At 31.2% G+C, this 60,948-nt stretch overlaps 5 protein-coding genes across 5 annotated transcripts; 3 read left to right on the top strand and 2 right to left on the bottom strand.

The window, feature by feature from the left end:
- The first annotated feature begins 3,089 nt into the window (after positions 1–3,089).
- On the top strand, positions 3,090–8,305 carry LOC120082996 (pheophorbide a oxygenase, chloroplastic). The gene is made up of 7 exons (XM_039038454.1): positions 3,090–3,773; positions 4,836–5,071; positions 5,171–5,297; positions 5,669–5,805; positions 6,614–6,773; positions 6,909–7,181; positions 7,857–8,305. Exons 1-7 carry the CDS (start codon positions 3,324–3,326, stop codon positions 8,109–8,111), a joined length of 1,638 nt encoding a protein of 545 aa, XP_038894382.1. The 5' UTR covers positions 3,090–3,323; the 3' UTR covers positions 8,112–8,305.
- A 1,625-nt stretch (positions 8,306–9,930) lies between these two features.
- On the bottom strand, positions 9,931–10,991 carry LOC120082997 (cyclin-dependent kinases regulatory subunit 1). Its single transcript, XM_039038455.1, has 4 exons — positions 10,872–10,991; positions 10,698–10,793; positions 10,550–10,610; positions 9,931–10,333 (listed from the first exon to the last, which is right to left on the bottom strand). The coding sequence occupies exons 2-4, from the start codon at positions 10,748–10,750 to the stop codon at positions 10,181–10,183; spliced, it is 267 nt and encodes an 88-aa protein (XP_038894383.1). The 5' UTR covers positions 10,751–10,793; positions 10,872–10,991; the 3' UTR covers positions 9,931–10,180.
- An 8,738-nt stretch (positions 10,992–19,729) lies between these two features.
- On the bottom strand, positions 19,730–23,378 carry LOC120082480 (pentatricopeptide repeat-containing protein At1g11900). Its single transcript, XM_039037666.1, is given in 4 exon segments — positions 19,730–20,327; positions 21,241–22,384; positions 23,204–23,230; positions 23,232–23,378. Coding segments are annotated over 3 exon segments (1,098 nt in total). The 5' UTR covers positions 23,259–23,378; the 3' UTR covers positions 19,730–20,327; positions 21,241–21,340.
- A 14,424-nt stretch (positions 23,379–37,802) lies between these two features.
- LOC120083315 (uncharacterized protein At1g08160-like) lies at positions 37,803–38,766 on the top strand. The gene has a single exon (XM_039039014.1). The coding sequence runs from the start codon at positions 37,950–37,952 to the stop codon at positions 38,541–38,543; it is 594 nt and encodes a 197-aa protein (XP_038894942.1). The 5' UTR covers positions 37,803–37,949; the 3' UTR covers positions 38,544–38,766.
- Positions 38,767–53,635: 14,869 nt separating this feature from the next.
- Positions 53,636–55,137, top strand: LOC120084246. Its single transcript, XM_039040147.1, has 2 exons — positions 53,636–54,121; positions 54,904–55,137. The coding sequence occupies exons 1-2, from the start codon at positions 53,772–53,774 to the stop codon at positions 55,025–55,027; spliced, it is 474 nt and encodes a 157-aa protein (XP_038896075.1). The 5' UTR covers positions 53,636–53,771; the 3' UTR covers positions 55,028–55,137.
- The last annotated feature ends 5,811 nt before the right edge of the window (positions 55,138–60,948 follow it).

Raw genomic sequence — 60,948 nt, 5'->3', positions numbered from 1 at the left:
ATTTATTTACTCATTTAAGTACTGTTTTGATTTTTTTTGTTTATATATATATTTTTTTGAAGAAATGTTCAACACCGATATTTTATCAATATTTCTATCTTCTTATAAAATTGAGACTTAATGTTGATATGGATATTTAAAAGGGTAATTACAGTGGATCACACTTTTTGAGTTATAATTAAGTGTATAACAATATTTTTAAAAAATTGCATATACAGATCTATTGCTAATAGACTATTAATTGATGGTAACTCTTATCAATGATAATTTTTTTTTACATGATAATATATTTACTAATATTTTGAGCCTAATGCTATATTTGCAATGTATAAAACCTTTGACCTTTAATTTAGCACTATTGCCCTACCCGTTGAGGTAGATGATTTGGTTGTGGATACGACGGATTTCTATGGTTGCTAAGTCGTCCAATGCGTTGATCTTTTATAAAAATCCAAACATCTCCAAAAGATATTTCTCCTTTATTTTTCTAATGGGAAACCCAAATTTCTTGGTGTTTGTCTCCATTTTTAAAAATAATTAAGAGTGATCATTTTTTAAAATATATTAATTGAATGTTAATTTTCATATTACCTTTCGTACACCATTAATGAGAATATAAAGTAACAAGGACGGGCACATGAGAAAGTAAAGAAAAATACTAATATATGAGATTACTATTGTATTGGATTAGTTAAAAGCGAGCAAAAAGGTCCTAACACGTGAGAATATTATTATACTAGATTAGGAGATAAGGAGTCTTAGTTGGACACCGTTGTAAAGATGATTTTAATTTCACAACCACTAAAAACCAAGAGAAGCAATGTGAATAATTAAGGGTCTGATTTTTTATTTTTTTATTTTTTAAATTAATTTTCTAATCTCATATAAACACTTTTGGTAAACTACTTAAAATAAAAATACTTTTGTGTTTGCTTAATTTTTGTAAAAAATATTTTTCTATATAATTTTGTCTTCTGATATATTAAAGGTGGTTCTATTAATGTCAAATTACTATAAAGAACGACTATTAAAAACTATGAACTGTTGATTTAAAAACACTTTTATTGATCTCTCTCTTTTTAATATATAAATATAATACTTGGTCGCTAGAACTGGCCATTAGAGATGGTCATTGCTAGAGTTGATTGTCGAAGAGGGTTGTTGGTGTTGGCTATCGAGGTTGATTTTGTCGGAGGTGGTTGCAAGAGCTAGTTGTCATTGGAGTTGGTGGTGGTGGCTACCAAAGTTGACTGCTAGTGGTGATCGTCAGAGTTGGTCATTGGTGGTGGTTATCAGAGATGGTTGTAGGTAGTTTCGATGGAGTAGATTGCCACTAGTGATCACGAAAGTTGCTAACATTGGTCTTTGGAGGTTGCCGGTGGCAGTGAGGGTGGTGGTAGCGATAACAACCACGATGGAAGTGAGGTAGAGGACTAATGAGAACATTTTGGTAATTATATATATCATACCAACTAGAGAGATTAACCATTAAACACTAAAAGAAATCATTTTTCCTAAAACCAATTTATTCCAATCTCGTTTAGTAACTATTTAGTTATTTTTTTTTAATAATTATTATTAGTTTTTGAAAAGTAAGCCTACAAACATCCCTTTCACATCTAAATTTCTTGCTTTCTTATCTACTTTTTACCCATGTTTTTAAAAAACTAAGTCAATTTTTAAAAACTAAAAAGTAGTTTTTAAATATTTGTTTTTACTTTTAAAATTTGGATAAGAATTCATCTCTTGTAATTAAGAAATATGCAAATCATTGTAAGAAAATGTGAGGAAATAAACTTAATTTTCAAAAACCAAAAACAAAAAACAAAGGGCCCGTTTGATAATGTTCTAATTTTCTATTTCATATTTCTTGTGTCCTATTATTTAAGAACTAGAAAAATAGGTAACTATTTGTGTTTCTTATTTCTTAAAAGAAAGAAACAAACAAAAACTTGTTTGATAATCATTTATTGTTTATCGTTTCTTGTATTTCGTCCCTTACATTTTCTCCTATTTTATAGCCTAAATATAATTTAATGATGTAAAATAAAAAAATATATAACATACATTAAAATATAAAAAATAATTATAAAACATAATTTACATGATCAAATACACATACTTCCTTCTCGATGCAAAATTAATAACGATAATATAATTATTTTTATCATTTATATGTTCTAAATTTGATTTCTAATATTATTTCTCATTAAAGTCATTTGTCTTAGATGACGTTGACTCAATTGACAACTAAATTATATTATCATGTAAAAGTTGTGTTTATAAAATATTAAAGTGAACTAATTGAATATAAATAAAGTTTAAAAATTGTAAAATTTTAACTGGTTCTAAATGTACTAAAAACAAAAAATTTAAATCAAAGTAATATATAAGCATGTTTATTGCAAAATTTTAAATTTTAAATAAAAAAATATTTAGATATACCTATTGAAGACGGTAATTGATTAAATGATAAAATCGTTGAAAATATTTTTAAGTATAACAAAATGTCAGTGTGGTAGATATCTATCGTAAACTATCATTAATAGATAGTAAAATTTTGCTACGTGTGTAAATAAGTTAGAAAGTAGTGTAAAATTAAGAAAGAAATATAAAAAACTTAAAAAAATGAAATAAATAGAAGTGATTCATCTTAGAATCAAACTGGAGATTTTGACACTCAAAGAAAGTTAAGACACGCTTGTCTACCAACCGATCAAGTTTGATTTTTAATTTTTGTAAAAAAATATAAATAAAATAAAAATAGCACAAATTTGATTTTATTTTTTGGAAACATTTCTCTAATTTTAGAAACAAGAAATAGAAACATTAACCAACATGTCAACTTCTTCTTAAATGAAAAAAAAAACAAAAAACGAAAACGTTACAAAAATGGAGTCCAAATGAAAAACGATTTTGAGTGGTTGCTTCACTCAAATATTCAACATACGGTTGGTATAACAAAAGGAGAAAAAAAAAAAAAAAAATGAAAATCCAATTTCCTATCCCGCTATCACCGTACGCCGATCTTTCTCCATCGATTTTCCTGTTGAATTTTCACGTTTCTCAAATTCTGTGGACATGATTCATCCATGGCCGAAACCCTGTCTGAACCCTTCGAATCCGAGCCCTCCCTCCAATTCCTGCGGGCCAGACGCCATTAGTTTCATCAGAAAGCAACTCTTCACTTTCCTTCTACAACAGAGTCCTAGAAATTTCATCTTCAAACGTGTACGCAACATCTTCTAATTTGATCTACACTTGTCCGTTTTAAATTTCATTTTCTGTGTTTGTTTTTGAATGAGCTCGATTGCTTCTCTTTAATGGCTCTTTCGATTTCCACATCTGTTTTTTCTGCTACTCTCATTACATCCTCCTTAAATGATGTAAAATCTCTCAGAATAGTTCCTTCTTTAATTGCGGCGGATCGGAACCCTAATTTTCCGTTGAGGAAATTGCATGGTAGGGCATCGGGTATTAGGCCTGTTCGTGTGGCTGCGCCTCCAACGGTGCCATCGACGGCAGAATCCGAGACATCTGAGGCGGTGAATTCGGATGAAGTGGAAGTGGATGAATCGGGCAATGAGAGCTCGTCTTCGCCGTTTTCTTGGAGGGATAATTGGTACCCTGTTTCTCTGATTGAAGATTTGGACCCTGCTTTGCCAACCCCGTTTCAGCTTCTGGGAAGAGATATTGTTCTTTGGTTTGATAAATCAAGAGGCGAGTGGGTTGCTTTTGATGATAGATGTCCTCATCGTCTTGCTCCTTTGTCTGTAAGCTTTCTGACTTTCATTTAGCACAGTGAAGCTTTTTTTTTATTTTTATTTTTTATTTTTTATTTTTTATTTTTTTTTTAATAGGTAAATTTAAAGAAGGTTATGCTAAAAGTTTTTGTTGGGTTTGTCCTTGAATTTAGTTTTTGCAAAAGGGAAGAAGTTAAACAAGTTAGGGGTTGATAATGTGAGTGCATTCTGGCCATCTAGCTCCCATTAAGGTTAAAAAATTGTGTTACATTGGAATCCTCTAGTCCCTCTGGTGAATTTGGGCGGAGCTTTGGGTTTGTGGTAGTGAAAAGAACTGGCCAGTTGATTGTGCTCTTGCAATTCCTTTTTGCCCTACATCTAAAACTTGTCAATTCCAATTTATGGAATTAGCTGAAAAAAATGCAAATCTAGTCACCAAAAAAATTCTAATTTATATAGACTTGTTTTTTTAATTTCAACCATTGTAGTGGTAGAGATGGAATTATTGACCTTTGATATGGTCATTTATGCTAGCTTGGATTAGATATAATTTGTTAGTTGCAACTTGAAAAATACCTTGAACAATTGAACCGATTCTAAATCCTTAACGACTCACCTTAAAATTCCAAACTATAATCGCCTCTAAATTATAGTATTGTTACTTGTGCCAATTATTACATCAAACTTATGAAATTGTTGCAATCAAACCCAACTAATCACAAAGTTTGTTTTTATTTATTTTTACTTTTAGAGAAACGACGAGAAAACCAAGCTAAGAGAGATGAATCCCTCTAAAAAAAAGAGACTCCAACTTTACAAAATAGAACCAATAGAATAGTTACAAAAGGTCTTTGTAACCAAAACCCAAAAAGAAACATGATATCTAACGAGAGACTAAACCTCAAAAGAGTCTGTCTCTAACCACCTAAAACCAGTCCAAAGTTATAAGGATGGAAAAGATTGAGAGTGTGGTTGCAAGTGCAATAAATCATATGGTTCAAAACTGCTTCTTGCAATTTTTTTCACAAATAAAAGGAGACGAGTAGTATGATGAAATCTTTCTCACGTCAATTTGATGATGTGATTTTTTAGGAAGGGCGGATAGATGAAGGTGGCAATTTGCAGTGCTCATACCATGGATGGTCCTTTGATGGGTGTGGATCATGTGTTAAAATCCCCCAGGCATCATCAGAAGGCCCAGAATCTAGGGCTCATCAGTCACCTAGAGCATGTGCTACAAGGTTCCCTACTCTGGTGTCACAAGGCCTCCTCTTTGTTTGGCCTGATGAGAATGGTTGGGAAAGAGCCAATGCCACCACACCTCCAAGGTAGTTGATTCAGAATTAATCATTAAATAGCTTCACCTTTCCATGTATTATTTAACCGCAATATGCGATCATTCCTTCATTATCACTGCAATTGTCTAGGCTCCCTGATGACTTTGATAAGCCCGAGTTCTCGTCAGTTACGATTCAGCGGGATCTATTTTATGGTTACGATACACTAATGGAGAATGTCTCAGATCCTTCCCACATAGATTTTGCTCATCACAAGGTAAGGGAGGGCCAATGTGAGAGAACCTATATCAATTAAACTTGAAATTTGCATCAGTGGTTTAGTTATTGATTGAATCATTATGCTTGTTAGTGTTTTTCTGTTCTTTCTGGTTCTGATGGATGCTTAGTGAAATGAATGCGTCCCATATAAAGAACCAAAAAACTTCATGGTACCTGGTCAGTGCTGTTATATATTTACCATGTTTTAAAAGAGATGATTAATTATGTTTAAAAAAAGAAAAGAACATTTGATTGGAAAAATTCTGACGGTAGTACTTTGGGTATACTAGTAAATTTGGTCTAGAAAACCACATTTATCTTTTGTTGAAGATTTCAATGTCCTCCTTCTGAAAAGGAACATCTTCACAGGTTACAGGGAGGCGGGATCGAGCAAAACCTTTACCTTTCAAGTTGGATTCTAATGGTCCTTGGGGATTTTCTGGAGCAAATAAGGGTAACCCAAGGATCAGTGCCAAGTTTGTTGCTCCTTGTTACTATATCAACAAGTAAGGATTTCACTCGTTTTCGCCGTGTATTCACTTTTGAATAATGCATAGCTTAAGATTGTTGGAACCATCCCTTGCAGATTTTCTGATATTATACATCAATAGTTATGCTGCTTATGCAATTGTGATGATTAGCTACCTTCATGCATTATGCAAATCATTAGTGGGTACCGTAGTACAATGGCTGATAGAGTGATAGTTTATTGACATTTGACAGTGAGCTATCTCTTTCAATTCTAAACCAAATTTGCCTGCCTTCTCATCTATCCCCGTCTTCCTTTTAAACATATTTTACTACAACAACTTGACTAATTCACTTGCTTTTCCCAACCATATGCATAAAAAACTTCTTTTTAATTATTATTCTACCACCAATCAACGAATCCTAACGTATGACCGAGTGCACCGCATAAGCTTCTTTAGTAAGTAGAGTTAGTTTCAACTTCAAGTATTTTGGGCAGGGACTGGCAGTAGATCATTTTGTGGTACAAATATAAGGCTGATAGTTAACTGTTAGGGCGTAAGGAAGAGAGTAATGAATAGTTAGAATTAACTAGAGGATCTTTAGTCTGTGAAAATATCAACCATCTCAAAAGTATAGACTTCTTGGAGCTCCTCAAAAAAAAAAAAAAAAAAAAAAAAAAAAAAAAACAATATAAGTCATCTAACACAATATTAGCACCACCCTACTGAATTTTTTGGCAACTGTTTCTCTATTCTATTTCCTTTTGTTTAAGTTTAAACATTGTGAATCCCTTTTACACAAATTCTTGTAGGCTTCAACTCTTAATGTAAACTTTTTCTTCAGAGTGGAGATTGACACAAAGCTTCCTTTAATTGGCGATCAAAAATGGGTAATATGGATTTGCTCCTTCAATGTGCCAATGGGTCCAGGAAAAACTCGTTCTATTGTATGTAGTGCTCGAAATTTCTTCCAGTTTTCAATGCCTGGTCCTGCTTGGTGGCAGGTAAGCAGTCTGTGTTAATAAAATATTTTCCTTATTTTTATGATATACTATCATCTCTACTGTTATTGATCATGCAATCTGTAATAATATGTGATATTGCTGTGTACGACGTCCTAAGTTTGCTTTTTCTATTAGGTGGTTCCTCGGTGGCATGAGCATTGGACATCAAATAAGGTATATGATGGAGACATGATTGTTCTTCAGGGTCAGGAGAAGATATTTTTGTCGATGGAAGGTTCAACAGATGTAAATAAAGAATACACTAAAATAACATTTACACCAACACAAGCGGATCGTTTGGTGCTAGCATTCCGAAGTTGGCTGAGGCGGCATGGAAAGGGCCAACCTGAATGGTTTGGGGCTAGCAGCAACCAGCCTCTGCCATCAACAGTTCTATCTAAACGTCAGGTACAGAAAATTACCAGCATCTTGATTGTTGCTATAAAACTATATACTAAGAACCACTGACACTTTAATTTGGCTAGAATGTCCATGTTCAACACATGGAGGACATTTAGACACTTCGAAAGTTGTTGGACATGAATTGGACATTTCTTAGTGTAACAGATGTGTTTGACACTAGTTGCAAAGTCAAAATAGGACCAACATTTGTTAGACATACATCAAACACTTGTTACATGTGCTAAATAGATACACATATGACAAAATAATAAAATTTGATAGCGAAATACATCAAGCTAATTTTTTATGAATATAAATGCATAAATTCATACACTTTGAATTTTCTTGTTTAAAAATGATTTATATTTTAAAAATGTGTGTATACACTTGTCCTTGTCGTGTTTATGTCATAAATTTTTATAAAATGACCTGTCGCTAAGTCCGTGTAGTGTCATATTTGTATCCGTGCTTAAACTATATGCAGGAATCTTCCATTCTTTCCTGTTTAAATAGGTTCAAAATAGGTAAAACTACTTATGCTAGGGCCTTCAATCCAAGTGATTCAACTTACAAATAGACCAGTGATGTGGTTTAGTTGATTTAGTGGCATGAAAATAAGTATTGGTTGATGAGATTATACTTTGGGTTGTTTTTTCTCGTATAATATTCTCTCCACTACAGATGCTGGACAGATTTGAGCAACACACACTCCATTGTTCATCATGCAAAGGAGCTTATAACACATTTCAGACACTGCAAAAGCTGCTAATTGGTGCAACTGTAATTTTTGCAGCCACCGCCGGCATCCCTTCTGCTTTGCAGATACGTGTTCTTCTCGCTGCTTTTGCACTCGCAAGTGCCGGTTTGGCTTACGCTCTGTTTGAACTTCAAAAGAATTTTGTGTTCATTGATTATGTTCATGCTGAGATTGATTAGCAGATATCATTTGCGAGCGAGAGTGGAAAAAAAATGTTGTGTAGAGATGGAACATTCTTACCAAGTAATGTATAGTTTTACCAAGGGTTCATAGTTGAATAGTTCATAACAAAAATTAGAGATGAATCTATCTTTTTGTAGTCTATGGGATTTCTGTGATAGTTATGTTAATCCTATTTTTATTACCTCTATAATTTTTGAAATTGTTTCAATTTAGTCTTGTTTATTTTACAACTAATGTCGTTATTTTATGTCGGTGTAACAAAATTTTAATTTTCATTATATCACTGATAATCCTTTGATGTAGGTTTAAAATCGGACTTCAATTAAATCCTTTGATGTATGTTTAAAATCGGATGACACCTTGGTTAATTGTTTTGTGTCACTAATCGAATACTCCATCTACTCAAGTTATTATTTTTTTTGCCAAAAGGAGCACATAGCTCAATGGTGATAGGGGTTTGTAGTTTGAATCCTTCTCATTTAAAAAAGAATTTAAAATATTAGTATTTAAAAAAAAAGAAAACTAAAATATTAATTTATTTCCAATGGTTTTAGTTTTGATGTATTATGTAAATTTTTTTTAGTACAATATTTGACCTCTAAGGATGGAAGTCTTGCTAATACTATTGAGCTAAGTTCATTTCGACGATGTATCATGTAACTTCTCATTTGGTTCAATATGGTTTTTATATGGCCCATTTATCACTTAGTTACTTTTAGCTCATTTTCCTACTATGGATATGTATGTAGAAGTTAAAAAAATGATCATTTAGTCTCTACTTACCTAATTTAAGTATCTGTCAAGAGATGTTAGGACAACAGAATTAAAGAATAAGTGTCAAATTATAACTCAATAACAATAATAAAAAAGCTTATTCTTTCGAGTCCTTCAGCCAAAAAGCATTACAATAACATTGTTGCAAATGTTCACAACATTATTCTCGCGGGCTGAACCTAACAATAATCCTTTTAAAAATAATTCCAACAAAATTAAAAAGATATTTCATTAATTTCCTGTTAAAAATATTTTTAAATATAACAAAATGTAATTAATATTTTTAAGTTTAATTAAATGTCATTAATATTTTTAAATACAACAAAATGAATGATAAACGGCTATAAAAGTCTAGTAGTCTATCATTCGACCATAGAAGTATAGTCTGACATGGTGACATTTTACTAAAATTATAAATAAGTTAATTTATTTTCCTTTATTTGAAAAATAACCCTTAAAACAAAGGAATAAAAACGCTTTAGCATTCAGCATTTTCAATTAAAAAAACTTGATTACAATAGTTTCCTAGATATATAATTTGGCATTTAAAATATTTACTTATTCCAAGAGGTCCCAATTGTAATGAAAAAAAACCCAGGACTATAATCCGTTTCCATAAAGAAAACCCATGACTATAACACTATGAACATTATATAGAATTTATAAAAACATTTAAATTACTAAACAAATATTTATAGACTTCTAAAATAAAAAATGCTGATTATGTAATACTTGTAAGTTAAATTATAAATTTGGTTCTTATGATTCGAAAAAAAAAATAAAAAAAATAAAATTTAGTTCTTGGATAAAAACTCATAAATAAACTCTATAGTTTATGATTTGAAATTAACCGAGGCTTATAATAGTGATATTTCATTAATATTAAAAAAAAAATTCTAGTCCTACCCTACAAGTAATTACTTAAGAAGAATCATATCACAATAACAATAAAAATAAACCCAACACAAAAAAACACTTTGAGAAAGAACACATAAAAAAGAAAATCAGAAGTAGTTTCCAGAAGAGATGCCAGCCAAGAAGAAGAACAGGAGAAGATAAGAACCATATTTATACCAAAGCAATTTAAAACCACAAATTCATCAACGATGGTGGGGGCTTATGACTATGACAGATCTAACTGGGCCACAGAGCTTCTCCAAATTGGAGAAGGAAACTGCACTACACAACAAACCACAAACACCTGATTTTTTTGTTTTTTTGTTTTTTTTGTTTTGATTTGTAGTGAGATATTTCTCATTAGTATATCTAAAAGAAAAGGATAATAAACCAATTACTTGGCCAGAATCTGCTGCTGTGCTTGATTCTCTTGCTGCTGTTGATAATTGAGTGGCCTTCTGAACAACATTATATGCGGCTCTGGGCGATGAATTGCGTAATGAACCCATCCACGGCTTTGCTGAACACCAATTGCTCGCCATTCATTCTGTCAATCATCATCAAATTCACTCAAATCCAATGTATTCAGATTCAATCACACAATCGATCAACGATTCCGAGGCTTGCAGTATAAATCGATTTGAGAAATCGCTAGGGTTCACTTTCAATTCCATTTCGTTTTCAATTAGCGGAACAAGATTTCACACAAGAAATTTTGATAAATCCATTTCAATTTCCACACAACCGAAATTTCGATACTTACTTCAGAAAGAAGACGATTCTTGGGGAGAAGTTTCGCCACTTCAGGAGGAAGTACCACATGCCTACAACAGACATCAACAAAAGCCATGAGAATCGATGAAAAAAACACCCTGAGTCGAAAAGAAGATGAAGAAGAAGAAATTACAAACCTGTACTCATAGATATCATCAAAGTATTTCTCAGAGTATTGGATCTGACCCATCGCAACGAATTAAAGACAGAAAAATGGCTAAGGCTTATTCGATCTGAAGAAAGATTGAACAAAATTAGAGAAAGAGATTCAAAATTGGAAGAAAAATCTTGAGAGAAGAAGAATCGCAGACCTTGGAGGAGCGGTGATGAAGAAGAAGATAAAATGTGAGAAGAAATTAATATAGTGCTTTGAATTTGGGAAAGAGAGCAAATATGGAAAATTGAGGGGGATAAAATGAAATTTCTAAATTTTGTCGAAAGGGTTTTTTCTTTTTTCTTCTCTTTTTTTCCTTTTCTAATATTTTAATAATTATTTAATTTACGGAGCTGCCCCGTTTTGAAATTCAAAATTCAAACAAGATTCCCGCCTTGGGATTTAGAAGTAATCCGTTGGTACACTCTAAACGGTTAGAGGTTTAATAACAAAATTGGTTATTATTTTGAATTGTTTCTTCAAAATTTCTACACTGTTTTAGATCTGTTTGATGGACAACTCAGATTCTATTTTCAAAAATTTGAAAAGAAAAAAGATTTTTGGTCTAGTTTCTATTTACTCGATAAGTTTTAAAATATTATACATTTAGTCCTTAAGATTTAGATTTGGTTTCAATTTAGTCTCTAAGTTTCAAAATATTATAATTTTACTCTGGACGTTTGAGTTTTGTTTTACTTCTATTTAGTTTTTATATTTCAAGATTTATACTTTTAACCTTGATTATTCACTAAATGCTCATTTGTCGTCTTTAGTGTTAATTTATGTTAATGAATTAAACATCATTAAAAGAATTATAATTATTTAAGTTTAACTATTTTTATCACTTTTAAAATTAAATTTAAAAATTTACTCATAATTATTTTTAATTAATTAATAGAAATTGACATCAAGGATGGAAAGTGAGTATTTATTAAAAAACGAGGTTAAAAACGTAAAATCTTAAAGCTTAGGGACCAAATTGAAACAAAACTCGAATCTCAAGGGTAAAAATATAACATTTTGAAACTTAGGAATTAAATTGAAACAAAACTCAAATTTTAAGCATCAAATATATAACATTTGAAAACTTAGGAGCCAAATAGAAACTAGATCCAAAATCTAGGAACAAAAAAGTATTAAAAGCCACAAATTTATATTTCAATGTATCCAAATTTTGAATTTGAAATTTTAAAATGTAAAAATATACTAAAAAAGATAAAAATATATGGATAAATATAATATTTCATTTTATAAACTCAAATACTTTTGTTAAATTAAAATATGTAATATTTGATATATTATATACTATACGATATTACAAACTGATATATATTTATACAATTTTTTTAGACATATAACAACTACATAAATTAATTAATAATAATTTATATTCAACCTAATATTTAGTGAGTAATTATAATTAATTTTATAGCTTATAAATATATTATCAAACACTTTTTAAATTATTTTAAAAATTGGAACTTAAATTCTGAATTTGTTAACAAAGTTATATATGAAAACATAAAATACAACATTGTTATAAATAAATTCATTATTTTCAATTTTTCATTATTAGATTGCTTATTAAATAGCCTCTTAAATCTTACCATTATTATTATTATTATTATTTTTTAATTTTTTAGCCAAGTATATATATAGTTGCATCTAATAGTAATATCCATGATATTAAGTTTTCGTCAATATATTTACATTTTCACATTTCAATGAGTTTGATATCGACATAAGGGTGAACCGACATTTTTATTATAGCATATAAAGAAATCATTGCAATATCAAAAAGTAAGCAATAAAATATCGTTAATATTAATATAATATAAACAATAAACATTTTAACTGGTTTAAAATGCATAAAATATTTATTTTTTTAATTAGCCATAGAGAATATTATAAGAGTTTTATCAAACCATAGGACTAAATTTTTAACTTTTTAAACCATAGCAACCAAATCATAACTTTATTCAAACAATAGAGATTAAATGTGTAATTTGATCTAATTTATTTGATTTTTTTTAAACATCTAACATTTTCGTAAAATTGAGATATTGACATTTCTGTCATTGTCGACAGTTTAAACCTTGCTAATAGTACAAATATACTAGAAGTAAGTGAGGTAAAATGTAATTTGAACATATTAGAACTTCAGCTAATTAACACATACTCTCTTCTTTAAGGTCAGAAGTATAAATCTTCATCATCACGATCGTATTGTACTAGCAAAAATTAAGTTGTCGGTCTCGAAATATTTCAAGAGATTTGAACATTAGTAATTTTGTCATTGTCTTGTGACAATGACTATAATATGTTTTGTTAAATTAATTGAAAAGGCTAAGGGATCTATCTACACTTTTATTCAATTTTTGTTGGTGATTCTCATTCAATAGGTTAAGAAATTAATGCACTATTAACTTTACATTAGTTGATTCTCATAATGTAAGATATAAAAGTTGCCCATATTTGGGATATTTTGATGTAGTTATTTTATTTATTTTTTTAAGTACAAATTTATTTATTAGTTGATTTTTTTTTTATTTTCTCTTTAATATTACAACTCAAATAAGAAGGAACTGTATATTTATTTATTTATTTTTACAATATGTGAGATAGACGAATTCTAACTTTTGACTTCAAAGTCGAGAATATAAAATTTATGCTAGTTGAACTATGTTCATTTTGGAAGATACTATATATACTATTATAGTATAATGTACATATTTTTAATAAAAAATTTAAATAGGGGTGTTTTCAAAATTTAGAAAACTAGGTAAACTATTTACAAATATAGCAAAATGTCACTGTCTATCAAAGATAGATCGTGATAAACATCTATAAAATAATAAATTTATCAATGCAGTCTATCGTGGTCTATCACGAATAGACGTGACATTTTGCTATACTAATAAGTAATAATTTAGTCTTTTATACTTTACCATTTTTAATGATCTAATCCCTATTATAAAAAAAAATAATTAGGGACTATTACTTTTTAGTTCCCCAAATTTGAAGAATAGGTGCATTTAGTTAGAGTTTTGAAAATATACCTTTTTAGTCTCCACTTTTCTTAAGGAAATGTGTATATAGTCCCTAAGTTTCTAAAAGGTATATTTTTAATTAATTTTCGAGTTTTTAAGTATAAGTTTAAAAATTATTGAAGTGATTTTTTTAATAATTTTAAATCAGGAAATTTTAAAAAAATTATCTCTCATCTCTAAAATTAATTTTTTTTTTTTTAATTTAAAATCTCATGTAATTATTTATATTAAAAAAAAGGCCAAATAGTTTTTTTGCCCTTTTGAAAGAATGATGAATCCCTAATTTTAAACTTAAATCTAAAAATAAATAAGGGACTAAATTACCCTCACCCTAGAAGCTACCACCTAAAATATCATCTAGGGTTAATATATATATATATATATATATTTATATTTATTTATGTTGTGATTAACCAGCAAAATATAGTTTTGTTGGATGACAAAAAGATGAAACACTAACCCAATAAACCATTTGTAATGCTTTACCAGATAAATATAAAGTGATAATTAAAACAAAACTCATTGACTACCTAAACATAGATTTAATTATATATTTCTTTTGAATAGAAATATCTACATACATTGAAAAATTACATTGTATTGGTGTTGTTTACAAAAACATTAAAATGGGCAAGTATAATTTAAATAATCATAACACAACCAATAAATAAAAAGTAAATGAATGTGAAGATTTAATCATTGACAATCAAAGTAGAGAGGGAGAAGAGTTAGAAAATAATGTGATTTAAATTAAAATAATGCGTGTCATATTGTTGACTAAATCCAACTCTTGATTCATTGCATGTACTTGAAGGAAGTATTTTCAGAAGTAAGATAAAAAAGATTCAAGAAGTTTTCACATTACACTATTCAAATGTATGAACATGAAGAGACAAATTTTGGAGCACAAAATTTATTTGTAATGTTAGTTCAATGAGTTAAGAAATGAATACAGTGAAAATGACACTGAAGAAGTCGTATAGTTTAGAAGATGATAAGGACAAAAAAAAAAAAACCGGCGAACTATCTAGAGTTTACTATTTAAAGAATTCGTGATGTCAAACCTTGTGAGATGTGCTCATCAAACTTGTCGCATTCTTTATATTTAAAATATTTTAAAGAATTCAATTCTATACATATAAAATACTTTAATACAATTCTATACATATAGCTTGAAGGAGGATTTTGTTAAAAATTTAATAATAAAATAATTTTGAAAATAAAAAGGGTAAAAATATCCTCAATCTTTAGCAGAGACCATCCATTAATTGGAAAGACCATCCTCAATCTTCTTTAGAAAAGCAAGCTTTTCTCAACATCCTCAAAGTTTCTCTTTTAATTGGAAAGAATTTGTAAATTTTTTTTTTGTGCCAAAATTAAGAAATTAAACAGGTAAATTGTGAGAGATGCTCATTTCAAGGATTATTTATTTAAAATACCCAAAAAAAGAGAGCCTAAATATGGCTAAATGAGAATTTTCCATTGGAATTTTTCTTACTTTATTTACTCTTAAAGGCGGTTTTGATCGGGTATGAATATTAAATGTAAATTTAAATGTTTGAATTTTAAATGTCTAGGATATTTAATGTCTATGTTTGAAATCTTGAATATATAGTATAATTAATGTCTGAAAGTTAAATAAATGTGTTTGATTTATCAACTTTGTATATATAAATTAAAACTAAATAACTATTTGATCAAATGTAAGAGAAGAAATAATGTAGTCATAACTAAATGTTATTTAATATATTGTTATATTGATTAATTATTTATTCAATAAAAATATATTTAAATGAATATTTTAAAATTAAAAATTATTTAAATCATTTTATTTAATTAATAAAATAATTAAATAAATCTAAATTAATCATATTTTAATAATTAATAACAAAATTTTATATTTAATAATTAATCTAATATAAAATATCAATGGTAAATAAAATTTATTAAGTCTAAATAATATATTTATATTTAATAATAAATTAAAATTAATAGTAATAATTGTTGAATGGGAAATTTTGGACCAATCACAAGTTGTCACATCATTTACTAAATTAGTGATGAAATTCAAAATCATTAAATTTGGGATCAATTAGGAGTTGACACATGTCCCGAATTGAAGTTGAAGACAAATTTCGATGACGTCACGTGGTGTCATCGTGATTGTTGAATCGGGTAAGACTAATTTAGCCCGATTGATATAATTATTTGGGTTAAAGTCCAGTTGAGTCCAAAATTGGACTTAATAAAGCCTAAATACAAAGTAACCCAGATCTAAGTAATTGGGCCCAAGGGCTAGGCTCAAATCCATGGGCCCACTAAACCTATGGGCCAACTAAACCCATGGGTCAACGCCCAAACTCATGAGCCAATTAAACCGGGTCAACCAGACCCAAACCCATGGGCCAACCAACCCAAACCCATGAAGCCCATCAAAGCGACCTATAAATAGAGGAACTCTTCTCATTTCAAGGGGTTAACAATTCTATTATAAAGAGAATTCATCAATAACCAGAAAACTCCCAAGACCCTTGAAGACACCAAGACACACATCCACTCGAGAGAGAATCAGAGGGATGCACATCCACTCGAGAGAGAATTAAAGAATTAGAGGATCAAGTACTAGAGATCGAACCACATCACATCAATACCAACTCAAGTTCAATCCCATGATATACGTCTCTCCGGAAACCTCGTGTGAACAATAATTAATTGATATTAGTTTATTAATTAATTATGCTCTATCCATATCCAAGTATAAAAATCCCACCGAGTATGGAGGGTATTAAAAAACTCAGATGAGTTTTAACGTTCTTGGACAATAATATCATGGGTTCTAAAAAATGAAATCCTGTGAAACAAATACTAGACGTTAAATCTCTATCTGAAATCATATGGTAATATTTGTGAAACAAACCGACTCTTATTGTTTTAATGAAGATTTTTTTTAAAGATTATACACCCATCAAATAAATTAATTCGTGACTGTGGGTAACAAATTAAATAGTAATTATATTTGAGCTATTTAATGGACACATTATGTGATTGATTATGGGTCCATAATTTTCTATATAGAAGTGTGGTGTACTAAGCAGAAACTAACTCATCGATCCTAGAGAATTATGGCTAAATCTTTATCTATGAAATTTTGTTAAAATTTGTCAACATAAAACTACTATGTCATTAATTATTGTTTGATTAACATAAATTCTTCACTTATATCCTTATCTAAAATTCTTTGGCATAACTATTTAATTAGGAGGAAATTTGCTCACCATCACAAGATTACAACAAGAAAATTGATCAGCTGAAAAAGGAGATGAATGATGCAACTCATATTGAAAAAGGCAAAAAAAAAAGGACAAAAAGAAAAAAGAAATCTTCTTTCCTTTTAAATGTCAATTGGGAGTTTTCTTTTCCCTGTAAACCCCTTAGTTGAATTTTGAAGATAATTATTCTCCTTTTATTTTCTATTAAACACATTAGATGATGTTTAACTTACCCTAGGTGTAGTTTAAGATTGGAAAAGTTGAAGTTTGTAGAATGTTGATGTCAAAATTCGGTCCGGGAAAATCTCACTTGATCTTCATGTAGTTCAACGATCTCACTTGATCTTAAGATGGTTAACGTTAAAATTAAAATTTAAAAAAGAGAGGTTCTATGAGATGGAAAATCGAATTAAAATGTAGTCAGAACTTAAATTATCTTTATAGGAGAATTGACATAAGCTTAATCTTAGTTCTTTTTAGGATCACAAAATGAGTTTTTCTTAATCATAAACAAGTTAAGATTAAATCTGATTAACCTAATAATTAGTTGACCTTGGATTTATTTGAGTCCAGATTCACTTTATCTTGGACTTATTTTCCCTAACATTCGACGTATTTCGTTATGTCTAAATTTACCCATAATGAGCTCACAATCAAAAGTTAAGATCCTTGGTTTAGCTTTTGGGTTGTTATGAGCTAGTGAACTGAGCCCAATTTGGGAGTATTATTGTTGTGTTGTGACTTCTATTCTACTTTTGTACATGCTTCTCTCTTAGGATTTTGGGGTTCCCTATCGCTCGCATCCTCTCGCCACATGAATTTGTTGTCACGAAGGATTAAGAGCCTGTATGGATTAATTTGCGAAAAAAGTGTTTTTCAAAAATGTCATTTTTATTTAAATACTTTTGACGAAGACCGATTAAAATACACTTGAAATGATATTTTGAGTGATTGCAAAACATTTCAATTTTTTTCTAAAATGATTTAATTTTTAAATAAAACAATTGAAAATGTATTTCAAACACACACTTAGGCACGTTTGGATTGAGTTGAGAAAAAAGTGATTTTCGAAAAAATTCATTTTTATTTAAACACTTTTGATAAAAATTTATTAAAATACACTTAAAAATTTATTTTGAGTGGTTGCCAAATTCTCGAATTTCTTCTAAAATGATTTTCTTTTTTAAATTAAACATTTAAAAATGTATTCTAAACACACCTTAAATTCTATGATTTTGGATTATGGAGATTTGGTTCGCACATGCTTTCTACTATGATAGGAGGGTTTTCTCTTGTTGTGCTTGATATATTATGATGAATATTTAGGGAAAATGGATAACAAAAAAAAAAAAAATAGTATTTATACATATAATTTGAAAGACTAAAATTAAAAAAAAGATTAAATGATTATCAAACGTAACATAAATAATTAAGAAAAAAAAATTAATTTATACCTTTTAACTTTCCGAAGGTTAATAAAAAAATTTTGTCCCATGATTTTAAAAAATAATTAAAGTTTAAGTCATTACAACTTTAAAAGTTAGATCTCATCGTTTGATAAACATCATAAATAATTCATAAAATTCAATTTTATGTCTAATAAGACTTAAACTTTTAGAGAAAAAAAAACCTTTTTTGGTTTCTAGGTTTTAGATATAGTTTCTATTAGTCCCTAAATTTCAAAATGTTATACATTTAGTTTTTAAAGTTTTGAGTTTAGTTTCAATTTAGTCCATAGGTTTCAAAATGTTACAATTTTATCATTGATATTTGAGTTTTGCTTCAGTTTGGTCCTTTTGTTTCAAGATTACACTTTTAACCTCGATTATGCACTAAATACTCATTTTCAATTTTCAGTGTTAATTTATATTAATAAATAAAAAATCATTATAAGAATTATAATTAATTAAGTTTCACTGTTTTCTATCACTTTTAAAATTAAATTAAAAATTCACTTCATAATTACTTTTAGTTAATTAACAGAAATTGACGTCAATGTTTGAAAGTGAGTATCTTAATGAAAAACTGAGGTTAAAAATGTAAAATCTTGAAGTTTAAGGACCACATTGAAACAAAATTCAAATCTATAAAATTATAACATTATGAAACTTAAGGAACTAATTGAAGCAAAACTCAAAACTTAAGAACCAAATGTGTAACAATTTTAAAACTCAGGGACCAAATAAAAACTAGACCCAAAACCTAGAACTAAAAATGTATTTTTCTCAAACTTTTAAATTTTTATGTTCAATAGATTCGTTGATTTTAAAAGTTTCTTATAAGTCAATGATTTATTAGATACAAAATTGAATTTTAAAGACTTGTCGGATAAACATTGAACACCAAAATGAGACTTTGGATAAAAAAAAAAAAAGTCTAATTCCTGTATTGTTTGTTGGTGTAAAAGGTGCACAATGGTAAGGTCATTTAAAAAGGAGAATATTGCACTCCTGCAAGTGTCCACAAATTTGATTCAATTTCGGTGCTGTCCACCAACTTATGAAATCAGTGTTAAATAACTCAACTACACCAACTTCAATAATATTTTCTATTGAAATCTATTAATATTTTGTGTATACAATTCTCAATGGATTTATATTTGATGTTTGTAAATAATTTTCAAGGCTTACATTTTGGAAATATTGGAAGCACAGTTTCCAACTGATTGTGTTATGCATGTTTAGAATGCAAACTGATTTACAAAAAAATATCTATCAATGTCGACATTTCCAGCTTGAAAGCGACCGTTCCCACGGTTACAAATATGCCTTTTAACAGTCGAAAGAAAATTCTATATTCCAATTGTAGCCAAAGAATATATAAGTGAAAAGAAAGACTGCAGAGGAAATTCTTGGATGTAAAAGTTGGAAATCAATTCAAATGGCAGAACTGAAGTAGAAACCATCAAAAGATTCACATGGAATTTCCTTCAAGAAAGGTTTGGCTTCAAGAAAACAGAAATTGAATCTGATGAGTTGGCTCTCCTTTGCTATTTTCTATTGCAAAGGAAACAGAATCAAGATTATCCATTGTTCAAGGAAACCGTTGCATTCCCATTTTCTTTACAGCTCTCTCAAAGCTACCTAGCGATTCTTCCAAATAATCGATCAATTCCTCATCTTCATCACGTCGGTCCTTAAATTTCAACTCGTCCGAATAGCCCTATATCTGCTCCCAATTAGCGATCATCATATATTACCAACATTTTAAGTACATAACTTCCAAGAGAGTGTCCTCTGTTTGAGCTATCTTCTCTTCGGCATCACAGTTCGGGGACCTTCCGATCTGACCAAACTGGACAGTGGCCAAAGATCGACCAGATTTTACTGTTAGTACTAGTACCAATATGCTGTTTAGCATCACAGTATCCATTGTTGAGTGACTCAAGCAAAGCTATGACATTTATAGTTATAAATTTAAAATTCCAAACTTTATCTCTCTGGTACAGACTACCATATGCATTTAGAGTAAAACAAATGATCATTGTCATATTTTTTTCGTCCCTCACTAAAAATAGTAAGATTCAACTAATGATTGTACCATACAAATTTTTTTGGCAGCAAAACAAAACGAAGTAAAATTCTGGTAATGGAATTATATTGTTAAAAAAAGTAACATTTCAACATAGTAGTTTCTTTAAATGGTATATTCCACCATTAACCATATATACACAAGCATGGAAAATCTAAATCTGGGGTAAAGAGGCCACCCATGTTTTATATAATAGTCACTCGGAGAATCTAATAGACTAATATAAGCCAAACTGACTGGTTTGACATGATGATTCACCCAACCCCAACAAAACCTTGGTTCAAGTCTCCTATGATACAAAACAAACAAAAAAATCACTCATGATTCCCAAGGTATCCTATACAAGTAGTTACAGATTTTTCTCTGGCTCTTCAATCTAAATATTATTATCATTAATTTTTGTAAACTAAAATTCACCTGAATCACTATAATTCTCTGTAAATCTGTCATAAAGAGAGATATAAACATTGTGGAAACATGAAATTTTTCTGCCTATCCTTTTACTTGAAATGACAGTTAACACACTTAAACCACATGACAGACAATCAAACAAACTAAATATTCATCTTAGGTTTTCATATATTAGTCCTAGAATGAATCTCCGTTTGAAGATAATTATAACTTTTGTATTTCATGTTAGATGTAAGAGAGGTAGATAAATGAGTACAAATATTACCTGTAGATGGAGTCACTCTGGCAGATCTCAGTTTGAAGACTAAAGCCATGCCATTCACAGGTTTATCAGCCTCAAAGTCACTAAGAAACCTTGTAATTGGTTAACTTTTTCTTCGTTTGAAATCCTTTGGACCAGCAAGTTTTGAATCACTTAATTTCATTTCCTTGAGAAGGTTCATAGCCAATTCCACCTTCCCCATCTTCATTGAATTTCCGATAAGGGACTTGTAGATATAGCTTGAAGGACAGATATTCTTAAGCTTCATCTCCCTGAGGAGTGTCCAAGCTTCCTCGATGTTTCCAGATCGACCAAAACTCTCTATCAAAGCTGTATAAGTAAGCAAATCGGGTTCAATTCTCACTGCAACCATTTCCTTGAAGTACACCAAGCACATATCTAGTCTACCCACCTTCCTAAAACTATTTATCAATGTATTATAGGACACGATATCTGGGGCAATGCCATCTTCTTTCATGGAAACAAATAAATGAAGAATTTCATCCACGCGACCTGCACGACCTAGCATATCCAAAATGATGTTGTACGTATACAAATCTGGTCTGCATGACAGAAGCTTCATCTGATTAAATATCTGAAGGGCTTTATCAATCTCCCTACATTTGGAGAAGGCAAAGATAATTCTGTTTATAACTATGCAGTTTGGAAAGGTCATCTCAATTATTTCTTTGACATATTCCAGTAGCTTGTTACTATCATTTGTCCTGGTAAAGGCGTTGGCAAAACTCTTGTAAGAGGTCGAACTCAATGATTTACAGGAAACCAGGGAATCTTTAAAAACTTGAAATAAAAGGGTGGTGTCTCCGCTTTCACTTGCTGCAAGCAAAACCATATCATATGCCTTGGAGGAGCTAAGAGGTATTTTCCCATCGCACAATGATTTAAGTAATTGAGCAGCAGCTGCAAGATGTCCAATTCGACACATCTTATCAATGCAAGCATCAAAGGTCTCATGGCTACACCTTGAGGCATTTTCCCTTGGAGCAATAATCTGATTCAAGACTTCATCCCCCACTTTCACTTCATCAGGACAGATATTTGTACTAGATGACTGATGGCTAAGGAGTCTGATGGCATAAAGCGGCCAAAATTGAGAGTTACCAACTGGGACAGATGCAATGCTATTCTGTATTAGACATGTAGAGACAATTAAATATTTAATTCGCAAGGCATAAGTCATGTGTAATCATCTAAAAGATATATGCAGGTTAGATATGAAGGTGGATAAGATGTAGTTCTCAACCTAAGTTGAATTAAGAAAGATAAATGGCATTGATGAGTTATTAAACAACTATTGAGCTTCCAAAATCTGGGTTTCCAATAGTTGACGTGAAGGAACAAAAATTTAGTAAATTAAGTTGGTGAACAAACATTGGTTATATGCTCTATAAAAACATGATCAATAGCAAAGCCTTCACAACGGAGACCTAGAAAAGACATTGAGAAATGATCTGGATTCCACCTATCATCTATCAACAACATCTACGGATAATCCTCAGCAGTGTTGATTGAATCATCAACAGGCGAGAAGCAAAAATTTTATTGACATAAACTTTAATTTGAACATGTTTATACCTCCATCAACTTCAAAACGGAGTGCATGTTTGGGAATGATTTTGGAACAATTAAAATCACTTTTATCATCTTTAAAATTACTCAGAAACACACCCTTCGTCACTCAAAAAATCAATTGAGGGCCTGTTTGGATTGAATGATTAATTTTAATACATTTTTCATACTATTAAAATTGAATTTGAATGATTAAAAGCATTTTTAGAGTGATTTTAAGCATTTAAAATGGCTCCCAAACACGCCCAGAGAAATCAATGAATTTCTGGGTCGAATTTAATCGATAAAAACACAGTTCATAGCATAAAAATCAAATGGCAAGGTGCAATATTACACAAACAAACAAAAAGAAAAGAAATTTAGAGGTTCAACTTACAGCGTAGGAGCAATGCAGAAGATTCCTAGTGGACAGGAAGTTCGTAAACTGACATGACCCGCCAGAATTGAAATCGAAAATGCAAGTAAATGGGAAAGTGGTTCGAACCATACAGCTGGTATGAACAAGAAGGCTCAAATACCCCAAAACCCTCTGCGTGTTATTTTTCTCTCACAGAGGAGAACGTATTGACTTCCAGCCCTAAGTCGATGAAGATGAATGCTAAAATTACCATTATACCCTTAATTTAACATTAATATAAATAACTTCTTATTCTAACCATAGTATCAAATTAGCCTAGCTCAACATGTATAATAATCTAGATATAATATATATAATAGATAGTTATAAAATATTTATTTACTGATTTAATTTTTTTTTGAATTTTTTGTTTTTATAATTTTTCTAGAAATATCCATCGAAATTAATATTTGATCGATACTTCCATCACTTTTTTCGTAAATTTTTTTTTTTCATCACTATTAAAATTAGATTTAAAATTTATCTTTATTATTATTTTAAATTAATCAATAGATATTAACACCACAATTGAAAGTGAGTATTTAGTAAAATATCAAGGTTTTTTTAGGTTATACAAACATCAAAATTAGAAGAATAAATTTTGAAACTTAGAGACAAAATTGAAGTAAAACTCAAAATTTAAGAATTAAGGGTGTGCCCCGACCCTGAATTTTAGGTGGAGGAAGTGACTATTGTAGCTCACTCCATGTTGGAGCTCCAGTTATAATAGTTCATGTTTTTAACTATATACAATTGACGACAAGTATTTCTATTTGAAATCCTTATTTGTTACCTTGTTTACTATTTCATATTCATTATTTCTTTCCTAGTATTTATTATTTCCTAATTACACTAAAATAGTATGCATTCCAAACACGGACTCTTATAACATTTTGAAACTTAAAGACTAAATAGAAACTAGACCAAAAATCTAAGGACCATAAATGAATTTTTTTCTTGTTTCAAAAATACCATCGAACTTGTAGAAATTTCAATAATATTTTTAAAGTTCTAAAAAGAGTTAAAAAATACTCTCACCATTAGTTTTGAACGAAAATCATCAGTATTTTGTTTACAAAATACCCTTGAATTTTTAAAATTTTAATTAACACCCTTAAACATTGAAAAAAAGAAGTTAAGAAATATATTTATCAGTATATGGATAGAAACCGCCAGAACCTCATTTCAAAAGTTGCATTCATACTCTTAATCTAAAAAAGAATATTAAAAAATGGTCTTACCATTAATTGTGAATATAAGCTATTTATCTTTGTATTGGATCATCTCCAATTTTCCTTTCCTCTCTCTCTCTCCTCTTGTCTATGAACTAATTTATCTATTTTCTTAACCTCTCTTCTTCTATTCCTAATCTCTAGTACTACCCTCTTCAACCGGTACATAGGCTATTGAAAAATAATTGAAAAGTGCTTTCTTAGACTTAGATTTTGGTTAGTTTTAGTGCATGAATGTGTTCGTTGATGTTTTTTTTGTTTATTTTATAGGAATTGAGCATTCGGACCACAACGAGAATGGAGTGTATAATGACGGAAACACATCTTAGGAAGGTCAAAGTTTGACCTAGGGCAAGAAAAGAGATAAAAAAAGACTAAACAAGACGTGGATGATGCACTGTGACAACGTCACCTGAGAGGAAAAATTCGTATGGAGCTGCGGCTCCATATATAGTATTGAAACGTTATGTAGGAATGCAACACTATCTTGTAGCACCGTGATGTTGCGTAGTTATAAAATCCGTAGTTTGTAGTTAAGTCATAACTTTTGAACTAGATGACCATTTTAGGTGAATGACCACTCACTTTCTTTGTTTTTTTTAGTCCTCTATGCACATGCAACATTTATATTGAGCTTTTCCTTTTGTTTTGAATGATAAAATACTTTTAAGGATTCGCAACTTTGGCTACGTCGTCACTACATGTCATTTAGGGAAGTTCGACTAGGGGTTCACTTAGGGCATCCATAGAGGTTGAGAGATTGCTGTTTAGAAGTATTTTCAAAGCCTAAACATTGGGATTAAGTGGAGGAGATCAGGAGGACAACATGCTATGACGGAGCATAATAATCAAATAACTTCTTGTTCATTTATTTTTTCTCTTTAATTATTCTGTAAAACATGATTATGTCGAAGATGTTGAACATATGTGGGTTTTTTTTTTTAGTTCTAGAGGTTAGATTGATTTCAACATTGTTAGTCAATTGTTTTTAATTAGTTTTATCGATTGAATGCAGTTACTTTCTATTATGCTTAATTTATTCGGCCAATTGAATGCTTGATCACCATTTAGTTGAATTTAGGTTTTAATTATGCTTGAGAAAGAGAATTTAAAACTGGAACTAGCATGTTAAATTGATGTTGGATTTATGCACGAGGGTAATAGGAAAATATGAGAGGCTGATTATGAAGAATCTTAATGTTGTCTCTAGTAGTTTCATTGCATGAGAATAGGGTTAGCTTTTAGATATTAGAAAGGATTGCGCACGAGAGAGCAATCCTGGATATTAGACTTCTAGGTCTATGTAATTAGTTGAATTAATTGAATGAATATATTTTGATACCACAACTTTGTTGAATGAAATCAATACCCTAGGACATCTTAGTTAGTGAGCTATTTAATCGATTCTTTATTGCTTTCTTTAATTTTTATGTTTGCAAAACCACTATCAAATTTCGAATCCCTAGATAAAGTTGAGATGATTTCCTGATAGCTAGTTGAATCGAATAGTTAATTCCATGAGGACAATAGTCGGTCTCTTGACCGTTTTACTATAATAATCTCGACGCATATACTTGCACATGCCAAGTTTGTCAGCTATAGAAGGAAGAAAAGATAATAATAGAACCATCATATGACCTTAGGACTTATATGTCTTAACAAGATTGTATGTAAGTAGTCGAGTGTTAGCTAATACATCGTTTGAGAAACATAAAAACAAAGAGACGTTGACAATTTAGTCATAATTTTAAGGACAACTAGTGGGAAGGGGAAAAAATGGAAAACAAATTCATTAACTTTTAACAATGAAGACTTTGTTGATTCATTTTCCATTTCAAATTAGTCGCAGTGATCATTTAGAAGGTTTTCCCATAATCGAAAATGATATTCCTTTTTTCAGCTATTTTTGTATCTGGTGATTTACGTAATTTTGTTAAGTTTTGATGGGAGATTTTGCTTTAGGGACTTTGTAGGATTTAGTGACATTTTATATTTTAACTTGATGTTTGTATTCTATTTTGTTGCTAAGAAAATTAGTATAAGAATTAGATAAAAGGAGGAGGGGAGGATGTGAGCATCTTTATTGAAGAAAAATGAGGTTATCTACATGAGTTGTTTTCAAATTGGTTATTGTAGGATCTAATGGCAACACTGGGGGAGGGGGTTTAAAAGAATTTTAGGAAAAAGAAGACACCTAAATTTATAGTAGTTCGATAATATGCCTATGTCCACTCTCCAAGACTCCTTGGTTATTTTATTGAGAAAAGTTCTTTTGTAGATAAGAAAAAAACTTACATGACCATTTATTTTTATTTTTATTTTTTTTAATTTTCACCCAGGCTAAAGAAAAACCGGAATCCTTTTCATTGGTTAAGGATTTAACCAATTTCATTTTTTCATCACCCAAGGTGTTATTGGTTTTCTGACCCTCAATCTCAAATTAATTAATTAATTAATATTTTGATGATAACAAACTTGCTTCTAGTCACTAACAATTTTAGTGTTTTAAAGTATCCACTGTGTAGAGCACGAAATAAAGATTCTAACGCAATTTGAATCACTCAAATTAGAGCTTAAACAAAGAAGATACAACCAAAACACGCTTAACTAAAAAATCTCGAGCAGATGCTGTGGCAGATTTTTTTCATCAAAATCAACTAGTTGAAATGTGCCACTTGGAGCACTGGAGGAGTAACACATGGTGGACTTTAGATTTTTTAATCGTTTTTAAAAGAAAATGCTTTTAAAAAAATATTATTATATTATATTATGTTTGTGTTCGGCTAATTGGGTTTTAAAGTAAAAAAAAATAAAAATAAAAATAAAAAGTTGAGCACATGCTCTACTTTCTATTGGTTATATATATTCTTTAAAAAGAATATTATTATTATTACTACTATTTTTAAACCTTCACCATTGATTCAAATTTTACAAACATCTAATGACCCAAATTAAATTTGGTTTTCACTTACTTCCCTCTCATTTTAAACTCTTCATCTTCTCCAAATTACAATAATAATTTCACATCTTTTTATAATCCTCCATAATTCATTAAGCATCCATCGTGGCTCTCTCCAGACTTCAATTTTCTTCTTATCTAATTATTAAGAGAGATTTATATGTTGTGAGGACTGATTTGTTGTGAGCTAAACCCTGTAAATCTACTCTTTGGGGGAGTTTTATCTCATCTTGTTCTTCATTCCAAAATCTATTGTAAAAGGTTACTCTTGAACCCATAACAAGTGTATTGTAACGGTTTGATTCTCAACTGTGGAAAAGATCGAGTTTGTTCTTGCACTTGTAAAAGATTATCGTAGCGGTTCGATTTTAAGTCATAGAAAGAGTCAAGTTTGTAGTGATATACCCAAGAGGAGCTTGAAGTGGATATAGGCCGAGTTGTGCTCAACCACTATAAAATTACCAGTGTCAATTTCTCTATCTCTCTCCTATTTAATATTGCAATTAATTTGTTAATATATTTTATTGCATAAAATCGATTGCTACAATTTGTTCTTAAATTTGTTTATGTCAATTTATTGATATTTTTGAAGTGAATATATTTGTATGAAATTCTTGTTTAAATTACATTAGCTAAAAGTGTATTAATTTGTTTAATTAGGTCCACTTTGAAAAAAGTTTTCATTAGTTTAAACAAACCTTATTCATCCCCCACCGGTGTACCCACATATTAATATAAAACCTAATGAAAAACTAAAAAAAGGTCATAGTTGGACTATGATCTATTGTTCATTAGAGGGATCAGTGGTACTTAAAGAGTTAGATGTAACTACAAGGGTAAAATGGTAATTTTGTCCCAACTGTACTTACGAGCAATTTGTGAAGGGTCATCTTACTGTTGATTGGTTATATCCAATTGACATAGAAATATATCTGTAGTGCGAAGAGTGTAGCTGTCGATCTTTTGTCCGATAGTTAACAGATGGTGAATAATTTAATTAAAGAGTTTGAATAATTATTCATGTACAATTAGAGTTTCAAGCTACAGGTCCACGAGGTCCCCTTGGTAGCTCAGTAGGATAAAATGAGAATCAATTTTTGGATAAAGTTGAATTGTTCAAATTAATACAGAGATTTAATTATATATGATATAATTAAGTTATTTTAATTATATGTGATATAATTATTATAATGTATTTGATACATTATAGCTTAATTGAGAGAAAATAAATATTTGAATATGATTCAAATATTATTAATTGAATTAGATTCATAATTATTAAATTTAATATAAATATGATTTATGTTAAATGCTATATAAAGAGAGAAAAGAAACTATAGGTTATATTGTATGTGATATACATAATAAAACTATATGTTATATGTATTTGATATATACATATTAATTTAATATATATACTACATATCATTTTTTATTTTAAATAAAAATGAGGGAGGGAGTGGGTGGTTGTTTTATTTAGCTTTTTCTTTTTCTTTTTTTTTTTTTTTTTTTTTTTTTTTTTTTTTTTTTTTTTTTTTGAATAAGGAGAGTTTTTCCTCCCGATTGAGTGGCTTCTGGGTCGAAAGAGAAAAGACAGAAGAGTTCTGTGAGTTTTGGTTTTTTTATTAGTGAACGATCTTCAAAACTTCTTATTCTCTATTCAAAACTTTCCCTCATTCTAAAATAGTCAGAGCCCACCACTCGTGGGTTATCTACCTGAGAATACCGAGGAAGGCTCTGTGGTAGTATTCATGCTCTTGATCGAGGTTTTCTTGAAGAAAGTCTTCAAAGCATTCGTGTACTGTTCGAGGGGTTCTTGAAGAAAAGTCTTCAAAGGTAAGGTTTATAAAACCTAATTATATAGCATGCTGTAATTTATGTAAATCCACATCTTGTTCATGATTTACTGTAAAATTTACATTAAATGAAAAATGGGATTTGGGACAATATTTCTTCCGCTCATGGTTCCCTTCAATTTGGGATCCTTTAGGTACAAACTTTGTCCCAGAGGTCGCACCTTTGTGGAAATTCTTGGAGGATGAAACAACATTTGCTTCACCCTTCTGTCCCTTGCTTTTCATCAAGGACTGGAAGGTTTATAGCTCGTTGAGGAGGGTGGTTAGGTTGTAGTCAATTCTATTCAAAACAACATTGCTATAGAAATGTAGGAAACTTTCAGGTAAAGATTCCAAAATGAAGCTAACCTGGCTGGCTTCATCGATGATGGATCCATTCATCTCCGCCACGTTGAAGTGGATTATCATGTTGAGAACATGCTCTTGAACAAATGCCTTCTTGCATACGAGCATTGAAGATGTGTTTGAGAGCATCATGCCTGAGCAATGCGGACGGTTGTCCGAACATTCCCTTTAGGGACTCAATGATCTCACGGCTTTGAGCATGGGCTCATGCTTCTTGGCCAAGACTTCAAAAAGACTTGCCAAGATATACGTTTGGGTCTTTTCATTTGCTTTTGTCCAATGCTCGTATGCCTCTTAAACATTTCGAGCTGAAATGGGAGGATAGTCCTCCATCAGGACAAAAGGAAGGTCATCAATTATAAAAATTTTGTTGATTGTGTTTTTCCATGAAATGTAGTTTTCGCCCGTTAATTTTTTTAGCAGTGAGCATATTTAATGTTGCGGAAGTCATTGCAAAAAGACATTTGCTGAAACCATACAAATTATTTATTATTAGTTTATTTGCATTAAACCAACAAGACAACCAATTAATTTTAGTAAAATAGTCTAATGTACCCTAAGTGACATCCATTTTGCAATGATGTTTCAGTGAGGTAGGATAAAAGTCACCGTAGGGTGATCAAGTGCCCCTTCACTGAAATGAGACATTCTCAACCAATAGATAGAATAATACCTTGTTACTGTAACTATCAGTCACCATTGTTCGGTCCAAAATTTGTCAAACTCGCTTAACAATTCTTGTAAGTGTAACCCCTCATTTTAGGTCTTAGAGTTCCGCCCTAATGAGCCAACCGTAGGGAAAAACCGATTGGAACATGAAACTAAAGCAACCCTATCCATCATTGGATTTTGAATAAAGCGCCATGCAAAATTTCCATCCTTTAGGAGGACACCCATGGTGCCACGAGGCCATGCATGGAACTTTACTTAAATCTAATGAGAGAGACCGAGGAATGTGTTGTCACACGTCTCGCTCCCACTTACTATAAACACTCTCTCCATTCACCTTGATATTGGTTTATACAAATGCCACCCGTAGGGGGACACCCATGGTGCCTCGAGACCGAGTATAGACCTCACGGTGTGAATTCTAAGGAGAAACATGAAGAGGATAAAATAAAGTATCATATACCCCATTTTTCTTTTACTGAATATTTTACCTAGGGTTAATTAACTTAGAAATCCGACTATTGATTTTAACTAAGTGATTGTTTAAGTTGCCCAAAAACAACATTTTTCTTGGGATAGTTAAATAGTTTTGATTAATGTCTATTAAACTCTTTAATAAACTATAATCAAACTTGCATGCATGTAACAAATCTATCTAATTCATCTTTCCAGGTAAGTTCCCAAGTAGGGGTGTTACGTTTCTATCAACTTAAATACCCCAGCCTAGACAGAACTTACCTTAAACAAAATGTCCCTTATAGATACATTTGCTACATTGTTAATATTTTATTATGAATCAATTTAATCTTATTAAACGATTAAAAGATTAAACTTAGATTTCTAATCTCATTAGAAACGTGATCTTAGGTCTATCTCAATCATAAACAATTTTAAAAGATGAATATAATTTAAGGTTTGCATACAACTCTAAATTATTGATTTAATTTCTAAATTCATTTAATTATAACGATTATAAAAAAAATGAAACAAAACTAAAACCAATCAATTGCATCAAATGACGTACTTAGTAAATTATAACAATTATAAATTACCTAAGGTAATGTCATGCTTCATACATTTCCATTTCATTACTAACTATATATCACAATTATATAATAATGTAATGAAATAATTAATAACATTCATCAATACATACTCAAAACTATATATTATAACATTTATAATATAAATGATGCATGATAATGTTATTAATGCATACAAACATATAGTATAACACTTAGATTATGTGATGCATGAGTATGCTATATTAATTAAATCATGCAATTATATATATTATAACACTTATAATATAAATGATGCATGAAATTAAATACATAACCTATGATGAGATTTTTACTATATAACATACATTATGACATATAATAATAAATATAAATTATACATCAAATGCATAATTAAAAAAAAATTATTGGACCGGAATTAGACACTTAACAATTAATTAAGTTAATATAACACTTATATTAATTTAATTAATTAAAAAAATTAATTATTACAAAAAAAGCCAACCAGTTTAAAACAAGTGAATCGGGCCACCAATGATCTCTCAGCAGTGATCTCTTAGCAGCCATCTCTTAGCAAATATTGAGAGATCTCTTAGTAAATGCCGAGAGATCTCTTAGTAATTGTTACGCGATCTCTCAGCAAATGCTATGCGATTTCTCAGTAAATGCTACGCGATCTCTCAACAAATGCTACATGATCTTTTAGCAAATGCTACGCGATCTCTTAACAAGCCCTAAACGATCTCTTCCTCATCGTAATGTTGCTTTGAATTTCCTCCAAAACACACCAGAAACAACACGAGCGACTCTCTTTAAATTACAGACTTAATCACAAACAATAATACCTAAAACATGGGTACTTACAAACCAATTTGTAAATTGAAAGCAATAAATCTAAAAAAAACTCCAATCCCGAAAACATCTAATAATCATAAACCATTCACATTCATAAATATTCATCACATGAACATATATATAATGCTACCCACCAATTCTGTAAAATTAAAATCTGGAATAATAAAAATTGGGGATCATAACCTATCTCTGATACCAATTGAAGGAATCTTTGAAGGTCATTGAGTGAAAATGTGAAGATCGTTCCAAAATTTATTTTCACAGAATCAAAATTACAGAGTACAAATGTTATGCATACTTATAAATTTACAGCATGTAAACAAAAAGATAATAAGAGAATTAGGGTGAGAGAACTAACCCTTGAAGAACGACCTTCTTCGTATATCCTCTTCTCCAAAAAATGGTAATTTTTTGGAGGGTCGACTTACTATTGATTGGTTATATCCATGGACACAAAAATATATTTACAGTGCGAAGAATGTAGTTATAGGTTTATAGTAGAGTGACTTGCAGTTAATGAATATTGAAAAAAAAAGAAAAAGAAAAAAAAGAAAAAAAAGCACTGGTAGACACTAATAGACTTCTATAAATGTTTATCAGTGATAAACTTCTATCAATTTCTATCATTAATAGACACTAATAGACATCTATCCGCCTCTACTCATATAATTGGAGCTTCTAATCTGCAGGTCCATAAGGTTATCAATTAATTTTGGATTAATTTAAATTGTTCAAATTAATTAAGGAAATTAATTGTATGAGATGCTATTAATATAATGTATTTGGATACATTATAATATGAAATTAATTTTGAATGAGATTCAAAATTATATTTTATAAGAGAGATAAATATTTGAATATGATTCAAATATTAATTATTTGAATGAGATTTATATAATCTATAGGTTAAAATTAATATGAATGAGATTCATATTAAACCTATAGATTTAATTATTAATTAATTAATCTTATTTATATAATTAAATATTAAATATAATTTAATATATATTTTAATTAAATATTACTAATATAATTATATTAAATTAAATTTAGTAATATTAAGAATCTCCATTTAAGAGTTATTTTATACATACTAGTGAGAGTTATTGAGAAATAATGTCCCCCTTCTCTATCTCATATATAACATAAAAGTGGCTTTTGCAGAGTGTGAGAAAAAAAAATACAGATTTTTGGAATCACAAGAACTCTCTGCAAACTCATCCTCCCTAGAACTCTCTCTAAACTTATTTTTCCCTACCAAAATCGAAGAACCCACACTTCCTTCCATTCTTATCTGAAGAATAGGGACGATCAAAGTGGTGGTGTCTTTTGTGTTCTCTGTACATTGGGTTTGAGGAAGAAATTTGGAGTTCGTGAGTTTCGGTGAAGAAGAGAGAATAACTTCTCTTCTCCCTTAAATCTCATTTTAAGCATGTTGTGTAAAATTAATATTTATCCTAGTTCAATTTTATTTATCTGTTTTTTTAGGTTTTTTTCAAAAAGAAATTCATTGGCATAAGGCGATTACTTGCTTTCGTAGAGGATTCAATTCCTTCAAGGTGGATATCAGTGATATAAGTCTATTCGTGATAAAAGTCTATTATTAATAATCATGATAAAAGTTTCTCAATAATAGCTACTGATAGTTTTGAGTGTTAATCTTTCAAAATTGGTAGTTAATAATGAAAGCCAATCAATGATACTCACTATTATTTTCTATCATTGATAGTTTAATATTTGATTATTTTTTTTTATAATTATTGACCACTTATAGAAGTCTACCATTGATAGCCAACTTAGTGAAATTGATTAATAAAGTTGAATCTCGAACTAAAGTGTAAATGAGATGCCTAGAAGTTATCACTAATAGCATGTTATCAGAGATATAAGCTATCAACGATAGTATTTTAATTGAAGGTAAAAAGGAATAATAGAAGTTATCTTTGATAGCATGTTATCAATGATAGAAGCTATCATGATAACCACGATATAAGTGATATCAATGATATTGGTGATAGAGCTTAGATGATATCCATATATTGATGATGTCAATGATATAAAAGCCGATTCCATTTGATGAAAGTTTATCATTGATAGCCACTACTAAAAGCACTATCAATGATATCACTTAGGTATATATCAATTAAATGAATGATATTAATGATATTGGTGATATGACTTAGGTAGATATTAGTGATAGTCACTTATAAACATCTCATTGATAGACTTCTATCACTTATAACTTTAAATATTAATCTTTGAAAGTTGAAAATTTCCTTTCAAAGTTGATAAGTACTTATAAAAGTCTATCTTTGATAGTCACTGATAGTCTTAAGTGTCAATATTTCAAGGTTAATTCCAATTGATGAAAGTGTATTAATGATAGCCATTGATAACTTATAGCAAATTGCAAGTTAGTATTTCAAGTATTACTGTTTCAAGATTGTAATAATATTTCTCAAATTGATAGCTATCACTGATAGCAACTGATAGTTAGCTTTTAATTTTTGAAAATTGGAAGAAGAAGCGCGAAATGGTGGGCTGCTCGTGGACTTTTTAGTCATTTACTAATATGACTATCAGTGATAGTTGCTATCGATAATATCCGACGCTAATTTTATGCCATATCTCTAATATATTTATCCTTATTTTACATTTTTTACTATTTTCGGCTTGATTGTTATTTGTGCAATCAATTATTCCGAATCCAACGGGAAATTAAAGTATTAAAGCAAAGGACAAGTATACCCTTATTAAATTCCTATATTTTTATTGCATTTTAAAACAAAATCTACTAAAGGAAACAAAATCATGTTATCTAACCACTTAATGTTGTCTAAAGATTTAGCATTCAGATGCAAATACATGGTAATTAGAGGATCAACCATCTACATAAAAATCCTAAAGCAAAATTGTATCCCACTACCAGAGAAGAACACCCCAATTCCCTAAGTTTTGAACAACTTTTAAAACATTGAAACCAGGTACTTCACAACAATGTACTCGAAAACAACCAAAGCTTGTCAAAGTAAAGTTCAAAGTTGCATTTTTGTGTAAGGGAAGATTTTGGTAGATGCATGAAATTTGCAACTTACTGGCAAGATTTGATTTGATTTTTCACGTCTTCCCTTCATTTGTTCATCATGGTTTTTCCTATGGCCTCATCCTAACTCTTTCCAACTCTTCTTAGATGATGCGAAATTACATACCTACATGATGTGGACTCCGACAGTCGCCTCCACCTGCAAGGCAATCAAGACTTTCGACAATGGGGTCGAAAAATTAGGGAAAACCAACCCAAACTAGTCGGTTTGGTCCATTTTGATCGGGTTGGTCGGTTTGGACAAAATTTTGTACACCCCTAACTTTTGCACACTAGAGTAAACTGAGAAATGATTCTTGATAGATTAATAAATAATTTGTTTTATGAAACAACTTATTTATATTTTCTCCAAATTATTTTTCACTTGTAAACACATTCCAAAATAGAGTGGAATAGTACCATACTCTCATTGTTAATACCATAAATGTTTCTTCATAAATATAAGTGGACTCCACATTAATACGAGTGGAGATCCCACTCTATTTTTAAAAGTATGCTAATGTGAGATACAATAAATAGAAGGAGTATGAAAAATTTTCCAGCCTAAGACTTTATTGATGTGGAATTTTCTCTCACTATCAACATTCTTCTCTCTCTCCCTTTTCCTGTCCATTCCACTGTTCTCTTTCTTCCATCTTTTTCTTATCTTTCTTGCTTTCTTCTTCCTCTCTCTTTCCTTTTACTTTCTCCACCCCCTCTGCATAAAACCCATTCAAGATCTTGTGTGGGAGAGTTTTTTGAAATTGATTGAGATAATCAAGATGTGCCAATGCTTTTAATTTGGGTTCTTCCATTTTTGTTCAATTACCTCAAAGTCAAAGGTTCGATTACATAAATTTTGACATTAAACTAATCAATTTTTATGCCCCGTCATTAACTGCGATGTTACTTTTTGGCCAAATGAATCAACGACCAGCTTCCTCTAGGGACCATTTAGAACTTTCTTAAATTTCGGGAATCAAATTGTAACTTTTGAAACCTCAAAGATCGAATAGAAACTAAGTCAAAATTTTAGAGACCAAAAGTGTAGTTAATCCTAAAAAATTGTAAAAGTTAAATTAGATGAAGAGAAGTAAGTTCTTTTCGCTCCCTTAATAAGATATAAGTCTTTTTTCTTTTTCTTTTTTTGAAACATGTGGACTGGGGATGTTGATAATCGATTTTCTGGTTAAATACATTACGAGATGTTTTTTCATACTTTCCGCATTCAGTTCTATCGATTTTCTGAACAACATATACGGATCCCCTCAACCCCTTTTTTCATTACTAATGGAATATCCTTCACTATTTGACTAAAAATGGAACGAAATGATCTTGTTTTGTTTCTCAGTTTCAAAGAGATGTCTTGAGCAATCGGAGATTGATACATGACTACAACGATAAATTTGTAATTTGGAGAAGAGAAAACCTGTAAATAAAGATGAAGAGCTTGAAGGAATCAAATTCCTCGCAGAAGTGAATGATCGTCATGTAATTGAAATTCAATTTGAAAAACGCTTAAAGACAGAGATGCAAATATACTACTATTACAGGATAAACACTAAATTTTTAATCATGCTTTCTAATGAGAGTTTGAAGAAAAGAAAATTCACCCTTGACGAACTTTTTCTTCATGAAAATCCTTTTCTAATTTCACGAACATAGGGATTCTCTTTCTTCCAACGAACAATAGAAAACTTCAGTAAGCAGTAACACCACCAAAATGATCTTCTGCACTATTCTCAGAATAAGAACGAAAGGTGGCGTGGGCTCTTCAAATTTTGTAAGGAAATTAAGAGAGTGAATTTTGCTGAAAATTCTTGAGAGTAAAAAATCACTGTACTATATATCTGCTGAACACACTAAAAGTTATATGTAAAAGGGAGAGCGGAGAGGGGAAGTTATTTCTGAACAACTTCCCACTCCAATGTAAAGAATAACTCCATTGCTATAAAGCGTAAATATTTTTAAATATATATATATTTTTATATTTAAAAAGGTCCCAAACATATATTACAAATGCTTGATGTATTCCTTTGAAAAATGGCAACACAATTATACTCAAAAGAAGTAAAGCTCTCTCTGTCTCTATATATTTATATCCAAAGAGTGTGGGACCCAATATTAAAAAAAACCAAAAGAAATTGAAAGATGGATATGTAAATTTTGTTTCATAACAATAGGCAATCACTCAAAATATTCTTTGCATTCTTAAAGGTAGTTGGAACCTTAGAAATTCACAGCATATAATTGAAGGAAAAAAAAGGTAAAGGGAGAGTTTTGGACTTGGCATATCTTGCAGGCAAAGCAACATTTGGTTCATTTAAAACAAAAGAGAGGCAAATAAAAAATCAACCCTAAATTGATCTCTCTCTTTCATTTATAATTCCATATTTAAAAAGGCATTCAAATGCTTACATTAATAGTCCAAGAAAAGAACCTGAATCCCTTTTGATGTCTTGAGTTTCATGCAAGAAACCAAAAAGAGAGAGAGGAAATTAAAAAGTGTTGTTATAATGAGAGAAAAGAGAATACTAGGCAAGTTTTAATTTTTAGTCAAATAATTCCATCCAAAACTTGCAAAGCCTCTCTTATATATTAATCCACACTCATTTCAATCTGTTTGTAGTACTCTTCTTAAAGCAAAGCCTCTCTTCATCAAAGTTGGCTTCTTTTCCTTAGTAGAGAACTATCCATCCTTGAGCATGGCAGGTCCTCCACAGCCACCGCCGCGAGCTGGCCCCTCGAGGATATTGCGCTTTGTCTTAATGTTCATAGTGGCATTGATCATACTCGTTGGCCTCGCCGTGCTCATTATTTGGCTGACCATTAGGCCGAAACGACTAAGCTACACGGTGGAAAGCGCTTCGGTCCACAACTTTGACATGACCAGCACCCAACTCAATGCCTCCTTTAGCTTTGGGGTAAGAGCATATAATCCCAATAAACGAGTCGCAATTTACTATGATTCCATCACTGCCACGGTTGGCTTCGGCGATCAAGACTTGGCGTTCGGTGTGCTCAGTCCCTTCTACCAACCTCACAAAGACGAGCGATGGTTGAACATCCACCTCGACGCTCAAAACTTTCTATTGCATGACTCCGTGTCGAAGGATTTGGCGCTCGAAAGGGCTGCGGGAGAGATGGATTTGGATCTTTGGATCAAGGCAAGAATTAGGTTTAAGGTCGGGGTATGGAAGTCGGCGCATAGGACGCTTCGAATTCGGTGTTCGCCGGTGATTGTCTACTTGTCTAAATCCCAGACTTTCAAGAAGACTACTTGCTTTACAGAAGTCTAAGGCTATGGAATTTGGTTTTGCTTTATCAAAAGTGTTTTTTTTCCTTACCTTCTGAAAATTGTATTGTTGGTGTGATTGTTGGGTTAATCTTTCAAGTGTTGAATTTGTGAGCTGTGATTGTTGCTTTGGTTTGTCTTTATGTATATGCTCTTTTTTATCATTTTTTTGGTCAGTATAAATGTCACTCCATTCTTTAACAAATAAGTGCAACCAATTGTAATTTGATTTGATTTAAATAATTGATTTTTTTTATTTATTATTTTTTTTTTTATGTGTATTGTTTTCTATATTGGAAGTTCAAACAATTCTTTTAGGAGTGTTCTTCAAAGATATTTTATGGATTTCTCTCCTAACACTATATATAGGTACTTTTAAGCATTGATACTCATTTATAGCATTAACCTTTCAGTTTGAATGGATTATATTTAGTGTTATAATTTGTTGGGACAGTTGTAAATATAGACATTAAACTTAAAGTATTGGCCGATAATGTAAAAAAAATGTAAATATGACCAAATTTAGACCATATTATTGGTTGGAGTCTATCAGTGATAGGTCATATCATTGGTAAGAGTCCATCAACGATAAAATTCTATCAACTTGTTTATATTTGTAATTTTTTTAAATGATGTTATACATTTAGTTATTATTCCCAAAAATGCTACCAATTACAATTATCGTTATTTGTTTTGTTTTGTTTTACTTTATTTTAAGAAGATTTGAACTACAAACCTTTTTTTTTTTATTGTTATCACACATACTATATATGTCAGATTATACAGTTTGAAATAATTTTCCTATGTTGTTCTAAGTAGCTTGCCCGGACTCTTTTTATTGTAAGAATTCAAGTAGGCTCTTCTCCTCACAACCTTTTTTCGAGTTGTGTGATTTTTTTTTTTTTTTTTTTGTGTGTGTGTGTGTGTGTTTCATTGTGCTTTTGTCCTTGTATTTTTTTTTTTAATTAATAACTCTTTTGGTTGTGTTTTGTTTCTGACTTAACCTCGATTGTGAGGTTAACTCCTCTTTATTGCAATACAATAATCTTTGAAAAAAAAATGTGCAAGTCTCACATTTGAAGTCATTAGTTTAATTTTTTTTCTACAATATTATGATACAGTATAATAATCGATCGCAGTATATATATACTTGTTCCAATGAAAAAAGTGATATTTTTTTGGATGATGGATCATGGTATGGCCATCTTTGGAAGGTACGATATCTAGACAAGATTCTTCCTTTATGTGAGATCCTCTATCTTTTTACATTAAGTGTATGTTTGGAAATGATTTTGAAATAGTTAAAATTACTTTTGTCCGGTTTAAAATATCACTTCAAATTATGTATTTAATCACTCAAAATTAATTTAATATTTAATTTTATAATTTTAAATGTCATTTTTATATTAATAAAATTGGTTTTGAATGATTAAAAGTATGTTTAAAAATGATTTTTAAAATGACAAAAGTGATTTTGACCATTTAATAATCACTCCCAAACATATAATAGAAAAATTCAACTTAGCCAAAGACCCTAGTAAAGAATAAATTACTTGGACTGACTATGTGGAGCAAATAGGAAAAGATTATTCTGTATGGTCATCATGACATAGTTTTCCCTTCATAACATAATTTTAAATTGATACAATCCCAAAATTTAAAAGTGTAAATTGAAAATTTTGGTAAAACTTATTGTAGATACGTGTTTGACACTTGGAAACACAATACAAATGTTTGTTGTGTAAAAATTATATATATTTAAAAAGTATGCATTTTGATGAAGGAAAACTCAGGTGTTTCTTAGGTTGCACCTATTTGTTGGGTTAATCAATCTTCACTAGGCCCAAATACTCAAGATCAATATTGGAATGATGAAGAAAAGACAAAGAAATATTATGCCAAATCCTCGATGTTGGATACTCTATGCTCGATGTCTTCCTACTCGATGCTAGATACGAATTTTCTTTTTTGTCTGACGAGTCTCTGTTCAATCCTCGATGGAACTCGATAAGAACTGAATGATACTCGATCTTACTCGATGAGTCTTGATCTTTACTTGGTGCTAAGAAGCACAGATACTTCATGTGAGGCAAAGAATCAGTATCAGACACGTATCAAATATCGATACTTCCAGATACTTCATAGATACGTATCTGACACGCGATTTGACATATCTATTTCTATGCGTACTTTTTTTTTTTTAAGAAAAAAGACAAGTAACTCATCTAATCTTTCCCAATCTAAAATTAGGCAACCTTTTTAAAAAGCTCACTACTCGAGTCCAAAACTAAAAGAAAAATAAATAAATAATGGACCAAACTATAGACTAGAATCATTTAATCTCCATCTTCACATTCGAGTCCCCACAAAGTCCACCAAAATATAAATCATTTGGATGTCTTCAACAATAAGTTCTTCGTTTATCTTCATACTTCTCTCTCTAATCTTCTTCTTCTTCTTCTTCTTTGCAATACGAGTTACTTTTCTATTGTATTTTATTAACTATTGTACTTCAACATCTTAGATGTTATTTTTTTTGTATTGTATTTCAATATTTGTATTCTATTTTATGCTATTGTTATTAACTTGTATGCTAAATTTATCTATTTCTTAGATTTTTTAAAGAAAAAAATGTAGATTGTGAATAAATCAGTATCCTCGTTTTTTAGAAATATATATATTAAAAAAATATATAAAAAAGTGACGTATCCTTAAACGTATCCGTATTTTAGTTTTTTAGAAATTGACGAATCGCCGTATTCGATTGTATCCGTATCGTGTAGCCGTATCTGTATCTGTGCTTCATAGACTTGGTGCGATGCGAAGGTGAAAACGAACAGCTCGAAGCTACTCGATGTGAAGATCGATGCAGATTTAACTCGATAATCTGTATTTCAATACGATTTGAAACGAGATTGTATGACGTGTGATTTGTAGAAAAATAATAGTCGAATGAATAAGAAAGATAAAGACGAGAAGAAGAAATACTCAAGTTCAATGAGAAACATGGGACAACAAAACGCACAAGAATCATAAGAATCATAGGAAGAAGCTTGTTGTGTGTAATAATCATTTTGGGTCTTGCAATTGTAACATGTTGGCTTGTTGTCTTCCTCAAAACCCCACGTCTCATGGTGGAAACTTGCAAAGTCACAGCCCATAGTTCGCCTTTATATTTTGTTTTTAGAATTTAAAATTTAGGGATATTTCGTATAATTACTCTTAGAAATATTCTGTTTTCTTCTGTTATAAGGTTTTTTTTTTTTTTTGAAAAATTGCACCAGGTAACTTTTTTAACGTATATGTTAGCATCCATATCATCCTTTTTTAAAAAATTGCAAATATGGTAAACATATATAAAAAAATATAACAAAAATATTTAGATTTTATTTGTTGTAGATTTTTTTTCTTTATTCCAAAATTACCCTCACAAGATATATTTCCTAAATGTTCATTGTGTTAATTGTCTCCTCTCGCGTTTTTTCTTATCCTTCAGCATCCAAGTTTATGCACTAGTCGTAAGAATCACAAGCAATTCCTCAGCTGATTTTAATTTTGCATTCAACTTTCTCTCGTGTTTTCGAGTTTCTTAGGTTTTGATTTCAATTTTCTCAGTTGATTGTAGATTTTTTTTCGAAATCAAAGCTGAGAAATTCGAATTTGTGGATGGTTGTTACAACTGCCAACCTTAAAAATCGTGCTCAATTGGTCCTGATTACGTTTTGATTTCGAATTTATTTTCTTTTTGAATTTCTCAGGTTTCGATTGTTCTAATTTCGAATTTGTTAGGTTTTGATTTCTATTTTCTTAGTCGATTTGTGGAGTTTTTCTTTCTTTCTTTTTTTTTTTTTTTTTCGAAAACAAACATGTGTTTTTGATTTTATGGATGGTTTGTTTTCGAAAACAAACCTGATATTATTGGAATTTGTGGAGGGTTTATTTTCAAATTTCTCATTATCGATCTCTACTCTCTTATTTTCAGTATCGAATCTCTCAATAAATTTGGAGTAGAGAAGAATTTCTCAGTTTGTGGAGTGGTTTGTTTTCGAATTTCTCAATTTTATCCTTCTCTATTTGTGATTTTTTTTCCACAAATAGAGAAGAATAATACTCTATCTTACTTTAAGATTGCTATCTGATTTCTATTTGATAATATGCAGTTTGTGTTTTTTTATCTGATTTCTATTTAGTATTTAGAAGTTAGATTGCGATATTAAGTTATATATTATTATTATTATTATTTTTTATATTTTTGTAGCATTTTGTAGTGTGTGGGGTTTCTGAATCTAACTTAGATGACCAAACAGAACGCAAACAATCAGCAAAAATAAATCGAAAGCAGTAAAGAACACCAAGATATATAGTGTTTCGACCAGTTTGGTCTACATCCACTTTGAGAACCAACTTGAATTAATTTATTAATGAACAATAAAGAAATTTTACAAATTACAGATAATCAACAAAATCAACAATCTGTAATTTCAGTATCCATTGATACCGAGAGATTCGCACATAACGTCGCCTCTGAAAACTGAGAACAACCTGTTGCAAAACAGCCCAAAACAGTGTGCTACCTGCCTCTGATCGGTGAACCATGCGTAGACCCACACGTATCTCTCACCGCTGCGGAAGCAGCCTCCACGGCGAAACCGAACCGCCGACTACTCAGATCGGCGAACTTCCCAGACCGGACCGCGATAGACCGAACCGCCGCCCACGCCGTGAACTTCCAAGACCGAACCGTCAGACAGAAACTCCCACGCTGCCTGCTGATCTGCAAGCACCACGCTCACGCCGCGGCACCCGAACCGGCAAACCAAAGTTCTAGTCGACTCCTCAACTACGGATCAGACGGCCATGACACTTATTCTCTCCTAGGTGACTTCTGCCTTGTATTTCAGACGACAACCTCGATCTCCTGAGGCAGCTGCTGCGCCGTTTTTCTCTTCAACGGCTGCAACCTATGTTGCTTCAGGTGGCTTCTTTTCCCCCCCAAAAAAGGAGAGCACGAAATTCTGCCAGAAGATAGGGATATTACAAAATTGCCACTGCTCATTAATTACAAGAATGCCATTGGGCCTTTAATTTTTCCAAAAACTCAATAAAACCCACTTAAATATCTTGTTATTTTCTACAAATCTCCCTCATAACAAGAATATTTAAGTGCCAAGTTGATTCTCCAATCTTCCTATCATCCAGATTTAATATTCAGCCCATCTAATAGGTATTTGAACCTGTATGAACCTTGACTAGTTCAACATCTTTCTGGACCACAACTTCTTTGATAAAATGAAATTTGACATCGATATGCTTAGACTGTTCGTGATGAGATGGATTCTTCGCAAGATGAATAACACTCTGGCTATCACAACGGACGATAGAAATGAACTCCTGCGACAATAACTCACTAACTATCCTTTTTAACCACACTGCCTCTTTCACAGCTTCACCCACTGAAATATACTCTGACTCAGTAGTAGACAATGCAACAACTGACGGTAGAGCAACCTTCCAACTGGCCACATTACCAAACAAACGAAAAATGTGACTTGATAGAGATCTTCTTTTGTCAAGGTCTATAGCATAATCTGCATCTGTGAAGCCTTCCAACAGTGCTGATTTATCACAATCCCTGCTAAAACACAATGATACACTGTCACTACCTTTCAAATATCGAAGCACTCATTTAACTGCATTCCAATGCTCCTTCCCAGGATTTGACATAAACCTACTTATCATACTCATAGCATATCCCAAGTCAGGCCTAGTACAAATCATCAAATACATAATACTTCCAACAGCATTACAATATGGAATATTAGCCATCTCTAACCTTTCTTGTTCAGTGACAGGACACTGAGACGAAGAAAGCCTAAAATGAGATGTTAAGGGTGTTGAAACTGCCTTACGACCAGACATATTATACTTCTCAAGCAGTTTATGCACATAACTCTCCTGCGAAATAGTTAACAAACCTTTCTCCCTATCTCTTTTCACATCCATGCCTAGGATCCTTTTCAGTTCACCTAAATCTTTCATCTCAAATTCACTACTCAATCGTTTCTTGAGATCACAGATTTCAGAATAATCCTTAGACACCAGAATCATATCATCTATATATAGAAGTAGATAAGTATATGTACCTTTTTGAGATAGTTTCTAGTACACGTAGGCATCATATGAGTTCCTGTGAAACCCCTACTTCAGAATAAAGGTGTCAAACCTGATATACCACTGTCTCGGCGATTGCTTCAGTCCATAGATGGACCTGTGAAGACGACAAACCATGTCTTCCTTTCCTTTCACCTCATAGCCCTTAGGTTGAGCCATGTAGATCACTTCCTCCAATTCACCATGAAGGAAAGCTGTGGTGATGTCCATCTGTTCAACAAATATATCACAGTGAACAACAATAGATAAAATTAATCGAATGGACAAATGCCTCACCACTGGAGAGAAATCTCATGAAAGTTAACTCCCTCATTTTGAGTGTAGCCCTTGGCTACCAATCTAGCCTTATACTTAGGCTTGCTGTCACCTCTGTACCTGGCTTGATTTTATAAATCCACTTTGACAGAATGAGTTTCTGATTAGGAGACTTTGGAACCAATGACCATGTCTGATTCTTCTAAACGAGAACAACTCTACTTCCATAGCATTCTTCCATTGTTCCTTCGAATCAGATATAATAGCCTCCTCAAAAGTAAGAGGCTCTGCTTCAATACTGTCAGCTGCACAAGTAAGAGCATAAACAACTAAATCAGCATAACCATACCTCATAGAAGCTTGCCTCACCCGCTGAGGCCTGTCACGAGTAAGCTGATAGTTCTGTAGGTTACTGCTACTTGAGCTTTCTTCACTAAAAGCTCCTCATCAATCAAAGTCCTCTGCAGTTGAGGCTGTCTACCATCAGAACTGGATGACTGATCATTGGAATCACCTGAACTAACTGATGGTTGTGCTTTAGAATAAATTCTAACCTCTGCCTCAACCTGATCAACCGTCTGCTGTTTTTGCTGCTCTTTGACATGAAATGGCATCTCTGTTTCATTAAAGGTCACATCTCTGCTGATAATATATTTATTTCTGCCCTTTCAAGGGCCAAAGTTTATATCCTAACACCCTGAGGATAGCCAATTAACATACATTTCAGTGCTTTCTTATTCAACTTCCCTTTACATGAGCATAAGTTGAACATCCAAACACTCTAAGATGATCCAAGTTTGGAGCTTTTCCTGTCCATATCTCTTGAGGAGTCTTTAGGCCTAAAGCGGAAGACGGACTCCTATTAATAAGATAACAGGCTGTTTGGGTAGCTTCCCCCCAAAATTTCAAGAGTAATGAAGCATTTGTCAAGAGACATCTTGTACGCTCCATAATTGTTCTGTTGAACTTTTCAGCTAAACCATTCTACTGTGGAGTATACGTAATAGTGAAATGCCTCGTAATTCCCCCAGATTTGCAAAATTTATCAAATTTGTGATTCACAACTTCTAAACCATTGTCTGTCCTCAGATACTTTACCTTTCTGCCTGTTTGGTTCTCAACCTGCTTTTTCGATTCAAGAAATTTCCCAAAAGCTTCATTCTTTTGTTTCAGTGGATACATCCACACCTTTCTTTAAAAATCATCAACGATCGACATAAAGTATCTCGAAGCTCTTATAGAAGGTACATGTGTAGGACCCCACAAATCTGAATGAACATAATCCAAAATTCCTTTGGTAGAATGCTTCCCTTTCCCAAACTTCACCTTAGTAGACTTTCCCATTATGCAATGTTCATAAAATGGGAGTTCAATGTCTTTAACTCCTCTAAGAAAACCTTGTTGTGAAAGAGCTTGCAGACCTCTTTCACTCACATGAGGTAATCTGTTATGCCATAATATAGATTTATCTGATCTGTTTCTTTCTCAGATGCAACAACAACACTACCTGAAACTGCAGTACCCTCTAACACATAAACACAATTCCTCAAGGTCCCCTTCAGCTTAACCAAAGAGCCCTTGATAACCTTCAGAACTTCATTCTCAGATTTATAAGAATAACTTGCTCTATCTAATTCGCCCAAAGAAATTAGATTTCGTTTGAGTTCTGGAACATACCTTACATTTGTAAGAATTCTGATCATATCATCATGTATTGCAATTCGAACTGACCTAATTCCTTTTACATCACAAGCAACATTATCACCAAGCAAAACTGATCCCCTATCATTTTCCTGAAAGTCAATTAAGAAATCCTGATTAGGAGTCATGTGAAACGTGCACCCTGAATCCATGATCCAAGTATTCTGAATGTCCCTGCTGGATACCATCAAAACCTCTGCTGAATCATACCCATCAGTCATATTTGCTGCACTAGAATCCCCTTCATGTTTGCTACTTGATGCTTCCTTGCTCTTATTCAAAGGGCAATTTTTTCTAAAGTGTCATTCTTTATGACATAGGAAATACTTTTTGGTTTTCTCCTTTGATTTCAACTTGGATCTCGACTCTTTTCCTTTTCCGTTCTTCTTCTCATTTCTGACTCTGGCCATGAGTAACTCTCCATCCTTGCGTTCCTTTTTAATCTCGAGATTTCTCATTCTCAAGGCATCCAACACTATCCATGGACAAAGAATCCCGTCCATATTTAATAGCTACCTTAACTTCTCGATACGATTCCGACAAAGAATTCAGAAGAATAACTGCTTGATTTTCATCCGACATCTTCTCACCGATGTTATTGAGATCAACTATAATCTTCTGGAATTCATCTAGATTCTCTTCTAAGCCTTTACTTGAGTCCATCTTATATCCAAAGGATTTCTCCTATAGATATAATTTATTTGGCAAGGACTTAGTCAAATAAAGACTTTCCAGTTTCTTCCATAACTCTACTGTAGTAGTGGCCTCATCTACTAGCCTAAGCACTCCATCTGACAGATACAGAATTATCATGGAATAGGCCATCTCATCCATATCCTTTTTTCAGCTTCTGTAATTGTTGGTGGAATGTTATCTTTGTCTAAGATTTTGGCTACCTTTTGTTGTACCAGAATAGCCCTAATTTTTTTTCTCCATAACCCGAAGTCACCTTTCCCATCAAATTTAACAACTTTGAATCGCGTAGACATTGAAGCCATCTGTCAAATTAAACCGAATAAAAAATCCCTGAACAAAGAATATGCCAGCACACACTACTACACACCCTCTTTGGATCAACACTACCACACACATACCACTTGTGAGAGTTCGAACAATCAGCAGAAATAAATCGAAACCAGTAAAGAACACCAAGATATATAGTGGTTCGACCAGTTTGGTCTACATCCACTTTGAGAACCAACTTGAATTAATTTATTAATGAGCAATAAAGGAATTTTACAAATTAATCACGCGCAGACCCATGCGTATCTCTCACCGCTGCCGGAAGCAGCCTCCACGGTGAAACAAACCGTCGACTGCTCAGATCGGCGAACTTCCCAGACTGGACCGCGACAGACCGTACCGCCGCCCACGTTGTGAACTTCCAAGACCGAACTGTCGAACGAAAACTACCACGCTGCTTGCTGATCTGCAAGCACCACGCTCACGCCGCAGCACCCAAATCGGCAAACCCAAGTTCCAGCCGACTCCTCAACTACGGACCAGACGGCCGCAATGCTTCCTCTCTCCCAGGCGGCTTCTGCCTTGTATTTCAGACAGCAACCTCGATCTCCCTAGGCGGCTGCTGCCCCGTTTTTCTCTTCAGCGGCTGCAACCTATGTTGCTTCAGGCGGCTTCTTTTCCCATCCAAAAAAGGAGAGCACGAAATTCTGCCAGAAGATAGGGATATTACAAAATTGCCATTGTTCATTAATTACAAGAATGCCATTGAGCCTTTAATTTTTCCAAAAACCCAATAAAATCCACTTAAATACCTTGTTATTTTCTACATGTAGTTAAGTCATTTTCTATAGTGGTCAATGGGATGATCAACAATGCTATGTAGGTTACAAAACCATTGGTGTTTTAGTTGAGAAAGCGATGTTTTTTTTAGTCTTTTGTTAACTTCATATGGAAGGAACTTCAACTTCATACATCTATTGAACTTTCAATTTTATTGAACTTAAGTAGTACTAGGGGTCAACATGTTGTTAAGATTTTTGAAGATAAAAATGTATATTGGTTTCTAATTGTGGATAAGGATGAATTTACGAAATATCCTTTAATTGCTTATGTTGTGAATACGCTTTTAGAGGTTTTAGTTGCTTCTCCTTCTTCTATAATTGAGGCTGATTTTGAAGGTGAATTAGAAGTTTTTAGAGATTTTCATATCAACAATGTCTTCTGTATTGTCTTTGAAGAAGAAGGACTTGTTTGCTAGTAAGGAAATTTTGTTGAAGTCATTTCAGTTCATAACTGTAAAGAAATAATTTTGAGTTTAGAACTTTGAGATCAAATTCAAAATTTGCTGAGTTGGAATGTATTGAAGATGGTTGCCAATGGTTTGTTAGAGCTTCATGTTATAAAAGTAGTGAATTGTGGATGTTTCGAAAGTATATTCGTGAACATAATTGATCTTTGATGGTTCGTGCTTCTCATAGGCAGGCATATTCACAGTTTATTAGTCATTGTATGGTTGAAAATTTTAGATATAACTATGATCATTCAACAACAGAGTAATAAATCATATGCGAATGAATTATGGGGTTGTTGTTAGTTATTATAAAGCTTGGAGGGCAAAAAAATCCATTATGAAGATGTTGAAAGAAGATGCTGGAGATCCTGTGATCATTGTAGATGGTACTCATCTAAAGGGTAAGTACAAGGGAACAATGCTAGTTGGCGTTGCAATGGACAGTAATAAACAATTGTACCCATTGGCATATGCAATTATTGATAGTGAGAATAACCGACCCCTGAAGTGGTTTATGACGAACCTTAAAACAGCAATTGGAGAATTCCTTAACCTTGAAATCGTCTCAGACTATAGACAGAGTATAGTTAATGCCATTGACATTGTATTCCCCAATTCTTACCACGGACTTTGTATCTTCCATTTGAAAAGGAACATGGAGAAATACTTCAAGGACGAGTCCATTAGAAAATTGTTTCACGATGCTTGCAGAGCGTATAGAGAATCAGAGTTTAAGCGCCACCGGGTTCAAATAATGAACTACAACAACGGTTCCCTTATTGCCAATAACTTTATTGCTATAATACAGAAGAGGTCTAATTTAAGGTTGGTTTCATGAGCGGCGAATAATGTGGTCTAATAGTACATCAACACGTTCAAAGTATGCAGAGGAAATAATAGGTTTAGAGTGTGACAAAGCTAGGTGATACTGAGTAAATCCAACCAATTATTATAGATTTCATGTCAAGGACAATGGATTAGATGGTATCGTCAACCTTAACACTAAAGAATGTAATTGCATACAATTTCAGTGTTTGGAGATTCCATGTTTGCACGTTATTGTTGCAGTTAAAGAGTGCAATATCAATTTGTTTACTCTATGTAGTAGATTCTATAGTGTTGATTCTCTAGTGCTAGCATACGTGGAGTCAATACATGTTGGTAGACGAAGGGTAAACAGGATACCGTTTGCTAGAGAACATGTCACATTAAGAAATGTGGACGGTGTGGCCAACCGAGTCATAATAGAAAAAAGTGCAACAAACCACTTGATATGTCCAAATGCAACAAACAGGCAAGGACCAAGACTCAAGGGACCCGACACAATCGATGTCAAATAATGTATAACATTTTGAAAGTAATTTATAATTTATTACTTCATATTATAGATTGTTCATTCTCTAAAGTAAATACATTTTGATAAATACTCGATACTCGATTCAATTTACATGTTACTCGCTGCTTAATCTGCGTTACACGCTATTCGATACACGATTACTTGACAATACTTGATAAACATTAATTGAACTTACAATACCCGATATACGACACATGTTAAACCATACTCGATGCATGTTACTCGATACATGAGACCTAAAATCATGTGTACTTGATACATATACAGTTGCTTAATATGGAAATATACACACAGTTTCTTGAAACCTTATAATATGGAAATATACAATTTGCTCATATAAAATTAATAGGTCCATACACTTACAAATATTGACACAATCCATGGATTTGATGTAATTCAAATCGTCCACATGAGGAAACCCTGGTAGGTTGCTACTTAGAATGCATGAGGAAACCCCAATAGGTTGTACTTGACAATGTAGTTCTTATTGTTCTTGGACCTTTTTTTTTTTTTTTTTTTTTTTTTTTTTGTAGTTATCTACCTTACCATTCAATCTCTTTGTAGTCCAAGTAACATCCTTCCCATAACACGTTTCCCCAATCTATGGAATTGAAGTAGTCCAAATCCTCCACATCAATTAATAAGGTCTTGTCAACATTGGCCCTGTCTACTCCTTCCCCATCATACCCAATTCAGTGTAATAGACCAATATCATCTTCACAGCATCCATGTCGTTCTCAAACTCCATCTCCTTGTACACTGTCTCTTAGTTACCAATGTGAATGTCCCTTGCAAAATAATTATTGAAGTACCTATATATAGTGATTCAAGTGCTTCACCCCTCCTTACAATTGTTGGATTAGGTGACTAACATAATCCTGCCACCAACAATAAGTCTTCTTTGGAGAATATTAGAACTGTACCATTCAAATCAAAGGTCAATGTATCCTTCCTATCGTCTACAACCCCCCTCAGTAGAATGTAGTGAACCAATGAACTGTTGAAGATAATGTCCATGTCCACATATCGTCTAAATACCGTCTTCTTGAAGAGGGCAAGCTAAGTGGGAGTAAGCTTCTCTTTCACTATCTTGTTAGTTGTCCCAATATAAGAGGATAGAGTGGTCGCTTGGCCTGGAAAACGATCCTGGGGAGGAATCTTGAATTGTCTTGCCATACTGCATAGAATAACAAAAAACACCAGAAAGTAAGTATTTTGTTCAATACTTGATACTCGATGCATGATATAAATATTCGATACTTGATTGCTTGATACCCAATACACGATACATGCTACATAGTGATCCTTACTCGTTACATTACATGTGACTAAATGATTGAGTATACATTAATCCAGTTTCGAGTATGATGTGACTATGATCGAGTATATACGTGTCGATTGCAGTCATATCGAGTGATCATGCATCTGGGTATTGAGTGACCATTCATCGAGGATCGAGTTGGCAAGCACGGGGTGCATCTCAGGGGCGAAGCGATGAAATAACACGTGGATGATGTCAGCAGAAGATCACTTTCTATTACTTTTTCTACAAGTGGCCATTTTTCATTTGTGCCTCCCAAATGCCACCGTACAAAAAAACCCAAAAAAAGAAATCTAAAATTCTAAATTTGTTTCAATTAAAAAGAAACTAAAAACTAGTCAAGTAGGCCCTCATTTCGTAATCATTTTGTTTTTTTGTGGTTGGTTTTTGAAAATTAAGCTTATTTCCCTTACATCTATTACAATGATTTTCATGTTTCTTAAGTAAAATGATTAAATTTTTAACCAAATTCCAAAAATAAAAACAAGTTTTTAAAAACTACTTTTTAAAATTTTAAAATTTTGACTTGGTTTTTTAAACCATTGGTAAAAAGTTGATAACAAAACAAGAAATTTTGAGGTGAAAGTACTTTCTATGACTTAATTTTAAAAAACAAAAACAAAAAAAGCAAATGGTTATCAAACGAGACGATAATAACCATGCATCACATTAGGGAATGAAAAAAAGTTAAAATACTTAAATTACATAGATAGATACTAATACTGATTAGGACGACGACCTAAAATACCACTATATGTATTGTGAAATACACATAGATAAGAATCACTAATTAAAATGATAACGTAGTATAAGCAGTATATATTATTGGAAATACACCTAATAATTTGTAGATATTGAAAAATACATTTGTGTATATAAAATCAAGATAGAGTTGTATAAATTCCAAAATAAATTTGTCTATATAAAGTCCAGAAAAGTTACGTGTTTGACGCTTGAAAATACAATACAAGATGTTTCTTGTATAAAAGTTATATATATATATTTTAAAAAATGTATCTATTTTGAAAAACACATGTTTGTGCATACAACAATTTTTGCTTTACATAAAAGACGTGTTACATCTTAGTTAAATTAAAGTCTCCGTACTTTATAAATAGGATAACTACAATGATTAACACTTTTAGCACTGATAATAAAGTATACAACAATATTTTTAAAGAATTACAAATACAATAAAATCTATCAACATAACTCCTGTTGTTGACCATATTAGTGATATAATCTAGGTTAATTATTTAAAATGGTAAAAGAAAAATACATAAGTACATTCCGAACATCACCTATCTTTGTGCATTCCATCAAATTGTCTAATCATAATTTTCCATGTGGCAAATTTTGTTTTTTTTTCTTTTTATTAATATTTTTTAGATGTGAGTGGTGAGAAGGGATGCACAAAATTTCTGAAAAAATGTCACTGTCTATCACTGATAGATGTTTATCTCGGTCTATTATGGATAGATAGTGATATTTTGATATATTTATAAATAAGTTGGTTCATCTTTCTTTCCTTGAAAACAACCCTATCACCATTCGTTGATAGACCCATATTAAAGACTTAACCTATCATCAATAGACCGTGAGAGTTGGATCTAAGCTATGTTATATTTGTCAACGTTTTAAGTCTGATTGTTATATTTATAATTACTAAAGTAAGTTCTTCGCCTACCTTGAAGTTGTCTACACAAACCTCATGGTGCCACTTGTTTTTCCCTCTTTTTGCCACGTCGGATTTGATGTATAGACTTGATTATTTTAGCCTTATCCACATTCGAACACAGTAAAGGTATAACCGAAATCTTGAACTACAAGTAAACACAAAAAAACGATGGTTAAATAGTGGCATATATTCCTGTACCCCTTAATTAAGCAAACCAAAACACAAACACAATTCTTATATCACTAATCATCAATATATATCCCTTCACTTACACATTGAGAGAACAAATTTGAAAAACCAAAAGAAGTAAAAACTTGTTAAACAACAATGAGAAGCACTACTACACAAGGAGAATCATCATCGTCAACATCATCATCCGTTATTAGGGCATCAAACCAAAGCTCCTATAGGCGACATGGAACGATAAAACGCACGAGAATCATAAGGATCATAGGAAGAAGCTTGTTGTGCGTAATATTTCTTGTTGGTGTTGCAATGCTCACATGTTGGCTTGTTGTGATCCCTAAAACCCCACGTCTTATGGTGGAAAGTGGCAAAGTCACAGCCGATAGTTCAACTAATAGAAAGCTCAATGCCACCATAGTTTTCTCTATCAAAAGCCACAACCCTAACAAAAGAGCCTCCATTCATATGGATTCTATGAAGATGATAGTCAAAGACGATTTGGGCCGACCGTTTTACTCCGACATCCCCACCTTCACGTTGATGCCCCAAAACGAGACCGTCTTCAACCCCACTGTCCATGTTCACTTCATATACCCATTTGGGAGGCGGGTGCTTCCGGATTGGATACGTCTGGAGCTTCGCTTCTCAGCCAAAATCAGGTATAAACATTTTACTTTTAACACAGATATATACAACATACAAATGCTCTTAGGTTTTGTTGATGTTAACTACCATCTTTATTTTTACTTTAAAATTGTATTTCTGTTCGGAATTCAAGGGATAAATTCATCGGATTTACCTCGATTTCAAGGGTAATCGTTTTAAATGGAAAATATGCCAGAAAATTTTTAAATCTTGCGAACTGTCATTATTTACCATTGATAGATAACCATAGACGGATAGATAGTGATATTTTATATTTGAAAATACGTCTACTCATTTTTCTATATTTGAAAATGACCCAAATGTTAACCTAAATTACTAAGGTCTCGTTTAATAACAATTTGGTTTTTTGTTTTTGTTTTTCAAAATTAAGCCTATTTCATTCACATTTTTTTACAAAGACTTGCATCTTCATTAAGTAAAATGGTTGACTTTTTAGCTAAATTCCAAAAACAAAAACAATTTTTTGAAAGCTACTTGTCTTGGTTCTCAAAATTTGGCTTGGTTTTTTAAACGGTTGGTAAAAAATAGATAACAAATGAAGAAATTTGGAGGTGGAAGTAGTGTCCATAGACTTAATTTTTAAAAATAAAAACAAAAAACAAAATGGTTATCAAACTAAACTATAGATTAATCATTTTATTTTTTTGGTTTTTGGATTTTAAAAATTAAGCTTATGGATAAAAATAAGTTTCTTTGTTTAGTTATCTCTCCTTTGTACGGGGTTTTCTAAATCAGTTCATCTCTCTCTAAAAATTAATATCTTTGTTCGAATCAGCTACATTTTGAACAAATGGACGTCGAAACGTCGATTGATGGAGATATATTGTCATCACCTCTGGTTTAAGATCAATGGTACTACACCTAATTTTGATGATACCAAATGCGAAGTGGATCTTTGACAGACTTGACCTAGTTGTGTTATTCTTGCTTAATAAGATGTGTTATTCTCCCTGAATAATTAAAAAAGATCTGTAATCGAAAGTTTCATTTTTTTTTTTGGTAAATTGCAAAAACCCCTCTAAAGTATGGTCATAGTTGCAATTATATTCTTAAATGTTAAAACTGGGTCAAATTAAACTTTCAAACTTACATAATTGTACATATTATAACTTCTGTATCAGTTTAAGGGTTCAATTTTATCATCTATAGGTCCAATTTCTACAATTATTGTAAGTTTGAGAGTTTAATTTTAATACTTGTAGAAGTTTTGGGATATAACTTTTACAATTGAAAGTTTGAGCGTCTAATCGCAACTACCACCATACTTTAGGGGTGATTTCTATCATTTGCGTTTTTTTTTTTAGTTCAATTTGAATAGAGAGTTCTTACATTTTTTCTATAGAATAATAAAGAAAAATGGCATGGAAGATTTGAAAGAGGTTGAGAGAAATTTGCTTTGGGGAGAGCTGACAGAAAGAAATAAGGTGAAATTGTAGATTACATATATATAATCTGTTGTATTTTGTGAATAAAAAGCAAAAAAAGAATAATTGTGAGCTTGTTTAGGAAGAAAGGGCAAAGAAAGCTAAGTCAATTTTTTTTAATTAAGAAAATATAGATAAAGAAAAAGAATAAATTTTTTTCTTCCATTGAAGCTTTATTGAGTTTGGTTTTCTTTATTCTTTGTCCATGAATGAACTTTTCCTACTATCTTTACACTAAGCAAGAAAAAAAAAAAAGGAAATTTGTAATGGGTAGAAAAAAGAAAGGTAAGGATGTTTGTAAATGTAGGAATGATTTTCTAAAATTGTAAATATAGCAAAAAAAAAAAAAAAAAGAAGGGATTTTCGTTTTTATTATTATTTCAATTTTACCTTTATTTATGTATTAATGAGTATATTTGATTCAACCAATCCATATACTTTGTTTTTGATATATTAGTAAATTGATATACTTTAAATAAATTAAATTACATATAATTTGTAAACTATGTACCATAATTTTTTATTGTGTCATGGTGGACGCTATTTTTTTAGTTTATTGGTTCTTTTTTATATGAAGTTATTTTCGTTCCATTCGTTTGATTTAGGTTTTGGCGTTAATTCTTTTTTTTTTTTTTTTTTTTTTTTTTTTTTTTTTTTTTAATGTTTTTCAAGAAAAGAGAGAGAGAAGAATTATCTACTTTTGATGGTATATCTTGATGACGTTATTTGTTTCAACTCTAATATATCAAATGTAATGTAAATCGATTAATTTGATCTATTTTCAAATTTTGATATGATTTTAATGCATTTAAGATACATTTAATTTGATGTATCAATTGTATAATTTGTATACTTAATGTTTCGTATATATAAGTTGACCGATATACCAGATTTAAAGAGAGAAAAATATATGAACAATAATATTATATGCCATATATGAACTATATCATTCAAAATAATATACCTAAAATATAACATTTGGTATTTTACATTTATATCAATACAAATTAATAATGCATTTATATCATTAATGTATCAATAGTATATCATCATCGGTTTAAAATACAATATTATATTGGTGTATCAATAGTATATCATCATATATTAAATATTATATTAATGTATGAATAGTTTATTAGCACTAATTCAAAATTTATTTAAAATTTAAAAGTGATGTCCATAGTATATTAGTAGTCAATGAAAATTTATTTCAAGTATTTCATCGATGTATTAATATTATATATATCAACATCATTCTAAATCTATTTTGAGTATAACATTAGTATATTAATCGTATAACAATTGCATTAATTATAAATTAAATTCAAGTATAACATTGGTATATCATTAGTATATCAGTATTTCTTAAAACTTCACTTGTATCTAGTATACAAATAGTAGATAACCACGCATTCAAAGTTAAATTTTAAGAAACATTGTCGTATCAATAATTTACCAAAATACATTCAAAATAGTTATTAACCAAACAAATTGAACCATTATTATAAGTTGATGATGATATACTAAAAAATTATACTTAGAAACAAATAAATAAGAACTCAAATGAAATCCACTAACAATAAAAAAATGAAGAGCAATTGGTGAGTGATACATTGGGTATTTCAATTATATAATTGTCTGATCTACCAAATATAAAGTAAATTATCTGACTAATATATCAAATATAAAATATATGAATTAACTGATACATCAAACATGAAATATACAGATATACTACTGATTTACATGTTGTTACACAAAAGATAATAAATTTGGAATAATAAAAAATGGAAATCAAAAGTAATACTTTTCTTGTTATAGTTGTAAATTTCCAAAAATCATGGCTAGATTTACAATTTTTAAAATACTTTTTGTTATGCTTCCAAACTGGCAAAAATAAATAATAAAGTAATAAATTAATCATATACGAATTTCTATTCAATAAGAATGGTTGAAACAAGTAACATATGTATCGACCTTCTATTCAACAAGAATCATACTTCAATTACAAAAAGTTTCCATATAAGAAAACCACATAAAGGAATGGACTAAGTTTTCATTAACGAATCAACAAAGCTTTAAAAAGTGGAAGAGTGTAAGTATCATAAAAACAAAGCATATAATGCCCAACCAACTCTAATCTTGGTATACTAGCTTAATTGTGTTAGTGATATAATGTTTTGAGGGAATACTTTTATAATTGGGATCAGAGAGATATTTAGTATAATTGTAATAATTTTTCATTATGTGAAATTTTTTATGGTCCATAGTTGTTTCTCCGATTTGGAGTTTTTTCACGTTAAATTTAGTGTTCCCAATTTTATTACTATCTTTTAAAATTCCACTATTATTTTTCTGTTTGTTCTAGTAGTGGGAGATTGTTCCCAACAAGTGGTATTAGAGCTTTAGGTTCGTAGTTTTTTTAATTTCTAAGTATATCTAGAAATGAAATCTCGAAATGGGTTTCAGTATTGTGTATAGTATGGGTTGTTCACTATTCGTTTATTTGCTAGGAGTGAAGCAAATGTGTCAAACTTTATTGGACTTAAAACTTTATAAGTCTAGTAAAATTTAACGTGGAGAAAATTGATGTGGAATGGTCAACTTTGGCTTGTACAAATGCAAGTTAATGATGTGTTGATATAATTTAGTTTACACAAGGCCTTGAAGGGAAAATCAAGTTGTGGTACTTTTGAAGAGTTAAGCAATAATGATATTCTAGTGCAGTTTTGAAGTGATTCTAGTAGAGGCTCAAAGAAATAAGTCTTCGAGTAGAAGACAGGCTGATGGGAATGTAGATAGTTTGGTCACATGAAAAACAAAGCAAATTTGTCAAAGAGTTCTAGCTTGAATGTCGATATTGCATTTCTCATTAGGGGAGATGATGACTTTCTTTTGAAGAAGAGGAGATTTATCCTTATGGTATGTCCACTTTACCTTGTTAGAGGTGTTGAGTTTTATATCCTCAAGCTCGTAGATTTGTAACAAACATTTTAATTTCCTATTAATTAATAAAAAAAGTTGCTATTTCAATTTCTAGTTTGCAGACATAATCCAATATTATGAAAAATCCAAGGTTATTTTATGTAATCTTGAACAATATGTGGTTGACATACAGGTGAATCATATTCCAGTAATAATCTCAAAGGGTCTATAGTATAAGGATAAAATTGGGTGCCTTATCGTTGTGACACTATGAATATGACCCATTTTGCAATCGTTACAAACGATTAGATCCAAATCGTTTATGTGGAGACATTCGAATGAGGGTATCCTATATAAAAAAAAAAATTGTATAAGACTTGATCGAAAAATATTTAATCTCATTTTGTAAATCCATTAATTGAATAGATTAATATTTAATAGGATATTGATCATATGCGACTTGATCTTAATCCTAAGTGAGTTATGAACTCTGCCTGTGAAGACTCGTCATTTGATTTGTATGAGTGAGAGTAGATTGAGGGGTCGATTTAATATGTCTACAACTTGACTTGACTAAATAGGAAGCTAGGAATGTAATTTCACTAGATAGAATTTACTCATTCCCATGTCGGGAAAGTAGATGAGTAGTTATCTTAGGTGCTAATTTCGAGACTTAAAAAATGGGGCTTCACCCTTTCATTGACCTAAGAGAGACTTGGTTTATGGATGGACCATAAACAAATTGTTCATTAGAGGATCCATGATACTTAAGGAGAAAGAGGTAATTAAATGGTAAAATGGAAAATTAACTCAATTGTATTTAGGAACAACTCGTGATGAATCGATGACAACTTGTCCTATGAACATAAAAGTGCAATTATAGGTCTATAGTGAGATGCACTATAGTTAACGAATGAAAATTGATTAACTAAAGAGTTTAATTAATTAATTAATTTTACATCGTTGGAGCTTATAATATGTAGATCCATATCATCCCTTTGCTATCTCGTAACGAACAAATAGGGATCATCTAATATTGAAAGAGAATTTGAAATGTTCAAATAATATGTTAACTTGAGGAAAAGTATTATTGTATTAGATACAAATAATATCATTTATAAGTATTTTAATTTATATAAGATTCAAATAAGAAATATATAATTGAGGATTATTAAATTATTTAATATGTTTCAAATAATTAATACTTTTATCTTTTATATAAGATATTAAAATAATAATATTTGATTAGGATTGCCTAATGAGGTTCCTATAGAAACATGAATTAGTCTTTTTCTAATGAAATACCTCTTATTTTATTAGATAAATAAAGAGTTTGTACAATACAATTATAAACTACAAAATCACGAGATTTAGGGTATCAACCTGAACAATATATTCTTCTAATTGGTGATCTATGCTTACATCATCAACAAGTTATTGTCCAATTTTATAGTTTGAGTGCAAGATGCCTAGCCATTGATCAAGTCAATCATGAGAGGTCGAAGTATACAGACATGTAAGATATCACTTCAAAAGAATAAGTTGGTTTTTTTTTGGGAGGGGGGATGAGGGACAATTTCATTCATAAATGAACAAAATTAGTATCTGCTGATATGTTCACCAAGTCAATTCCACAGACTAATCTTCAATATTGCTTAGATTTGCTAAATGTTCTTAGTTGTTAATGGTCTTTTTTGGGACACTCCAAGGTAAAATGAAAAAGTCTGAATATGTCCGGCAATGCTTGTGTTGCATATGTGTTGTAGAAAAATAATTGAACTCTTGCACATATGTTATATTGACTAATTGAACTATCTGAATTAAATATAAATTTTCTCTAATTAAATTTAAGTGCAAGTCTAAATAGAATTTCCTGGTGGGTACCAGGATTCAACATAGAGATTTAGATTAATAATCGATGCTTGAACTTGATGAATGATGTTTACACAAGTAGTGTTCAATAAATACATTGATGAATGTTTGCACAATTAAAATGGTAAATTCATTACAAAGTAATGAAAAGAATGGTTGAGGGTGAACGGTGAGAGTGGTTGTGGAGGTGTAATGTGTTGAAGGTGTTTGCGTGCAATGATTATGAGTTGAGTGATGGAAAAATTATATGCATGGATATATAGATACAATCAATGAAGTGGTGTGCATTAAAAGGGGGTGAAAATTAATTAATAGAGTAGGGTTGAGAAGGCGTTTCACTAACATTCACTTGAGTAATGCATAAGTATTCGTTCATGTCTTTAACTCATAAAATGAAAACCTCACCTCTCAGTGTTTTCTACCACATAGATCTTATCTCTAGGATGCATGCTCAAGTTAATTTTAGATAAAAGTTTAAATTTATCTCTAAAGGTACTTATTTCCTTGTTTAACGATTTTTACAACCACTTGCTCTCTCTCGAGTAGTTAGTTATTTCTACTTAAATAAATTGATTAGATGGATTCAAGCAATAGATTAA

This window comes from Benincasa hispida, chromosome 8 (assembly GCF_009727055.1).
Source record: "Benincasa hispida cultivar B227 chromosome 8, ASM972705v1, whole genome shotgun sequence".
Classification (NCBI taxonomy): Eukaryota; Viridiplantae; Streptophyta; class Magnoliopsida; order Cucurbitales; family Cucurbitaceae; genus Benincasa; species Benincasa hispida.
Note: the sequence above shows the minus strand (reverse complement) of the source record. Positions and strands in the feature narration are given on the sequence as shown.

What these genes read in the sequence shown, in the direction of transcription:
- LOC120084246 (XM_039040147.1), top strand. Translation starts at nt 53,772, where the DNA reads ATGCTCACATGTTGGCTTGTTGTGATCCCTAAAACCCCACGTCTTATG. An exon ending in CGCTTCTCAGCCAAAATCAG is followed by an intron (nt 54,122 to 54,903) that starts GTATAAACATTT and finishes TGTTCGAATCAG; the next exon opens with CTACATTTTGAACAAATGGA.
- LOC120083315 (XM_039039014.1), top strand. Translation starts at nt 37,950, where the DNA reads ATGGCAGGTCCTCCACAGCCACCGCCGCGAGCTGGCCCCTCGAGGATA.
- LOC120082996 (XM_039038454.1), top strand. Translation starts at nt 3,324, where the DNA reads ATGGCTCTTTCGATTTCCACATCTGTTTTTTCTGCTACTCTCATTACA. An exon ending in AATGCCACCACACCTCCAAG is followed by an intron (nt 5,072 to 5,170) that starts GTAGTTGATTCA and finishes GCAATTGTCTAG; the next exon opens with GCTCCCTGATGACTTTGATA. An exon ending in CTGGTCCTGCTTGGTGGCAG is followed by an intron (nt 6,774 to 6,908) that starts GTAAGCAGTCTG and finishes TTTTTCTATTAG; the next exon opens with GTGGTTCCTCGGTGGCATGA.
- LOC120082997 (XM_039038455.1), bottom strand. Translation starts at nt 10,750, where the DNA reads ATGGGTCAGATCCAATACTCTGAGAAATACTTTGATGATATCTATGAG. An exon ending in GATGATATCTATGAGTACAG is followed by an intron (nt 10,611 to 10,697) that starts GTTTGTAATTTC and finishes TGTCTGTTGTAG; the next exon opens with GCATGTGGTACTTCCTCCTG. An exon ending in AGAATCGTCTTCTTTCTGAA is followed by an intron (nt 10,334 to 10,549) that starts GTAAGTATCGAA and finishes GATGATTGACAG; the next exon opens with AATGAATGGCGAGCAATTGG.